This window comes from Bufo bufo, chromosome 6, assembly GCF_905171765.1.
Source record: "Bufo bufo chromosome 6, aBufBuf1.1, whole genome shotgun sequence".
NCBI classification, from domain to species: domain Eukaryota; kingdom Metazoa; phylum Chordata; class Amphibia; order Anura; family Bufonidae; genus Bufo; species Bufo bufo.
The window spans coordinates 117,801,190-117,873,278 of NC_053394.1; the positions used below are offsets into that span (position 1 = coordinate 117,801,190).

The 72,089-nt window shown below is 46.8% G+C and overlaps 1 protein-coding gene across 1 annotated transcript; it reads left to right on the forward strand.

Annotated features, from left to right (window-relative positions):
* The first annotated feature begins 29,475 nt into the window (after positions 1-29,475).
* Positions 29,476-39,903, forward strand: LOC121004643 (androgen-induced gene 1 protein-like). The gene is made up of 6 exons (XM_040436889.1): positions 29,476-29,770; positions 34,714-34,854; positions 35,031-35,132; positions 37,319-37,434; positions 38,071-38,222; positions 39,656-39,903. Exons 1-6 carry the CDS (start codon positions 29,621-29,623, stop codon positions 39,700-39,702), a joined length of 708 nt encoding a protein of 235 aa, XP_040292823.1. The 5' UTR covers positions 29,476-29,620; the 3' UTR covers positions 39,703-39,903.
* The last annotated feature ends 32,186 nt before the right edge of the window (positions 39,904-72,089 follow it).

The window sequence follows — 72,089 nt, forward strand, 5'->3', positions numbered from 1 at the left end:
CAAAGAGGCTGTGGGCGTGGTACTGACATCCACGGCTGCTCAAAAAATATTCAACTGCCTTGATTCCAAGGGTATGAGGAATGTTGGAGTAGAGGGCCTCCACATCGATACTAGCCAATAGGCTTGCATTCTCAACGTGAATACCCTCCAATTGTTTGAGCAGATGTGTGGTGTCCCGAGTGTACGAGGGTAGTGCAGTAACCAATGGGGCCAGGACGCGCTCCACATAAATCCCCACATTTTGGGATAGGTTACCTACCCCTGATACAATGGGACGCCCCTTCAAGGGACGTGTCCCCTTGTGTAGCTTGGGCAAACAGTAGAACGTCGCCAAACGGGGATGGGTCGGCAGCATAAATTTATACTCGTCGTCAGAAATGATTGACACGGTCTTAGCTTCGTCTAAGATGATTTTAAGCTGTGACCTGAATTGGTTCAGCGGGTTCGATGATAGAACCTCGTATGTGGATGAATCCCTCAGCAAGGCCTCGCATATGTCAGTATATTGGCCATGGTCCATGATCACGGTATTGCCCCCCTTATCAGAGGGCTTGATCACTATGGAGTGATCAGTCTCCAAACTAGATATAGCGCTGGCATGAACCTGGTCAATATTGGAGAGATGTGAGGGACGTGGGTTCTCAATCTCTTGCGAGACCGTGCTGAAGAAGACATCCACACACGATAACTCGCCCAAATTAGGGGGCATTTTATTACTTTTCAACTTAAGATTGGTAAATGGTCCCTGACCTTCTTGTTTGTCGAGTTCTCCATCTAGTCCGTACAGGAGTCGGACATCTGCTAGGATGTCCAAAGGTATGCCTAACTCGCGGCACTGTTTTTTCTCCTGTAGTTTGTACAGGAAGCCGAGTTTGTGAATAAAGAGAAACAGTTGCATAACCTCCTTGAAAAATATCAATACCACCTTAAGGAGCGCAAACATCGGCAGTTTGTGAGGGATCTGGCTGATTTCAAAGACAATAAAGTCTATTCTTCTATCACTAACAGGAGGGACATTACGGGAGCCCAAACTGACCAGTCATCAACCGAGACCGACTGCTCTGATTCCGACAGTACGTCTAAGGGCTCTAGACAGTCATCTCGGGGAGGCAACCGCCGCGGGTGACAAAGAGGGGGCTCACGAGGGCGGGGTCAATACCAAGGTACTCCCAATCCTCGTTTTTTAGGGGGGACGGGCCAATACCAGGGTCCACCCAACCCTCAGCAGACTTATCCATTGCGGAACCGTATGCAGCCACCTCCAAACCCTTAGGCCCTCAAGTAGTCAACCTCTCATCCCGCGTTCTCAGTTCCACCGAGATAGAGGTCCTTCAACTAGGTCTTTCCTTTGTCCCTACCCCTTCCTTTAATCATTTTGATACCTATAAGGACTTAAACCTATTTGTCAGAAAGCTCCGCTGGCATAAGTTCTACAAACTACAGGAGAAAAAACAGTGCCGCGAGTTAGTCATACCTTTGGACATCCTAGCAGATGTCCGACTCCTGTACGGACTAGACGGAGAACTCGACAAACAAGAAGGTCAGGGACCATTTACCAATCTTAAGTTGAAAAGTAATAAAATGCCCCCTAATTTGGGCGAGTTATCGTGTGTGGATGTCTTCTTCAGCACGGTCTCGCAAGAGATTGAGAACCCACGTCCCTCACATCTCTCCAATATTGACCAGGTTCATGCCAGCGCTATATCTAGTTTGGAGACTGGTCACTCCATAGTGATCAAGCCCTCTGATAAGGGGGGCAATACCGTGATCATGGACCATGGCCAATATACTGACATGTGCGAGGCCTTGCTGAGGGATTCATCCACATACGAGGTTCTATCATCGAACCCGCTGAACCAATTCAGGTCACAGCTTAAAATCATCTTAGACGAAGCTAAGACCGTGTCAATCATTTCTGACGACGAGTATAAATTTATGCTGCCGACCCATCCCCGTTTGGCGACGTTCTACTGTTTGCCCAAGCTACACAAGGGGACACGTCCCTTGAAGGGGCGTCCCATTGTATCAGGGGTAGGTAACCTATCCCAAAATGTGGGGATTTATGTGGAGCGCGTCCTGGCCCCATTGGTTACTGCACTACCCTCGTACACTCAGGACACCACACATCTGCTCAAACAATTGGAGGGTATTCACGTCGAGAATGCGAGCCTATTGGCTAGTATCGATGTGGAGGCCCTCTACTCCAACATTCCTCATACCCTTGGAATCAAGGCAGTTGAATATTTTTTGAGCAGCCGTGGATGTCAGTACCACGCCCACAGCCTCTTTGTCCTCTCCCTCTTGGAATTTACCTTGACCACCAACGTCTTTTCCTTTAATGGGAGACTCTACCACCAGCTCAGGGGCACTGCGGTGGGGAGTTCCTGTGCCCCGTCGTATGCTAACCTGTTCCTGGGCTGGTGGGAGGAGACCCTGGTCTTCAGAGAGGAACGCTCCACCCTCATGGACCAAGTTGGCATGTGGGCGCGGTACATCGATGACATCTTCATCATATGGAGCGGGAACGAATCCTCGTTCCGCTCGCTGGTGGGGATGTTCAACGACAACCAGAATGGCATGCATTTCACCTGTGAGGTTGGGGGCAGGAGGTTACCTTTCCTCGATGTCCTCATCTCCCAAACATCAACTGGCGAATTAGAGACGTCGATTTACCGAACCGAAAACCGACGTCTACCAATACCCTGCTTAGGTGGGAGAGCAGCCATCCTCTGCCACTTAGGCGGGGTATTCCCAAAGGACAATATCTCAGGCTAAAGAGAAATTGTTCAACAAAACGGGAATTCATCAGACAAGCAACTGATCTACGCACTAGGTTCCGCCAGCGCGGCTATCCCGACAGGGTTTTGAGGAGGGCGTTTGAATTTGCTCTGCATTCAGACAGAACATCTCTCCTCATCCCCAAACCATGCACGGTGCCACCTGCAAGCATCATCCGCCCCATCATGACCTTTGACAGGGATGCGGGTGACATTAGACACATCCTCCAGAAGAATTGGGGCATCCTCCAACTAGACCCAGATTTGAGAGAAGTGGTGGGGGACTACCCACACGTCACTTATCGTCGAGGACGCAGCCTCCGTGACACGCTGGTGTCTAGCGAATTCACGCCCCCTATTCTGTCAGGCTCAACATGGCTCAGATCTGACGTGAAGGGATGCTACAGGTGCAGTGGCTGCATTGCCTGTCCCTATTTAAAACCTGGGAAAATTTTCAGCAGTGCGGTCCGCGTCTCCCTGGAACGCACGCTCACTTCCCTGCGTTCCACCGGACATGTGACTTCTTTTTACCTGAGTCACATGACCGGAAGTGGGGCATTACAGGGCAACTGGCGCGATTTCCTGCACCTTCAAAAGACGCTGACAGGTGAGCACACTCTGCTGACAGCCCCCCCTTGGATGTTGACTATCCTGTGGTCATTTTCTGTCCTTTATAGATGTCACCCACTGGTGCACCTATATTCTAAACAGGAGGATTTTGTTGCGGTCACTTTGTGTGTCTATGTCTGACTGACTACACACCTTTGTCCTATTTTTGACATTTACTGACCCTGACATCCCCTCCTCTACCATCTCCCTTTGGTTATACAAGCTCCATCCATAGCCTTGTTATTTCCATTTCTCCCCTGATGATTTTCTTTCACGAATTGAAACGTGACACGTAGGGAGCACCCTCGTAGAGTTTATTAGGGATTCCGCCCTTACAGGGTCAGGCATCCGGACGGGGACGCTCCTTGCGGGGCAAGTTCCTCGTGTAGATAGGTAGGGCGTACTAGCCCCTGCCCCTTACTAGGGCTGTCTAGGGTTAACCCACCCCGTCACCCAACAATGCAAAGGGGCACACACGCCTGGTACCTTCCAGTATGGCGATCCACCATCACAGGTCCGTCTCTATCCTCAACAACCTCTGAGAGAACCCCTGGTCTACATCTACACCTGGGTGAGAACGTTCTTGTTTATATTATACCATCTTTCCCATACTGTTTGTGTATGTTCAGTCTTTGCCCTTAGGGCTGTTTTTATGTTGTTTGTTACAGAGGCTCATCCTCTAGTGTCCACTTATTTTAGTATTACCTACATTAAATGTTAAGTTTTACCCCTCTGTCCCCCAGGGGATCATTACATTTGCTTTATCCAACTTACTTACCCCACTTCAAAAACGTTCCGCACCAACTTCCTCCCCCTATTAGATGATCTACAGACAGATATTAAAGGCATGAAATTCTGCTTAATTTCTTGGTTTAGCAGAGTGGCGGCATATCAAATGCTACTCCTGCCCAAGATTCTTTACCTCTTTAAAACGCTCCCCATTCGAATCCCAGATTCCTTTTTCGGGAAAGCTAAGAAACAAATTATGAACTTCATTTGGAACTCCAGACATCCTAGAATAGCATACTCAATACTAACGATGCATAAAAACAAGGGAGCACTAGGAATTCCAAATCTGAGACACTACTACACAGCATGTGCGGTATGCCAGACCTAACAGGGGAATTGCACGTGAGGTCACGGTGTGAGCAATAGGTGGGCCAAGGTAAATACAGTTCTGGTTACTCGCGGTTACGTCGTCCCTGGGCAGGCTCGCATAAGTGAAGAGAACGGCACAAGAATTCTCTGGGGCACACTCTGGTGTAAGGGACACAGGCCAGATGGTGGTTTGAGGTACCCTTGATGGTCTTTATTAATGTGCCTATGGCAAGGTCCCTTGTAGTCGTGAAGCCAGTACCTTTTGTATGGAGGTACAACCATTCACTGTAGTGTTATTTGAAGAACTTCAAACTGAGACAAGAAGGATGAAATCCAGGGTGGAACTTTACTGAAGATAAATCCTGCTAACAGTACATCCAAACAATAACAGTCTCTTGGTATAGAGGTAGCAATGCTACAGGTCCAGTGCTGACAGGTGTAGTGTCTCTCTAGCTATTAAATGATATAAGTTTGTAGCCTTACTGGTAATGGACTTCTAGGCTGGTCCTGGTTATCCCAGTGCAGGTTAGTGAAGATGCCGGAGGCTGGTGAATCCTTCACTTTTGAATCCAAAGATCCTAAGGCACTTGTAGAGATGGCCGTAACCCTTTGGGGGTCTCCTTCTTTAGTATTTTCTAAGTTAATATACTGCTGAGTATGTGGCCCACTTCAGCTCTGGGCTGAAGACTGGCTGAGAGCTCAAGACTGCAGACTGGACTCAACTGGTCTCTACTAGAGACTGACACACCTAGACTGCACACTCTGCTAGACTGAACACACCTAGACTAGGCCTGAGCTGGACTATATATATATATATAGATGGTTTGCGGGGTGACGGGATGACGTAGGACGTAGTACGTCACTCTCTCCCCTCCTCCCGTGGCTCGGCTATCCTGCTCCTCGTAGCGTCTCTGCTGCCTCTCCTGTTCCCCTCGGGTCTGTTGACTTCTGCCACGGTCTTGGTCCCCGATACCTCTGTGCCTGCCTGACTCTGTCCTCGTTGCCTGCATCTGCCTGCCTCTGTCTGCTTCCGCCCTCTCGGCTGGCGGTGTCCGGCGGTGGCGTGGTCAGCTGACTGGGTTGGGGGGCTTCTGTTGTGGCCGTGGTCCTCGGTCCCTTTGTGCCTGCCCTCCAGCCTTTCCTGGTCCCCTCATGCCCGCCGATGCCTGCCGGTTTCCAGGAACGGTACTCCTTTCTCTTTGGACGTCTTCTGAAGAGCCTTGTGTGCCCTGGGTGTTTTGCGGTGTCCATCAGAACCTGGTCGGCTCCTCCCTCTGGTGGTCTCCTCCAGCTATTCTACTGCACTTCCAGCTTCTCTGCAGCGTCTCTGCGTGTGTACCCCTGTGTGTCCTCCAGATGGGCCCTTCTAGAGGCTGAAAAGCGAAGACTGGTGAGACTGTTCCTTTATTGTCCTCCTTTTTTCTCGTTCACCTACTGACTAACCAACTAAATTAACCAAACTAATTAAAGGACTTTAAAGTATATGTAGAGAGAGGATGGGGAAAAAAGAAGAAAAGGAAATAAAGGAGTCCTCCTATTGACTAAACTAACCAAATTAATTAAAGGACTTTAAAATATACGTGGAGAAAGGAGAGAAATAAGGAAGAAAAAAAAAAGAGGAAAAAAAAATAGAGAAAAAGGGAAGGAGTGGAAGGTAAAAGAAAAGGGAGAGGAAAAGGAAGAAAAAAAAAAAGGGAGAGAAGAAAGAGAGAAAGGGAAAAAAGAGAAGGAAAGGAAAGAGAAAAAAAAAAAGGAAAGAAAGAAAGAAAGAAAGAAAGAAGAAGAAAAAGGGAAAGCGGAATGGCTCCTAAAGCTAGTAGGCGCTCTGCACACCTCTCTGGCCAGAAACCGGCCATTAAATCCTTTGAAGGAACAAGAATAGACCAATTTTTGAGGTCCCCAAGGGTTAATACAAGAGGCGGGCAAAAGGACACTAGTTCTAAAAGAACTGATAATTTTGAGGCGATGGAAGCAGAACCACAAAAAGTCTCTGGGTATCCCCAAGGGAAAGATGGAATAGAGGGAGAAGATATGTCTAACACCAACTCTTCCCCGCTAAAAGAAATATTACTTGCAGTAAAACAGAATGGGGATTTAATAAAAGTCATCACAACCCAGCTTGGGTTAATTCAAGCCGATGTGGGATTGATTAGGGACGATTTGTCCAAAATCCGAGATAGAGTTAACAATGTGGAGACCTCTATGGCTACTATACAGAATGAATCTAAAAAAATAAATACTGAGATGTCCACCTTGAAGACAGAGCTTAATTCTCTTAGAAAGGTGGTGGATCTGGAAGATAGATCACGAAGATATAATGTGAGAATTCTGGGGATCCCAGAGGGCGCGGAAGATAAGAACCCTACCCAATTTATACAGACGATGATCTTTGAAAATTTTGGGAGGGAGCACTTTTCCCCTTTGTTTTTGGTAGAAAGAGCCCATCGGGTCCCAGGTGGCAAATCAATCCCTGGGAGACAACCACGGACACTCCTCGTTAAGATGCTAGTTTCAAGGGACAGAGATACGGTATTAAGAAGGGCGGGGGAATGCTCCCCCGTTTTATATGATGGGAACAGATTGGCCTTTTTCCCTGATTTTTCAAAAGATATTCAAGAAAAGAGACGCTCATTTATGACTGTTAAAAAGAGGTTAAGAGAAATGGATATTAGATATTCACTTGTTTTCCCAGCAAAACTCCGGATTATTTTTAAGGATACAACTTTTTTTTGATAATCCAGATAAAGCCGCGGATTGGCTTGAACGAAATAACATGTGACTTAATTTTTTAAGGGCTTGGTGGGAATAACAATTGGCAGATGGTGTTTTATACTTTTCCCTTTCTTTGTTTAACTAGCGGGGAGGTGCCGAGCAGGGGGGAGTGTGGGAGGGATGGTCATAGGTGAGAGATCTGCTGCAATATGTGGTGGATTACTTGTATGGGGGGGGGGTTAGGATTGGGCTGGGATGCGTCCTCCCTTTTTTTAAAATATATATAACTGTCTTCCATAATGTCAATCAGAATTCTTACCTGGAATGTGCGGGTTCTGGGGGACAGAAGAAAGAGACAAGCGGTTTTTGATCTGATGAGGATACACCTCCCAGCAATTGTATGTTTGCTAGAAACACACCTTACCGGGGAGACCTCCACGATGGTCACCAGGGGATGGGCTACGCACACGTACCACTCTACCTTCTCTAGTTATTCTAGGGGAGTGACTGTTTTCATACATAGAACGATTGATTTCATGTGCGAGGCATCCTCTGTTGACCAGCAAGGGAGATTTGTCTTCCTATATTGCAGGTTGGCGGGGAAGATATGTATTCTAGCCTTTGTCTATATCCCACCTCCATTCTCTTTCTCAGTCCTCTACTCTCTGTTAACATTTATGGATAAATGGCCAGAATGTCCAACACTGATTATTGGAGATTTCAACTGTGTTATTAACCCTGTGCTGGATAGGGTCTCTACGGGTGTCAAGGGAGACACTCCTGTTCAGGGGTCCCCCTTGGCACGCTTTTGCTCTGGCGCCGGGTTTGAGGAAGTTTGGGGGCGTTTGGGTCATGGGAAAAGGGTTTCTTCATGTATCAGTAAATCAGGTAGATCTATGTCCAGAATAGACCTTGCCCTGATGAATAGAAAATATGTGAGATATGTAAAACGAATGAAGTATGAGACAAGGTCATTCTCGGACCATCTACCCCTATCCCTTGAACTTTGTCTGACCCACGATAAATATATAGAGAGGCCCCCATTCAGATTAAACCCCTATTGGTTATCAGTAATAAAGAGCCATTAAACAATACAAAAGGAAATTAACCGATTTTGGGATACTAATTATGGCTCAACAAAAACCCAGGTGGTATGGGATACCTTTAAGGCCTATATGAGGGGAATAATGGTCAGCAACATTGCAAACCTGAGAAAGGAGTATGGGAAAAAGGAGAAAAATTTAGAAGAACTAGCGTCCTCAGCTACACAATCCTTTTATATAAATAAGACAGAGGAAAATAGGGAAACTATGCAGAAGACTACACAGGCATACTCCAACTTCTTGTTGGAGAAGGCCCAACAGAGTCTATTCTTTAAAGGCCAAAAATATTTTACAGAGTCGGGGCGACCTGGGAAACTTCTATCTAGAGTGATTTCGAGCCAGGAATCCAAAAAATATATAGATAATATCCGATTGGCTAATGGTAGGATGATTAGTGGACAAAATTCTATAGAGAAAGCTTTTTTGGACTACTTTTCAGATCTTTATAAAGCTAATTGTAAGATTACGGATGAAATGATGGATTCCTACCTCAATGGTATTGTTTTTCCAACTATTACCTTGGCTCAAAAAAAGCACTTGAGGTGGACTTCTCCATTCAGGAACTTGAAGGGGCAATTAAATCATGCTCGGGCAATTCCACCCCCGGTTCAGACGGACTCCCATATGAATTTTATAGTAAATATAAGGAGATTATTCTCCCTAGATTGTTGGGGGTCTTTGCTGAATCGGTGGAGGATGGGAATCTGCCGGATTCAATGATGGAAGCCGTAATAACATTAATTCCAAAAAAAGGCAAGGACCCCACAGACTTGGAATCTTATAGACCGATTTCATTGCTAAATGCAGATGTAAAGCTCCTGGCAAGAATCTTGGCCACAAGGCTCTCCAGGGTCATTCCCTCCATTGTCCATCCGGACCAGAATGGCTTCATCCAAAATAAGGGCACTCATTACAATCTTCATCGGCTTTTTACCAATATACAGGCCCCTGGGGGAACCCACCGCTCTATCCTGTCACTGGATGCCGCTAAGGCCTTTGACAGGGTGGAGTGGCGATTCCTGTGGAGGGTTCTGGCCAGGATGGGCTATAGGGAGAAATTTATAAATATCCTTAAACTACTGTATAGATCCCCTACGGCAAAGTTGAGTCTCAATGGGAACTTGACTACTAGCTTTGATCTAAATAGCGGAACTTGGCAGGGCTGTCCACTATCCCCATTGTTATTTGACATTTACATTGAGCCCTTAGCTTTGGCCATTAGGCAGGACAATCAAATTAAAGGATTTGGAACATTGGGAGTGGAAGATCGTATTTTCCTATATGCGGACGATGTCCTCTTTTTTATAGATCATACGGAAATAACTCTCCCAAGAATTATCCGCTCCCCCACAACCTTGTGGACCGCTCTCAGCCAGCGGCGGTGCTCCTACACCCATGCGGTGGTACTTCTCGGTGGGGGCTCCATCGGGTTAGGCATGTGGAGATCTTCAATCTCACGTCTGGCTCGTCCAAACATGAGCATATGTGGAGAGTATCCGGTGGTACTGTGCACTCTGTTATTATAGGCCCACATGAACTCAGGTAGGTATGCGGGCCACTGGGCTTTTTGACAGTCTTCCAGAGTCCGCAGCATCTGAAGCAAGGTGCGATTGAAGCGTTCGCATGCCCCGTTTCCTTGTGGATGATATGGAGTGGTTCGGGAGCGTTCAATCCCATACAGTTGGTACAGTTCATTCATTAGAGTACCCTGAAAGCATGCTCCCTGGTCCGAATGTATCCTCCGTGGACACCCGAACACCTGTATAAAGTGTTTACAGACAGCTTAGGCGGCCGACTCTGCGGTTTGTTCTCTTGAGGGCACAGCCACCGCATACTTGGTAAAGTGATCTGTCATAACTAGACAGTACGAGTGCCCCGAGGTAGAATATCCGATCTGTACATAATCGATCATCAGAAGTTCTAGGGGCGCTGAGGTGCTGATGGTCTGCACAGGAGCCCGCTGTTCAGTACTCTTACTCAACCCACAGGATCGACACTTAAGACATGCCGCGGCCACCATGTCGGCCAGATCTGGACAGTATACCAGCCGTTGGAGCCACTTGAACGTTTCGTCGCTCCCAAAATGAGCTCCCTTTTCATGAGCTTCCCTGGCGGCCTCCGGTCCCAACGACATGGGAAGGACAATCTGTTGCCGGTACTGCAGCTCTGACTGTAAGTATATGATCCGGCACAGGAGGCCCTGGGTAATTGTCAGCTTGTCCCACTGCCTTAACAACTTCTGACCCTCTGGGGTCAGGAGGGCTCGTTCTTCTGGCCGAGGCCAGATCTTGCTCCGAACCCATTATTTCACTTTCCACAAATCCCGGCAGCTATCCTGGACTCTCTCCCAATCAGTCAACGTTTTCCCCAGCACCAGCGTCATTCCAGACGCCACCCCACTTGAATGTGCCACTTCCGGAAACAGAGGAAGGCGACCAAGATCAGGAGTTTCAGTATCCTCTAACTCCTCATCGGCTCTCTGAGTCGACTGTCCTACTGGAACTCAAGAGCAACCGTGCGGCCTTGCTTGATGATGAGGCCTTCTGTCCACACACTGAACTGGTCTTCCTGGGACAACCTCTCTTTCAAAAGAGCTGGATTCAGTAAGGGTATAACAGTTACTCTCCTTCTTTTGAGTGTCCATTAACTGCCAGCCATCTGCAAGCCAGGATGGAATCGGATTCAGTCCCTCACAGCACAATCCTTCCACCATGTCAGATCACCACTTCCTGCTGTGTCTGGCACACACAGCATGAGTCATCAGCATGAGTCATCATCTGTTTTGCATATTCAAATCCCAGAGTGTGCTGGCTGTAGCTGCAAAACAGTGGCCTCTAGTGCCCGGAATGCCAAATGACAGTTTCAGTACAAACATTATGCAGAAATAGCTGTTTCACAATCTCACACTCACAGCTGGCTTCAGGTAAGCTTGCAAAAACTGCTGTCCCGCTGAAGGCTCCCTTGTTGCTGGACTGTAGGCTAAAGATCCATTGTGGGTCAGCGTCTGCGATATCCTCCGCTTCCTGCTGCCATTCTGAAGCTGCGCTCCTGCCACTCACCACCGCTGCTTGTCGCCGCTGCCCCCTCTCAGCTGGTTGCCGGTGACGACTCCTTCTGGAGCTCGCCGATGACGCCGCCTCTTCATCCAGACTTTCCCTGACTCGGGCCCTCCTTCTGCCACCCTCTGTGGGCGGCGTGTAAGCGCGCCTTGCCCTATGTGCTCTTTTGCTGGGCAGCGCTTACAACTCCGCCCTCCTCAGCGTTCATTCTCCAGCGCCGCTTCCTGTCCTTCCGCCGCTCCTCTTCCTCCGCTGCCGCTGTAGAAGCTTCAGGCTGGGCGAGGCATCGCCGCAGCCACTCATCTCCTCCCGCCGACTCCGCTCTCAGGATCAGTTGGCGCGGCATCTCTTCCATCTTCAGCGCTGGTCCCGGTCTTCTTCAAACTGCAGTATATAATGGCCATGTCCTCTCTTTTAAACCCACAGGTTTCGCGCCGCAGAAGGCTTCCACCAATCAGCTGAAGATCATCTTCCTGCTGCTGGACATCTGGACCAATGGACAGCTGACCCAAGAGAACTTGTCACTGGGCAGAAACAGAAACTGGACCAGCTGTAACCAGATTTTTACTCCAGGTAAGCCCTGTAGCAAATAACAAAGAAAAAACAGGGGGGGACGACACACCACATACTACAACACAGACCAAAACAATAAAACCACCAAAAAACCAAAGTGACCGTGTCACCATGCGTTCCCCAAGCTAAACGCTCTGGGTGGCCCATTCCATTCCAGTTCACATTTCCATGTGTTTGGAAAATTTATTTGTCTGTGCTTCATCCACCAAGATGAAAGTTGTAGTTCCTTTCACCTCATCCTCCTGTTATGATGTCACATAACAGCCTGGACATGCTGGGAGTTGTAGTTCTATGTTTTGGGGGTCATAGTTTGATCTGTGTGAGTACAGTGATACAATTTATCTCCCCTATATCTGTACCTAGGAAAGCCGGGTGATTTCCAGTATAGCTACAATCGCTCCTATTTTCAGCTACAATTTTATCTGACCTGCCAATGGGACCCCAACAATGAGTGAAGGGGCCCCCAACACTCTATCCATAATCTCATGTGATCCTACCACCCTGTTCTGTGGCAGTGCTGAGATTTTTTAAAGGCCTCATGTACACGACCGCTGGATGTCTTACAGTCCACAAATTGCGGATCTGTAAAACACAGATAACGGCCATGTGTGTTCCGCATTTTGCGGAATGGAAGGGCCGGCCCCTTATAGAACAGTCCTATTCTTGTCTGTAATGCGGACAATAGTAGGACATGTTTTATTTTTTTGCGGCATCACCATACAGACTATGGATACGGAATGCACACAGACTTATTTCCGCTTTTTTGCGGCCCCATTGAAGTGAATGAATAGTCCACCAGAGCATTTAGCTTGGGGGACTCATGGGGGCACAGGCACCTTGTATATAAATATATATATGTATGTAGTGTTTGTCTTCCCCCCACCCCCCTTTTTCCCGCTCTCTTTACTTTTCAGAATTACCTGAAATTACGGCTGAAGTGTGAGGTAACCGGTTGGTTCTAGTTTTTGTGTCAATCCTGGGCTCTGGAGAGCCAAATCTGCTGGGGGGGAAATCCAGCCCTGGAATTTGTTGACATGTTTGTGGCAGGAAGCTTGTCCCCTTTATATTGCAGGTTCTTCAGGGAGCATCGTTGGACCTGCACCATGGACGTCCTGCTGCACCAGCTGATTGAGAAGGCAGAGGCGGCTGGCGGAGAAGACTGGCTGCAGCGGTGCCTGGACCAGCCGCTGCCATATGAGAAGGAGCCAGCAGCGCGCCGGATGTGCGCAATGAAGAGTCAGCTGCCTGTCAGTGTAGGGAGGAGGAGCTGGCTGCGCTCCCCTGCAAAAGAGCTAGGAGCGCTTATACTTCTCCTCCTGAGGCGGGGCACCGGCGGAACGGAGCGGGCAGAAGTAGGAGCGAGGCGGCGCTATCTGCTATAAGAAGACACCGGAGCAGGTCCTCCAGGAGCAGCGAGGCGGTGGTACTGAACGGCCGGCCAGCGCTGGTCTCTCCAGGGAGCAACACCGATGTGTCCAAGAGGAAGAGGGCAGCCAGAATTCCAGCATAGGAACGCAAGCAGAAGAGTTAATGGGGCAGCCTGTTGAAAGGTTCCCACATTCTGTGGTTGAGCCATCTCCGGGCCCCCATAGAAGAGCTATGCCGACAACATCCTCTGCCTCTGGGTCAGTGCAGGAGGGAACTGTGGATGATGAGAACCTTCATGTGTCATCTTTGAGTCGGTGTTACTGTCCGGTTTGGTTAAAGGGAACCTGTTATGTGGATATTTGATTATAATCTAAATAATTATATACAATCATTAACTACTAAAAAGTGCCTTAGATGTATTCACTTACTAGTGAGACAGATGGTTACCTCATAATATACACACAAAGATGCCGCATGCTAATGAGCTGATTTGAGTCCAGCGTGATGTCATTGAGTCCAGCGTTTATTTAATTAACAGCTATAGCCACTCCCCTGCCCACCTGCTGCTGATTCATATGGAAAATAACTGTCAATCAGCAGCAGGTAGGCGGGGAGAGTCAGGAGCTCATGAATATTCAGGACTCAACATTATGAGCTGGAGCTTTTCAATACAAGATGTTGGCAGATTGACTGAGTCAATTAAAGAAAGTGACAAAGTGACCCAGCATTTTGCTAAGAGAATCAGTCACTTATTTATGTTGTCCTTAGTTAGGACACCATAAAACTGGTGACAGGTTCCTTTTAAGCTGCTGGCTGATGTGGCCAGCAGGCGAGTGGTTCATCCAGCTTCTGATGTTTGGATCCCTAATGGGAATAATTTTAATGTTAATAGTGCAGCGGTGGAGAAAACTGTGCCTGTATTGGAAAAAGGTATTGGTGTAAATAAGATCTGTGTTAAGGAGGCGATGGTATGTGAAATATCGCGTCTTGGTTTCCATTTAAGCAATATGTGGGGATTCGCTCTGATAGGCAGGTTAGCGGACGCAGTATAGAGGCAACAACAAAGTCTTTGAATTAAACAGTTCAGTGTTTATTCACACATTAAGTAATTGACAAAACAAAAAGTCAGTTTCAAGGAAAACAGTCACTTTGTGATTCTGGTGTTCGTTCACACCATACAGCAAAGAAGAAATCCTTGGATAAAGCAGAATCCACCTGCTTTCACACCAACAAGGTAGCAGGCCTTTACCCAGGCCCAAACTACCAGGTCCCAACACAGAGACTGACAGAGCTCCACTGTCAGAGAGGAGTAATCCACACCACCTGACAGTGCTGCCTGTGTTTTATAGCCCAAAACCAAGACCCGGCCTGGAACGTGGGGAGTAGGGCTGAAACAATTACTCGATTAAATCGAGTAATTCAACACAAAAAAATCCTCGATGCAAATTTTTTGCATCGAGGATTGTGTCATGTGCGCTTGGAATACTCACCTTTCCAGCAGAGGGCCTCCAGACACTTCACAGCACGTCCATGGTCCCGCGCTGCTCTGACCTCTTGACGTACGCACGCCGTGACCTGACGCACTGTGTGAAATCAGGCGCAGAGCAGCGCGGAACGATGGAGTGTCCGCAGCGCCCCTGCTGGAAAGGTAAGTTAGTGAAACCGAGTGGGTGGGGGCGCGACTAAGGCCGGGCGCCTGGAGTGCACAGTGTCATAGTAACCAATGACACTGTGCAATCCGGGTGTCAGGAGGAGCATGGCAGCAGAGCTGATGGCACAATGGGGGGAGAGCTGATGGCACAATGGGGGGAGAGCTGATGGCACAATGGGGGGAGAGCTTATGGCACAATGGGGGAGTAAAGCTGATGGCACAATGGGGGGAGAGCTGATGGCACAATGGGGGAGAGCTGGTGGCACAATGGGGGAGAGCTGATGGCACAATGGGGGAGTAAAGCTGATGGCACAATGGGGGGAGAGCTGATGGCACAATGGGGGGAGAGCTGATGGCACAATGGGGGGAGAGCTGATGGCACAATGGGGGAGAGCTGATGGCACAATGGGGGAGTAAAAGTGATGGCACAAGGGAGGAGTAAAACTGATGGCACAAGGGGGACAGATGATGGCACAATGGGGGGAGAGCTGATCGCACAAGGGGGGAGAGCTGATGGCACAAGGGGGTTAATGATGATAGCACAAGGGGTGAGAGCTGATGGCACAAGGGGGAGAGCTGATGACACAAGGGGGGAGAGATGATGGCACAAGGGGGAGAGATGATGGCACAAGGGGGAGAGATGATGGCACTAGGGTGGGGGAGTGGAGCTGATAGCACTGGGGTGAAGGAGAGCTGATGGCACTGGGATGAAGGAGAGCTGATGGCACTGGGGTGAAGGAGAGCTGATGGCACTGGGGTGAGGGAGAGCTGATGGCACTGGGGTGGGGACAGCTAAAGGCACTGGGTGGGGAGAGCTGATGACACTTGGTGGGAGAGAGCTGATGGCACTGGGGGAACAGACCTGATGGCACTGGGGGAACGGACCTGATGGCACTGGGGGATAGTGGAGCTGATGACACTGGGGGGAACAGAGCTGATGGCACTGGGGGGAACTGATGCACTTGAGCTGATCGCACAGTGGGGAACGAAGGGTGTTGGGGACTAATGGCAGGGGGTCTGATGAGTTTTTATAAAGGAAAACAGTCTATTAATTATTTTTTTCTTATTAGATTACTCGATTAATCGTAAAAAATAATCGATAAAATACTTGATTACTAAAATAATCGTTTACTGCAGCCCTAGTGGGGAGTAGTCACCCACCCAGCACTTTGACTACTCCCAGTAAGAGCCGTCCCGAATCAGCTATTACAGCCATACTAAACAGCAATGTGTCAAACAGCAACTGCCGCTAACACATGAAACCGGCTCTTACTTCACAGAGGCCAGGAACCTCGGTGACACATATATATCATCCACAATCATCCCTTGAACCCTCCTACATACCTCCCCCTTTTGTTCAACCCTAAGGGGGTGAACACATGTCAAACAGTGTACCCGGGAGAGGGCATCCACGTTTCCTTGCAACTAGTCTGCCCTGTGTTCCACCGAAAATTAAACATTTTGTAGGGAGAGAAACCATTGGGTGACTCGGGCATTTCTGTCCTTGGCCTGGCTCATCCATTTGAGAGAGGAGTGTGTACATGAGTTTGGGAATAGCATACGTATATCATCATTATATACAGTATATCCTGGCTGGGCCGGAAAAACTTACTAACAACGTATGTTATGCCCAAACTCATGTACACACTGCAAATGCTCCCCATTTTGCTCCCCAGCTTGTTTTTCTCTCAGGTGAGACAGATCTTCTCTAGCTTTTTATGAAAGGGGAAGAAACCCAGAATTGCATTGTCACGGTGAAGAGTGGGGGAAACCCCCCCACCGTACAATGTAAAGGGATAATGGTAGCAACTAGGCCAGGATGCCGGAATCAGAGAGCAGGTCACCTCCTATTGTGTCCCTAATCCTCTCACTAACTCCTAAACGTATGAGCGGACCCTGATGGTAGGACGGCTCATACCCTGGATACCTAATATCCTGAGTCGCCCTGGAAATCCCTCACTAAGGAACAGGGGAGAGACGACCTGTTCATCCACAACACGGAGGAACAGGAGTCTCTAAAGGCCTAGAAGCAGGGAAAGGGAGAGACCGTACACAGCAAGAGGATCGGCAGGTAAGAACAACATGACAAATCCCATACCTGCCGAAGCCTCCACAACTGGAACCCGTGCATCAGTACAGGAGCCCGAACACACAGCAGGTCGCAGTACAAACAACCCACACAGGAATCCAGCATACCAACTCTGCCAGAGCCCCCCATGCTCACACAATCATAGCAGCCCCAAGCAGCGCTGCATACAGGCTACGACATACAGGGCAAAAACTCACTGAAAAAAGTGGCCTAAATGGGTGAAAATGCTCCAAACCCAGACACTGTAGCGTGTCTATAACCGGGGGATCAATTCCTCCACATGCGGTCCGCAGACAACAGCAATCCCCAGCAAAAAATGCGTACAATGGAGGATGCCGGGGCGGACCGCATGCACCACAAGAACATCTTACACAAAATGATACATTGTGCAGATTAAAAAATATACATACACGATTCACTACAAAAAATGCTACGCAACTGGCAATACTAGCTGTCACGGCCTATGGTCGTGACTCTTTGTGTCGCATGCAGTTGTCAGCGGTCTGCTTGTTGTCTACCGCAGGTTAGGACAGTTTGTATGTTTGTCTCACGTGTGGTTGCCGCTGGCAACATAATTATGTTTGCCAGTGTAGCAGCCTGAGTTGGTTGCTAGGCGGCTCGCTGTCAAGGCATGCGGTTGCTTCTAGCAACATTTGTATGTATGTGTTCACTGTCTATGTTTGGTGAGCACGGGATTCATGTTATGTGTACATTTCCCCTTTAAGTGACACTTACCTTGTCTGGTGTTCGAAGGGTTAACTCCTTTCCTAGTTTGTGTGTGTGGGTGTGGCTACTTGGGCTTTTTAGCCTCTGCTGGATCCCTGTAGCTGAGAGGTACTCCAGCCATGCCTTATGCTGGAGTCATCCTCCTGGTCTTATACCATCTGTCCAGTGAGGGCCACCCTTGTGGTCATAAAACATGTATTGATGTTAAGCTTATGTTTGTGTGGTGTGTTACCTTTTTGCAGCTATGGATCTGGTTCCTGTGTGTTTAATGTTTGTGTGCTGTCTCCCTCTATGTTTGGTGTGGACATCAGCGTTTGAGCATGGGTTCCAGTCACTGTGTCTGTGGCAGGTAGGTGTGGAAGTTGTTTCACTCACCTGCCATATCCATATGTTATATGTTTCCCTTTCCTTGCAGCTTGGTCAGTTTAGACTCCTGTTCGTCCGTGTCTAAGAGGAACAGGTAGTCTTACCCTGCTCCTAGTCCAGGGATATCCTGAGGGCTAGTAGGGACCCGAGGTTCCTGAGTATGAGCCCTCCTACCATCTGGGTTGGCTCATACGGTTAGGAGTCAGGATCAGAGTTAGGGACGCTTTAGGAGGTGACCTGCTCCCTGATTCTGTTGTTCTGGCCTAGCAGCTTCCCTATTCATATAACATCGCACAGTTGAGAGTTTCCCCCACTCTCAGCCATGACACTAGCCAATTCCTCAGGCCGATGTTAAAAGCTGAGAACTTTGCAAATATCTTCCAGTCAGGAACATATCGGAGCCCCTCATGCACCACATCACGGTGTCTCAGCATGCACCTGGTAGCTTCTGTGTCACATGGTCTGTTGTGAGTGCGGCTCACAGCTTTATCCTACCTCACAGTGCATTGGTGATACCACTATGGAGGTGAGAGTCTGGCTGTGAGTTGGTTCAGACCCTGTTCACACACCATGGGCAGTTGAGTGGTAGGACCCCATGCGTGCTGAGATACCGTGACGTGGTGCATGAGGGGCTACGATATGTTCCTGACTGGAAGATATTGGCAAAGTTCTCAGCTTTTAACATCGGCCTGAGGAATTAGCTAGTATTGTCAGTTGCGTATCATTTTGGTGCATTTTTTGCAGTGAATTGTGAACATACAGGGCAAACGTCAAACATACATGTAGGGACAAACACCAACAACAGCCCAGACATGTAACAACCATGAAGACGTACAACACACCCTGAACAAAAACCCACACCTAACAAATAACAAGTGAGGTAGGGAATCAGGAGCAAACATAAGGAAAGACAATTTATGTCCAATAAGGTGGCCCTCAAGGACTGGGCAGAATCACCCAGGCAAGGAGCAGAGCTCCATCACCAAACAAGGCTGTAGAACAACTGCCCCAAGCCTGCAAGCCACAGGTATATAACAAGCTTGGGGCCACACCCCAGACACCCTAATCCCCACTAGCTAGAAGATTAACCCCTAGCACACCAAACAGCAGGGAGGCACACCTTAAAGGGGAATTGCATGTGCAAACCAAAAACTACACGTTGCCACCAGCAATGAGTCTGCATGGCAACCGCGTCATGGTCAAACAACATTCATACAAGGTCATGTCAAATTGGTATAGAACCCCCAAACTGCAACATATGAGAGGCATGCAAGCATCTAATAAATGGTGGAGGTGTGATAATGAAGTTGGTTCCTTGTCCCACATTTAAATAAAAACGGTGTAAAAAAAGCCATTTTTTGTCATCTTACGTCACAAAAAGTGTAATAGCAAGCGATCAAAAAATCATATGCACCACAAAATAGTGCCAATCAAACCGTCATCTCATCCCGCAAAAAATGAGACCCTACTTAAGATAATCGCCCAGACACTAAAACATTTTTTTGGTTTTAAAAATGAAGTCATTGTATAAAACTTACATAAATAAAAAAAAAGTATACATATTAGGTATCGCCGCGTCCGTGACAACCTGCTCTATAAAAATACCACATGATCTAACCTGTCAGATGAATGTTGTAAATAACAAAAAAAAAACAGGCCAAAAAAGCTATTTCTTGTTACCTTGCCACACTAAAAGTGTAATATAGAGCAACCGAAAATCATATGTACCCTAAACTAGTACCAACAAAACTGCCACCCTATCCCGTAGTTTCTAAAATGGGGTCACTTTTTTGGAGTTTCTACTCTAGGGGTGCATCAGGGGGGCTTCAAATGGGACATGGTGTCAAAAAAAAAAGTCCAGCAAAATCTGCCTTCCAAAAACGGTATGGCATTCCTTTCCTTCTGCGCCCTGCCGTGTGCCCGTACAGCAGTTTACGACCACATCTGGGGTGTTTCTGTAAACTACAGAATTAGGGCCATAAATAATGAGTTTTGTTTGGCTGTTAACCCTTGCTTTGTAACTGGAAAAAAATATTAAAATGGAAAATCTGCCAAAAAAGTGAAATTTTGAAATTGTATCTCTATTTTCCATTAAATCTTGTGCAACACCTAAAGGGTTAACAAAGTTTGTAAAATCAGTTTTGAATACCTTGAGGGGTGTAGTTTTTTAGATGGGGTCACTTTTATGGAGTTTCTACTCTAGGGGTGCATCAGGGGGGCTTCAAATGGGACATGGTGTAAAAAAAAAAAGTCCAGCAAAACCTGCCTTCCAAAAACCGTATGGCATTCCTTTCCTTCTGCGCCCTGCCGTGTGCCCGTACAGCAGTTTACGACCACATATGGGGTGTTTCTGTAAACTACAGGATTAGGGCCATAAATAATGAGTTTTGTTTGGCTGTTAACCCTTGCTTTGTAACTGGAAAAAAAATATTAAAATGGAAAATCTGCCAAAAAAGTGAAATTTTGAAATTGTATCTCTATTTTCCATTAAATCTTGTGCAACACCTAAAGGGTTAACAAAGTTTGCAAAATCAGTTTTGAATACCTTGAGGGGTGTAGTTTCTTAGATGGGGTCACTTTTATGGAGTTTCTACTCTAGGGGTGCATCAGGGGGGCTTCAAATGGGACATGGTGTCAAAAAAACAGTCCAGCAAAATCTGGCTTCCAAAAACCATACAGCGCACCTTTCACTCTACGCCCCGCTGTGTGGCCGTACAGTAGTTTACGGCCACATATGGGGTGTTTCTGTAAACGGCAGAGTCAGGGCAATAAAGTTACAGTCTTGTTTGGCTGTTAATCCTTGCTTTGTTAGTGGAAAAAATGGGTTAAAATGGAAAATTAGGCAAAAAAATGAAATTCTCAAATTTCATCCCCATTTGCCAATAACTCTTGTGCAACACCTAAAGGGTTAACAAAGTTTGTAAAATCAGTTTTGAATACCTTGAGGGGTGTAGTTTATAGAATGGGGTCATTTTTGGGCGGTTTCTATTATGTAAGCCTCGCAAAGTGACTTCAGATCTGTAGTGGTCGCTAAAAATTGGGTTTTTGTAAATTTCTGAAAAATTTCAAGATTTGCTTCTAAACTTCTAAGCCTTGTAACAGCCCCAAAAAGTAAAATATCATTCCCAAAATAATTCAAACATGAAGTAGACATATGGGGAATGTAAAGTCATCACAATTTTTGGGGGTATTACTATGTATTACAGAAGTAGAGAAACTGAAACTTTGAAATTTGCTAATTTTCCCAAATTTTTGGTAAATTAGGTATTTTTTTATGCAAAAAAAATTAATCTTTTTGACTTCATTTTACCAGTGTCATGGAGTACAATATGTGACGAAAAAACAATCTCAGAATGGCCTGGATAAGTCAAAGTGTTACTTAAAGTGACAATGGTCAGATTTGCAAAAAATGGCCAAGTCCTTAAGGTGAAATAGGGCTGAGTCCTTAAGGGGTTAAAGAAGAAGAGGAGCATATTTATTTATTGTGGAATTTATTTATATTTAATTATTTATTATGAAAATATTATTGTGGTGTCTAATTTATTTAAGGTAACACATAATAATGCATTGCGGCCATTTTTTTTTTATCCAATATAGGTTGTAGTGTCTTTATTTATTTTAGTATAAGTTTAAGAAGTTATGGAAAGGTGAAATGTGCCTCCATGGTTCGGCATACGGGGTGCAACAGAGAACAGAACAGACATGGGAAAAAAATAGGTTCATGTGCATGAGCCCAAAGGTGTATTCCGATTATCGTCCATCCACAGGATAGGGGATAACTATTAGAAATTAATGGAACAGCCACATGCATGCCCAACCGGCCACTCTGCTCATTTCAGGGGGCTGTAGGGGATACAGGGCCCAGGTAATTTTGAAGAGGAAGCAGCACTGACACAAAAGCCACCACCCCTTCAAGCAGCTGATCGGTGGGTGTGCCAGGAGTCGGACCCCCGCCCGTCTGATATTGATGACCTTTCCTAAAGATAGATCATCAATATTAAAGGGGCTGTCCAGGCTTTTACTATTAATGACCTATGCTCACAATATGTCATCAATATCAGATCGGTGCCGTCTCCTGTCTCTCTTCCTGTCCGCTGCTGCTGTCTTTGGCAAAGACCATAGACAGCAGTAACGGACAGGAAGAGAGAAGGGAGACGGCACGAGCGCACTGCATGTACCATCTCCTCATACAGCTGATCAGAGGGGGGGCTGGGTGTCGGACCCCCACCGATCTGATATTGATGATCTATCCTGAGGATAGGTCATCAATAGTAAAAACCTGGACAACCCCTTTAAACCACTGCACAATCCCTTTAAAAAACTACTGTAAAAAATATATATATATTTAATGTCGAAAAACTCAATATGATCAAACCATCATTGTTAAATAACACCCCATATTAGGCCACACCCCCAAAACCATATTCTAGTTGTAGGGTACTTTAACACTTGCAGCAGAGGATTCCGTCAGGCAGTTCCATCGCCAGAACTGCCTGCCGGATCCGTCAAAACATATGCAAACTGATGGCATTTGTCATACGGATCAGGATCCCGATCCGTATGACAAATGCATTGAAATTCCGGATCCGGCATTTATTTATTTCACATTTTTTGCGGTCTGAGCATGCGCAGACCACAATGCCGGATCCGTTTTGCCAGAACACTCAGGGCCAGATACGGCATTAATGCAGGTCAATGGGAAAAAAATGCCATTGCAGCAAATGTTCCGGAATTTTGGACGGAGATAAAACCGTAGCATGCTGCGGTATTATCTCTGTCCTGAAAAGTCAAAAAGACTGAACTGAAGACATCCTGAACGGATTGCTCTCCTTTCAGAATGCATGAGGATGAAACTGATCAGTTCTTTTCCGGTATTGAGCCCCTAGGACGGAACTCTATGCCGGAAAAGAATAACGCTAGTGTGAAAAACACATTAAAATCAATGGGTAGGTGTGCTGTCTGTGAAAGAAAATGTGAACGACGCCTAATGTACAGTAGAGACCAAAAGTTTGGACACACCTTCTCATTCAAAGAGTTTTCTTTATTTTCATGACTATGAAGGCATCAAAACTATGAATTAACACATGTGGAATTATATACATAACAAATAGGTGTGAAACAACTGAAAATATGTCATATTCTAGGTTCTTCAAAGTACCGTATTTTTCGCCCTATAAGACGCACCGGCCCATAAGACGCACCTAGGTTTTTGGGGAGGAAAATAAGAAAAGAAAATTTTTTAACCTAAAGGTGTGCTTTTGGTGGGTTTGGAACTAATGGTGGTCTGTGGATGACGGACACTGTTATGGGGGGATCTGTGGATGATGGACACTGTTATTGGGGGATCTGTGGATGACGGACACTGTTATGGGGGGATCTGTGGATGACGGACACTGTTATGGGGGGATCTGTGGATGACGGACACTGTTATGGGGGGGATCTGTGGATGACGGACACTTATGGGGGGATCTGTGGATGACGGACACTTATGGGGGGATCTGTGGATGACGGACACTTATGGGGGGGATCTGTGGATGACGGACACTTATGGGGGGATCTGTGGATGATGGACACTTATGGGGGGATCTGTGGATGACGGACTCTGTTACAGGGGGGGGATCTGTGGCTGGCACTGTTACAGGGGGGGATCTGTGGCTGGCACTGTTACAGGGGGGGGATCTGTGGATGGCACTGTTATATATACCCCCCACCCCATAACAGTGCCATCCACAGTGCCCCCCCAGCCCATAACAGTGCCATCCACAGACCGCCACCCCTTAACTGTGCCATCCACAGATTGTGTGCCCCCCCCCCGCCGCATACAAATATAAAATGTATTATTGAATTAAAAGTTATTAAACATGCCCCCCTCACTCCTAATAGCACCGTATATCCGAATTTCTTCTGTATAATGCCGGCAGGCGGGCCGGGCGGCCGGCGCGTCCCTCAGTGACGTCACTTGTCTGCGCCACCTGCTTCATTCATAAAGGAGGCGGCGCAGGCACGTGACATCAGGGAGTTACGCTGCCGCCCGCCCGTCCTGCCGGCATTAAACAGAAGAAATTCGCATATACGGTACTATTAGGAGTGAGGGGGGCATGTTTAATAACTTTTAATTCAATAATACATTTTATATTAGTATACCGGAGCGGTGGGGCGGGGCTATAGTACAGTGACCGCACCGCCCCACCGCTATTGCCGGCCCCCAGCTCCTCCTCCCAGTCCCTCCCCCGACCCCCGCTCCGTACATCGCATCAAGCGATGTAAAACTGCCAGCAATCGCCCCATAAGACGCAGGGGCATTTTCCTCCCATTTTTGGGGAGGAAAAAGTGCGTCTTATGGGGCGAAAAATACGGTAGCCACCTTTTGCTTTGATTACTGCTTTGCACATTCTTGGCATTCTCTTGATGAGCTTCAAAAGGTAGTCCCCTGAAATGGTCTTCCAACAGTCTTGAAGGAGTTCCCAGAGATACTTAGCACTTGTTGGCCCTTTTGCCTTTACTCTGCGGTCCAGCTCACCCCAAACCATCTAGATTGGGTTCAGGTCCGGTGACTGTGGAGGGCAGGTCATCTGGCGCAGCACCCCATCACTCTCCTTCATGGTCAAATAGCCCTTACTTTCAAAGTTTTCCCAATTTTTCGGCTGACTGACTGACCTTCATTTCTTAAAGTAATGATGGCCACTTGTTTTTCTTTACTTAGCTGCTTTTTTCTTGCCATAATACAAATTCTAACAGTCTATTCAGTAGGACTATCAGCTGTGTATCCACCTGACTTCTCATCAACGCCACTGATGGTCTCAACTCCATTTATAAGGCAAGAAATCCCACTTATTAAACCTGACAGGGCACACCTGTGAAGTGAAAACCATTTCAGGGGACTACCTCTTGAAGCTCATCAAGAGAATGCCAAGAGTGTGCAAAGCAGTAATCAAAGCAAAAGGTGGCTACTTTGAAGAACCTAGAATATGACATATTTTCAGTTGTTTCACACTTGTTTGTTATGTATATAATTCCACATGTGTTAATTCATAGTTTTGATGCCTTCAGTGTGAATCTACAATTTTCATAGTCATGAAAAAAAAGAAAACTCTTTGAATGAGGTGTGTCCAAACGTTTGGTCTGTACTGTATACTGTTCTCTGTTTAGTTTGGTGGCTACCATTACCCAGTGCAGACATACATATCCCCTCTGGTTACACATCTGAACATAGACTTACATGGCGGGGGGTATTGTTCTTACAATACCTGCCTCTACAACAAAGAATTTCGGTCTCCTCCAACATGGCCGCCACTCAGTGAATGTAGACGCGTGACTGAATATATTTTGGCCTCTAGCGCTTTCAATCTCTGCCATCAGGTGTGGACCTTGGTCCCCCATATAAGAACACTCTCGCCTATGTTCCTGTGTGATCGCCGTCAGTCCGGATTAGTTTCAGACTGAAGTGAGATAAGGAGACGACCTCGCTCCTTGAGATTCTCACCAAGATGGCGGCGCTGGGGCTCGTCCTTCATCTGGGGCTCCTGGCCTGGAATGTGTTCGCCATTTGTCAGAATGTGCTGGCATCCAGTTCCGATCCGTTCCTTGGACACAGTGGTTATGGAGGCAGGTGGAAGTTCCTGACCTTCCTGAACCAGGTGAGATAAGGACCTCCCTGTGAGTCCTGACATGACCCAGCAGCAGGAAGGAGTGAATGGAGCAGACTTGTGGAACTGCAGGTCTCAGCATGCCAGGGGGTTGCTTAAAGGGGTTGTCTACTATTGAGGTGGACAATGTGGTTGCAGTAGATTTTATTTTTTTCCCCTTGGTAATGCTCCTTTGGCTCCTGCTTCATGATGGTTGATCCACAGAGCTAACTCTAGCAGCTGTAATGTGCTTTGCTGTGGTCATAGACTCCTGGGGGCCCATAGTGCGGGTTTTATCATCTGGATTCACAAGGAATAGGTGAGCCAAAAGATAGTGTGCTGTATTACACAGGTGCCTCACTCCAGATGGTTCAGAGGAGGGCAACTAAAGTAATAACTGGAACGGGGGGGACTACAGTACCCAGAAAGATTATCAAAATTAGGGTTATTCACTTTAGAAAAAAAGATGACTAAGGCTAGATCTAATAACTCCCTGTGTGAGGGTGATCCTCGGTTCTGGACTTACAGGAGCGCACAGCATTGTACTGATTTATAATGCTGTGTGCCTCTGCTTGACCCCTACAGAATCATAGTGACCTAAAGCTGTCAGCATGGTCCTGTAGAAAGAGGGTCAAGCAGAGGCACACAGCATTAGAAATCAGTACAATGCTGTGCGCTCCTGTAAGTCCAGAACCGAGGATCACCCTCGTACATGGAGCGTGATTCCTGCGATGGACTCGATTGTGAGAGACAGCCCTAAAAGAGTTCAAGAGGTGCCTGGATGTATTTCTGGACTGTAATAATCCCCTGCATAACGGAAACGGGATGGATCCGTTTTTTGCAGCCCATAGACTTCTATTATAGCGGAATAAAGCAATCTCTAATAGTGATCTTCAATGCTGTGAGTTCTATCCCAGCCGCCGCTGTATTGTCCTTTACTCAAAGATAAGACTCGCGGTCAGGCAGGAACCGCAGCATCGTACAGAACTGTGATGCCGTTAGTTCCGCTCACATAAGCCATGGTCGGTCAGGGAATTGAGGTGGTCACACGGACCGCACTTGGCCTTGTGAATGCAGCCTAAGGGTGCGGCTACATGGCGACAGTGGTCACGCGAAAGCTGTCGGCGCCAGGATCACAGGGGCATCTTAGTGTAGTGGTGATCCCGTAATAACTATTGTGACCCCTTAATCACAAAACATCCAACACTGATGGATTTTTTTTAAATTGATTATTTTTTAATAATATCGGGTTGCAACAACTTGTGAGTCGCCCTGCGACCTCATTCTATTCCGGGCCGTGCTGCTACACAGCAATCTGTGGTTGTGGTGTGGGTGTCGAGGCCAAGATGGCAGTGCAGCCCCAGCCTGAGGGGTGTGGATGTACCTCTGGATAGAGCTGCATGCTCGGCTTCTTGTACTCCCCTAGACTTCAATGAAGAAGCCCACACAAGCACAGGAGTGGGTGCCAGAGGATGGATCCACTTCTACTGGACTATCCCTTTAAGGAATTTCTCTTTGGCTGTGTTTTATTGATCCCATATCTTTTTCAGCCTGGGTGACTAAGGTGCTGGAGGTGGCAGAGATTAGTTACAGAGGGGACTTTGCCTGCGGGTGAAGGTGACTTATCAGCATTTTATAGGGTCACTCTTATTAAGGTGGAGTAAAGATGGCCAGACACGATTATAGCAGCTCGGGCTGATATCAGTCTGAAGTGTATGGGGTGGAGGGAATGATCATGCCGTTGGATTACAACATGTCCCGCCCTTATGGGCTGTTGTCTGGTAGTCTTATGTTCTGAATCAAGAATCTCGGACATCCTTTTTAAGATGTTGTCCAGGATTAGAAAAACATGGCTATCTTCTTCCAAAAACGGCACAACCCCGGTCCACAGGTTGTCTAGTATTGCAGATCTGCTCCATTGGAGTCAACGGGGCAGGACTGCACACAACATTTGGAAGGGGAGAATGCAGCCATGTTTTTCTAATTCGGGACAACCTGATAAATGCCTTCTATCAGGTTACTGAGCCTCAGGTGGGGTCCAAGAGCCAAAACCTTCTCCTGTTGCATACATGAAAGGGCCACAGATCGCTCAGTAGATTCCTATACAGTCCTATTGGGAGCCACGTCAGCAAAACTTGTAGGTAAAGGAGTAATTTAATGTCTGGAGGGGTTATCTGGGCCCCCGGCCTCCTATTAGTGCCGTCTTGTGACATGCCTTGGTGGAGATGTTGTACCAGAAGGGCTTGAGGATCTATCACTGATGTCCAGGTCCTCTAGTGTAGACAAGCGGCGCGTCCATGGATGAGGAATTTCTACGTTGTGGTCGTTTTTGTTTTTTTTTCCCACTGTTTATTTCTCCTGTAACTGGGGCTGATATAGTAGCCCCAGTTACAGGAGAAATGCACCCCCCCAGAGAGGCTGTACAGCGCAATACTGCGCTGTACAGCCTCAGAGCAGGGCTGATCGAGGTCTGTGAAAGACCCCACAGCTCCTGGACTCACCCGGCGATTACATGACCGCTATGCGCTTCCTGATCTGTATACACAGCGCTCGGTGAGGGCTGTGTATACAGCGATCTAGAAGGCAGGGGCACCTGGGCACTGTCCCTGCCTTCTCTCAGGGTTGCCCTGCTGTCACTGACAGCGGGCAACCCGATCTGCAGCTGCATGATTAGCGTGCAGCTGACATCTCTGAATGGACGTTCAGCAACGTCCATTTAGAAATAGAGAACCACCTCCCGGACGTTTATAGTCAATGTGTGGACGGGAGGTGGTTAAAAAAAACTACTGTAAAAAAATAAAAAAAAATAAAAATTAATTTAAATGTCGAAAAACTCAATATGATCAAACCATCAGTGTTAAAGAACACCCCATATTAGGCCACACCCCCAAAACCACACTCCCGTTTTAGGGTAATGTCACACTTGCGGCAGAGGATTCCGTCAGGCAGTTCCATCGCCGGAACTGCCTGTCGGATCCGTCAAAACGTATGCAAACTGATGGCAAATGCATTGAAATTCCGGATCCGGCATTTATTTATTTCACATTTTTTGCGCATACCACAATGCCAGATCCGTTTTGCCAGAACACTCAGGGCCAGATCCGGCATTAATGCAGGTCAATGGGAAAAAATGCCGTTGCAGCAAGTGTTCCGGAATTTTGGACGGAGATAAAACCGCAGCATGATGCGGTATTATCTCCGTCCTGAAAAGTCAAAAAGACTGAACTGAAGACATCCTGAACGGATTGCTCTCCATTCAGAATGCATTAGGATAATACTGATCAGTTCTTTTCCGGTATTGAGCCCCTAGGACGGAAATCTATGCCGGAAACAACGCTAGTGTAAAAGTACCAACTCCCATGTAAACTTGGGCGGTATTTATTTATTTGCGGAATTTGGTGACCCCTGGTCAGTAGAAAACCACTAATGTGTGAAAAAAAAAAAAAACATCAAAATCAATGGGTAGGTGTGCTGTCTGTGAAGGAAAATGTGAACGACGCCTAATGTATACTGTTCTCTGTTTAGTTTGGTGGCTACCATTACCCAGTGCAGACATGCATATCCCCTCCGGTTACACATCTGTACATAGACTTACATGGCGGGGGGTATCGTTCTTACAATACCTGCCTCTACACAAAGAATTTCGGTCTCCTCCAACATGGCCGCCACTCAGTGAAGGTAGAGACGCGTGACAGAATATATTTTGGCCTCTAGCGCTTTCAATCTCTGCCGTCAGGTGTGGACCTTGGTCCCCCATATAAGAACACTCTCGCCTATGTTCCTGTGTGATCGCCGTCAGTCCGGATCGGTTTCAAACGGAAGTGAGATAAGGAGACGACCTCGCTCCTTGAGATTCTCACCAAGATGGCGGCGCTGGGGCTCGTCCTTCATCTGGGGCTCCTGGCCTGGAATGTGTTCGCCATTTGTCAGAATTTGCTGGTGTCCAGTTCCGATCCGTTCCTTGGACACAATAGTTATGGAGGCAGGTGGAAGTTCCTGACCTTCCTGAACCAGGTGAGATAAGGACCTCCCTGTGAGTCCTGACATGACCCAGCAGCAGGAAGGAATGAATGGAGCAGACTTGTGGAACTGCAGGTCTCAGCATGCCAGGGGGTTGCTTAAAGGGGTTGTCTACTATTGAGGTGGACAATGTGGTTGCAGTAGATTTTAGGGAATGCTCCTTTGGCTCGGGCTTCATGATGGTTGATCCACAGAGCTACCTCTAGCAGCTGTAATGTGCTTTGCTGTGGCCATAGACTCCTGGGGGCCCATAGTGTGGCTTTTATCATCTGGATTCACAAGGAATAGGTGAGCAAAAAGATAGTGTGCTGTATTACACAGGTGCCTCACTCCAGAGGGTCCAGAGGAGGGCAACTAAAGTAATAACTGGAACGGGGGGGGGGATGGACTACAGTACCCAGAAAGATTATCAAAATTAGGGTTATTCACTTTAGAAAAAAAGATGACTAAGGGCTCTTTCACATTTGCGTTCTTTTCTTCCGGCATAGAGTTCCGTCGTCGGGGCTCTATGCTGGAAGAATCCTGATCAGGATTATCCCAATGCATTCTGAATAGAGAGAAATCCGTTCAGGATGCCTTCAGTTCCGGAACACTTGCCGCAAGGCCGGATCCGGAATTAATGCCCATTGGAAGGCATTGATTCGGATCCGGCCGTAAGCTAACCGTTGTTTCGGCGCATTGCCGGAGCCGACATTTAGCTTTTTCTGAATGGTTACCATGGCTGCCAGGACGCTAAAGTCCTGTTTGCCATGGTAAAGTGTAGTGGGGAGCGGGGGAGCAGTATACTTACCGTCCGTGCGGCTCCCGGGGCGCTCCAGAGTGACGTCAGGCTGCCCCACTCTCATGGATGACGTGTCGCATGAATCACGGCATCCATGCGCATGGGGCGCTCTGACGTCATTCTGGAGCGCCCCGGGAGCCGCAAGTATTCCGCTCCCCGCTCCTACTATGGCAACCAGGACTTTAATAGCGTCCTGGCTGCCATAGTAACACTGAACGCATTTGGAAGACGGTTCTGTCTTCAAATGCTTTCAGTACACTTGCGTTTTTCCGGATCCGGAGTGTAATTCCCGGCAAGTGGAGTACACGCCGGATCCGGACAACGCAAGTGTGAAAGAGCCCTAAGGCTAGATCTAATAACTCCCTGTGTGAGGGTGATCCTCGGTCTGGACTTACAGGAGCGCACAGCATTGTACTGATTTATAATGCTGTGTGCCTCTGCTTGACCCTCTTTCTACAGGACCATGCTGACAGCTTTAGGTCACTATGATTTTGTAGAGGTCAAGCAGAGGCACACAGCATTAGAAATCAGTACAATGCTGTGCGCTCCTGTAAGTCCAGAACCGAGGATCACCCTCGTACATGGAGCGTGATTCCTGTGATGGACTCGCTTGTGAGAGACAGCCCTAAAAGAGTTCAAGAGGTGCCTGGATGTATTTCTGGACTGTAATAATCCCCTGCATAACGGAAACGGGATGGATCCGTTTTTTGCAGCCCATAGACTTCTATTATAGCGGAATAAAGCAATCTCTAATAGTGATCTTCAATGCTGTGAGTAGGGATCGACCGATTATCGGTTTGGCCGATATTATCGGCCGATATTGAGGATTTTGAACGTTATCGGTATCGGCATCTATTTTGCCGATATACCGATAACGTAATGGGAACACAGAACGCGCTGCTCTCAGCGCTCTCTGTGTTCCCTCCGCAGCACAGGGAAGAAGGAAGCAGTGTCTCCTCCCCCTGTGCTGCTGCCGCCAATGACAGAAGAGAAGACGAGGGGAGGGGCTGTGGCCGCTGCGCCACCAATGAAGATAAGCCTTTCATTCATTCATATACAGGAGGCGGGAGCTGCAGAATCACATAGCCGGCTCCCGGCCTCTATGAGCGATAGCTGCGATCCGCGGTAGTTAACTCCTCAGGTGCCGCGGATCGCAGCTACCGCTCATAGAGGTCGGGAGCCGGCTATGTGATTCTGCAGCCAGCTCCCGCCTCCTGTATATGAATGATTGAGAGACTTATCTTCATTGGTGGCGCAGTGCGCCCCCCCCAAGCCCCCCAGTATTAATCATTGGTGGTGCAGTGCGCCCCCACCCCAATCCCGGCCAATAGTAAAAACATTGGTGGCGCAGTGCGCCCCCCCCCCACCCCACCCAGTATTACTCATTGGTGGCAGTGGCCACAGGATCCCCTCTCCCCTGCTCCTCCGATCGGAGCCCCAGCTGTGTAAGCCTGGGGCTCCGATCGGTTACCATGGCAGCCAGGACGCTATTGAAGCCCTGGCTGCCATGGTAAGCTCCATGCTGCTGTGGGCACAAAGCACAGAGCAGCAGGGACAGTGTGAGATCCTATTCACCCTGATAGATCTCTAGTACAAGGGTTCTAGTCCCTAAGGGGGCTAAAAGTTAGTAAAAAAAAAAAACACAAAAATATTAAGTATAAATGAAAAAGACTTATAAAAAAAAAAAATACACATTAACAATAAACATAAATTTTCAGCAGATTTGTGTAGGAATTTTTTTTTTTCTCAAAAATGAAAATTCCCAGAATATCGGTATAAATTATCGGCTATCGGCCTGAAAGTTCACAAATTATCGGTATCGGCCCTAAAAAAAATCAGTATCGGTCGATCCCTAGCTGTGAGTTCTATCCCAGCCGCCGCTGTATTGTCCTTTACTCAAAGATAAGACTCGCGGTCAGGCAGGAACCGCAGCATCGTACAGAACTGTGATGCCGTTAGTTCCGCTCACATAAGCCATGGTCGGTCAGGGAATTGAGGTGGTCACACGGACCGCACTTGGCCTTGTGAATGCAGCCTAAGGGTGCGGCTACATGGCGACAGTGGTCACGCGAAAGCTGTCGGCGCCAGGATCACAGGGGCATCTTAGTGTAGTGGTGATCCCGTAATAACTATTGTGACCCCTTAATCACAAAACATCCAACACTGATGGATTTTTTTTAAATTTATTATTTTTTAATAATATCGGGTTGCAACAACTTGTGAGTCGCCCTGCGACCTCATTCTATTCCGGGCCGTGCTGCTACACAGCAATCTGTGGTTGTGGTGTGGGTGTCGAGGCCAAGATGGCAGTGCAGCCCCAGCCTGAGGGGTGTGGATGTACCTCTGGATAGAGCTGCATGCTCGGCTTCTTGTACTCCTCTAGACTTCAATGAAGAAGCCCACACAAGCACAGGAGTGGGTGCCAGAGGATGGATCCACTTCTACTGGACTATCCCTTTAAGGAATTTCTCTTTGGCTGTGTTTTATTGATCCCATATCTTTTTCAGCCTGGGTGACTAAGGTGCTGGAGGTGGCAGAGATTAGTTACAGAGGGGACTTTGCCTGCGGGCGAAGGTGACTTATCAGCATTTTATAGGGTCACGCTTATTAAGGTGGAGTAAAGATGGCCAGACACGATTATAGCAGCTCGGGCTGATATCAGTCTAAAGTGTATGGGGTGGAGGGAATGATCATGCCGTTGGATTACAACATGTCCCGCCCTTATGGGCTGTTGTCTGGTAGTCTTATGTTCTGAATCAAGAATCTCGGACATCCTTTTTAAGATGTTGTCCAGGATTAGAAAAACATGGCTATCTTCTTCCAAAAACGGCACAACCCCGGTCCACAGGTTGTCTAGTATTGCAGATCTGCTCCATTGGAGTCAACGGGGCAGGACTGCACACAACATTTGGAAGGGGAGAATGCAGCCATGTTTTTCTAATTCGGGACAACCTGATAAATGCCTTCTATCAGGTTACTGAGCCTCAGGTGGGGTCCAAGAGCCAAAACCTTCTCCTGTTGCATACATGAAAGGGCCACAGATCGCTCAGTAGATTCCTATACAGTCCTATTGGCAGCCACGTCAGCAAAACTTGTAGGTAAAGGAGTAATTTAATGTCTGGAGGGGTTATCTGGGCCCACGGCCTCCTATTAGTGCCGTCTTGTGACATGCCTTGGTGGAGATGTTGTACCAGAAGGGCTTGAGGATCTATCACTGATGTCCAGGTCCTCTAGTGTAGACAAGCGGCGCGTCCATGGATGAGGAATTTCTACGTTGTGGTCTTGCAGGTATCGGTTAGCTGGCATCCAAGCAACCACCCCTCTTTGATCCCCTAAAATCTGCACTGGGGAAGCAGATCGAAGGCTCAAATATATTGTAAAGTACTGAAGAACCCCTTTAAATGCAGATTCCTCCTTCAGACCTGGTTCCTTGCTTGCCGGTGGAAGAAGATATCTGACGCTGTCCATGTGACTGACAGATGTGTGGTGGAGTATCACCTCGAAGGCATGCGGATAGATGAGCCCCCCTCCCCTTTAATCAAAGGTCCTGTAGAGCCATCCATCCATATTATTTACTGTCGGAGTGCCTGCCTCCATCGCTCCGGATCTCCTCTTGTCATGCAGCACTCATGCTGTTCATGCCTGTGTCTAATATATTGGTGCCGAGCGGGGCGCTGACTTGTCCAAAGCTGATGATTTGTAACAATGGGAGAATTTATGGAATGTCTGCATAGCGGGGCAGTTAGGTAAGCCCTGAGCTGGAGGTTAGATAACTCTCTCTGCTTGTGTAACAGTGTAGAAGTGGAAAGGATGGATGTAGTCACCAGGAGACCCACCAACCTGTCCCTTAAAACCTAGAAACGCCAAAAGGGCTCCTCTCACCAGTTATCTTTGTGAGGGAATATGTAGACGCCTTAACATTAAAGGGATTGTCCATAACGGTGATCTAATCTTGGAGGTCCATCGCTCATCCACATTTTGAAGAGGACATGTCCAGTATCACAGTTGGGGGTCTGGATTTTGCATTTTAAACTCCCCAAAATGACCAAGGGTCCTAGATGTAGCCCAGATGAATTGGCATTACTATAACTTGTATTTTTTATTTTTTCCTTTCATTCTCCACTTTAATCCAATATCTATACCTGTGTCTCCGAAGGTTATTCAGACCGCATTCTTCGGTGTCTGCCTCCTGTGCGATCTTCTCCAGATTTGCCTTTCTAATAGGAACCGGTTCTGCTCCGTTCTGACGCGGCTGAAGGACGGCGTCTTTGCTGCACTGGCATTCCCGATTGGCGCGGTAAGTTTGGCAGGTCATCCACATTCTTTCACTTCTATGAAATTTGGCCAAAAAGTGTAATTTTCCCGGTAGAACCTGCTTGATTTTCATAGATCTTATTGACCTGTGTGTTCAGTTGGTCGGTGACTTTTTTTTTTTTTTTTTTATTCAGTGTTTTTTGTTTTTTTCTCTTTCAGTTTGTCTTTACATCCTTCTGGGGTATTTACGCCTACGATAGGGAGCTGGTGTACCCGAAAGAAATGGACAAAGTCTTTGCACAATGGCTTAACCATGCCATGGTAAGACTATCTGATAACCCCTCAATATATTGGAATACATATTTGTAGAGCCACTGTACTATACAAACATAATATCCTGCCCGGTATTCATTCTGAAGATGACAGCGTCCTCCAGTAGTGAATCCGAAAGTGTAATATTGATGACCTGTTCTCAGGATAGGTATCTGAACGGGGGGAGGTGCAACTACCTAAAACCACCGATCAGCTATTTGAAGAAACTGCAGCCTCTTGCACACCACCGTATGCCCTCCAAGACATAGTCTGTGAGCGGGCTATATGTCCTGGAGCGGCAGTCATCGGGAGCACACAGCATCATAGATTACAATGATTCTGTGCAAGTCGGGCCACCGGCGGGGCTATTGCCATATGATTGTGGGACAATAGCCCCGCAGGCGTCCTGACGTCTGATTGTAATCTATAATGCTGTGTACTCCCGTGCGCACGATCACTGCCGCTCCGGGACATATGGACTGTATGTCTTTGGGGGGGGGGGGGGGTGCGCATACGGTCTGCTCCGTCCCTTTCAGGTGAGTGGGCCTGGGCTGCAATACCAAGCACAGCATGCTGTGAGGAGGCCGCATCAATCACTAGAGCAGGGATCAGCAACCTTTGGCACTTCAGCTGCTGTGAAACTACAACTCCCAGCATGCATGCTTACTCAGCTGTTCTTGTAACTCTCATAGAAGTGAGAGGAGGATTCTGGGAGTTGTAGTTTCAGAACAGCTGGCGTGCCAGAGGTAGCTGATCCCTGCTCTAGCCATTCTATGATATTTTAGTTTTACACTGAAAAGTCAGAACCGAGAAAATCATGAAATTTGCTTTTCAGAAGACGACGGAGCAGAGAGAACCAATTTGGACATTTCTGACTTTGGTATTTTTGCTTTAAAGGGGTTCTGCATCTTCGACACCCGGGACCCCCACCGATCAGCTGTTTGAGAAGGCATCGCCACGGCCTTCTTGTTTACCGCCGGCCCAGTGACGTCACGACTTGTATCAACTGGGCGGGGCTAAGCTCCATTCAAGGGAACGGAGCTTAGCCGCGCCCAGGCCAGTGATACTAGTCGTGACGTCACTGGGCCTGCGGTAAACCGTGAGAAGGCCGCGCCGCTGCCTTCTCAAACAGCTGATCGGCGGGGGTCCCGGGTGTCGGACCCCCGCCGATCAGATGCTGAGGATCTATCCAGAAGATAGATCATCAGTTTAAACAAAGTGTAGAACCCCTTTAACTCTTAAAGGGATAACCTTTTTCTATGACTATCCAATCATCCAGGTTACTTTATAATCTGACACCTATCTGATCCGATTGATTTCTAGATAGTTTTGTTGTATAACTGGTACAAGGAGAAAAAAACTCCTATCTCACAGGAAAATAGCCAGATTAGCAAATTCTGGACGATCTGATGATAATAAATGACCCATACTTGTAAAGGCAGAGAGCTTAGAGGAATTGTATCATTGGTTCTCTCTGCTCAGTCTCCTGGTCTTGTGAAATTCCACATTATATTGCAGTTCTGTGATAAATTATCCGTCACTTTACATTATTGGTACATTACCGGTATTTCTTTTCAAGCTCCTGATCTACCCCTCTGCCTCATGTATATGGCCTTATTTGGGCTCCTATAGAAGTGCATGGGGCATCTACTATACCTCATGAGCTCAACCAGACTGTGTATATGAAGATATAGCAGCAATACATCAAAGGGATGAGCGAATATTATATATATATATATATTATATATATATATTCTCTAGCACCTGCGGCAGCCTGGATGGCTGTATGGCCTCCATTTACTAACGCGTATATATTTGGCAGTATCTGCCCCCTCTTGGTGGCTTCTAAAGGTGGTCATAGCCATACACATGAGATAGCTTTGCTGAACATGCGACAGTTATCTCTCTTAATCCTCCCGAGCATGCATGTGGAGAGAAGGCAAAAGGATGGGGGCGTTGAAATCCAACAGGCCCAATCCTTATCTCCTTTAACGTCGGCTGTTGGCGAAGAATTGGGAGGACGCCATACACATTAAATGTTAGGCAGAAATCAGCGGGTTTGGAGAACCTAGATCTAATGTGTATGGCCATCGTATGTTCCCAGACGGCAGTGGAAGGAGATTGGTACTTCTCCCAAGTAATAATCGGATTGCTATAGACGCATGTAATCCTATGTCCTTCTTTGTTCTTTCCAGCACACACTTGTCTTTCCAGTTATGCTTATCGAGCTCTTTGCATGTCCACACCAATACCCGAGCAAGAAAAATGGCCTGGCTGTCATAGCGGTGTTTGGCATTTCGTATGTGTCATGGTAGGTACTTCTGTCCTGGCAATGAAATGACTTTGTGCAGGAATAGAAAACGGGGAGCGGTGCCGCCACTTTTTTACCATGGACACTGTCTAGTAACGCCGCATTCTAGTGACTAGAACTGAGCTGCAGTACCAGACATGGCCTGTAAAAAGAGTGGCACTGTTCCTGGGAGAAAAAATGTTTTGTTTTTTTTTTGCCTAAACCAGGACCTCCCCTTTTAATTATGTGATATAGTTTAAATAAGAGGTTCTAGCAGTTCTTATTTGCATTTCAGCTCAGAACCATTTCAATATAACTGCATGCTGGCAATGAATAGAAACCTTTTGGTCGACCCCTTGAGGCTAAAAATCAGCACTTACTGATTTGTTAGCCTAAAAATGATATCATTCCCAACCATTTTAGTGGGCTGTCAGGCTTATTTGGGGGGGGGGGGACACACGTATGTGTGTATAAACAACCAAATAAATGGGGTTCTATTCAGGTTAGATTAGCTTGTTTTTTTCGTTATGTTTGGAATGAATTGCCCATTTCTCACCTATATATTTTCTAAAAATCTGACCCAGATGATGGACTTGGTACAATGTGCTTTTGGCCTGCTCATACATGTAACGTGGTGATGTATTCTATCGTCCGCAGGGTGCACTGGGTGCATCATGCAGCGAACATCTGGGCCTATCCCATCCTGGCCAAGCTGGATGCAGTAGGAATGCTGGTGTTTTTTGGATCATCGTTCGTAATTGTATTCACTTTCTACCTCCTGGGAGAGGGGCTGACACGACTGCGCTGGGGTAAGTTTCATTCACAACTCATGTATTCACCATTCCTTGTGGTTACCATGGTAGATGCCCATCATTCATTGTACGCCAATGATCAAATATTGGAGGGCAATCTACAGGTAAACCTAGCCTCCTGCTACTCACAAGGGATTGTTAGATCATGTGCCCCCTCAGTGTACTGAATGAGGCTATGTGGGTGGTTGTAGTTCTTTTTCACAGGAGCCCTGAACTGTTACCTTTGCAGAACCAGAAATCAGCCACTTAAAGGGCATCTGTCATCCAAGCCCTATGAAATGCACCAAATAACAAGTCTGTGGGTGCAAATACGTAACTTGCCTTCATGAGCTCTAGACAGATTACCATGGTCGGGCACTCTCAACCAATTGGACACAGCGAGCATCTGACTTGTTACCATGGATCGGCCAGGCTTATAACATGCTATCAGTGGATCTGAGTGGCACTTGGTTGCAGATGAAATCGGACTACCTTTTTTTTTTTTTTTTTTTTTTTTTTTTTTTTTTTCTCAGTAAATTAGGATTAACCTTTTTATAGAGTTCTCCCTCAAGTTACAGTATTAATTGGTTCTGGGACAACTATTGTAAGAGGGAAGAAGGAAAAAATGTAGTTGAAAGAAAAATAAGCAGATAACTACTTCAGATTTATTCGCTAGCAGTGCTCCTAGAAAAGGCACCAATGCAGGATGGAGTTGGTTCATTAGCAAACTTTTATAGACTATCTAAAACTTTAAAGGGGTTCTCCGGACTACAGATATCATTTATCCCCGGGGAGGGGTTCGACTGGCTCACTGATCAGCTGTTTCTGGAGCTGACCTACTGAAGCTCAGCTCCTTTTTGACTTGGACAGCTGAGATGTAGTACCTCGGCATGGCCACTACACCGTATCTGTACAGTAGCCGAAACAGCTGATTGGTGAGGGTGCTGGATGTCGGACCCCCACTGATGTGATATTGATGACTTAGCCTGAGGATGCGACCTCAATATCTGTAGCCAGGAGAATGTTTGGTCTGTCATTGGCTTCAAATCGGCAAATGCATTTGTGTCATTCGCCTGAATGATTATCCACTTGTCTAAATCCACCAAAATAACATACCTAGGGGGGAATTGTCACAGACCAGTGTTTTTGTGATTTATCCCCTGTTCTGCCAGAGAGCGGGCCTAATCTATGGTGAGGCGCATCATCCAGCAGTCTGCACCTAATCTACTTTTGCTTCAGAAAACTGAAGATGAATGTGCCAGGCCCACTGGTCCCACCCTCGTCACGCCACCTTTTCACAAAGTGGCGGAAGAGGCGTAGACTTGTCTAGATTTACGCGCAATGGCTTTTAAATGGCTCCAAACGTGGGATTCGCAACTTTTTTTGGGCGTGGCAGGAATGATAAAGTTCCCCTAATCTTTACAGTCTATTTTTCCTGTCTTTTTCTCCAGGCTCTGAACGTCCTGATAGAAAGAAGAAGAAAAAGAAAAGCAACTAAAGTCAAGAATTCAGAACAAATGATTTATTTTAGCATTTTATTTTTTTTAAATTAACAAGAAGAATCCATCCTCCTCTTACTGGAGGAAGGTACAACTGCAACCCCACAACGTTGGTAAGGATACTTTCACACTAGAGTTATTGAAATCCGGTAAAGGGTCTCAATACCAGGAAAAAACCGCATCAGTTTTGTCCTAATGCAATCTGACGGTACGGTACTGCACTTGCCGGATCCGACATTCATTTCCATAGAGATGTATTCATGCCGGATCCGGTACAAAGTGTTCCGGAAACTGCTGGATCCGGTTTTTCCGGTCTGCGCATGCGCCGGGATTTTGATTTTTGAAAAAATTTAAATGCCGGATCCGTTATTCCGGATGAGACTGCTCCGGTATATCACCGGATCTGTCTCTGTTTTGTACACGGCCTGCCAGATTCTAATAACACTAGTGGGAAAGTACCCGAGTGCTGATTGCTTCAGGTCCCCATTCTGCGGTTCTAACCCAGCTGAACAGAGCTCTCTGGCTCCACCTAGTGGTCCTGTTCTACCTAATATCAAAGCTGGTATCCTTGAGAGCGCCAGGTCCCTGTACTGCAGCAAGGGTTTGAGGTAAATGTCAACCTGAACATATCTGCCCCTACCTGCCATCCATATTTAAATTGACAAAAATGCTGTGAAAACCGTAATATAATGTTGGCAATTTTTTTAATTTTTTTTTATCCAATCATGTTTACATACTGAGGACATGGCTTTACCCAGCAGGAATGTTGTTCAAGCTGGTCCTTGTTCCTGCCTTAATCTGTAGCTTTACAGCAGCCTATGCACTAATAATTCTGGGTAATGGCTGGCTGCATGGCTATGAGACTGAAGATTTAGCATTTCTTTTTTACTTTGTGTCAATGGGACTGTGGGCTGTACAGTGGGGTGTTTTGTTTTTTTTTTACTTTCTTTTAACGATCCTACTATGATCACCGTGTAGTTTTTCCATGCGGCGTGTTGTGCGTCTGTCACAATTGCACAGTGACTTGTGAAAGCAGCGTCCCCTAGAGCCATGGACAGGAAGAACCCAGGAAAACCCCTTGGACTAACTTTTACCAACCACTTGAAGTTTATTCAGCACCAGGCTTTGACCCTCCCTCTGGCGGGTGGTAAATGTAAATCCCAGCAGCCATGTAAAAGAGGATCTTACAGTATTCTGTTTCAGAAAATACTTGACAACTAACAATTAAGAAGCCTCCTTCCTTAGAACGTTGTGTTCCTCTGTTATTCCTCCCAGAAACCTAAGTATAAATTTGACAAATGGGCCTTACCTTTGCCCCAGGATTCCCTGCACAGTCTTAAGCCGTCCAATCAATGACCGTATCGGGACAGACAAGCAAATAGTGTCTAATTGACTGCTTGGTTCATTTCTGGGTGTAATAACAGAACGCCACAATGCAGATTTCTAAGAAAAGATGCAGAATAAGGAGATGCGATTTTTGAAAGCTTGCCTGTCATTCAAGAAAAACTGTAATGCTCCTTTGGGCAGCTTGTGCGTTTATTTCCTTCCCTCTTCTGGGAAGTAGATTGGTGTGAGGTAATAACTGCGCTCTGTGCAAACTGGAGATCTCCCTTCTGTTATTTTATTGAAGCCCTTATAGAGAAGCTGCAGCTGCATCCCCCCTCTTCCCTCCCTCTTTCATCTTGTATTCACTCTTTAACATTTTCTTGGATTTACATTGACTGTGGACATAGACCAAGAGATTGCTGGACTGTGCACTAATAGGATATATCAGAGTTTCATGTAATCACATGTACTACTGAATTATGGGGGTGGGGGGGGAATCACAGGTTCTCAAAAGTGGGAATTTACTAAAGGCAGCCGCACCTTCTCCACATCAGAACAGAGCTCTAGCCGTTTTCTCAGGTGCATCATGTGTTAGAAACTGTGATTAAAATGGCTTAAAGGTCAACATAAAGCACATGTCCATCTGCAAATACCTTTCATGTCAATGTACACCTAAAATGAATCCCATGAAGTGGAGACATCTCCATACCATGTGGTTCAGAGCCTGAGTTACAACCTGTATTCTAATCCAGAGCTGAATTCATTATTCTGCACGTGGCGGCACTGTACAGACATTCCATTACTTATCCTGCATTGATCCTGAGTTACAACCTGTGTTCCAGAGCTGCACTCCCTATTCTGCGGGCCTCAGACCTGAAATTCTCGAACCGTGTCTGCACAGAATGTGTTTGCATTCAGTGCACTGCAAACTAATCCGCCCAAGCTGTGATCTTATGCACTCAGAGCCATGTGTCATATCTGCTTTCCCGAATTAGTGTATAATCGCATACAAACCATGAAATTAGTTAAAATCGCATACGATGAAATCGCAAACATTAAAATCGCAAACACTCTATAATTAGCGCACAAGCGCCTAGCTTAATATAACACATGCCTACAAAACAGCAAATCGTGCATTAACCGGTACATATCCTATATTTAGAATATGAGCCGCTAATAAAATTCAGGCGGTAAACATTAGTAACTCGTATATAAATTCCACACATATGGAACTATAAATACAGATTACATACATATGTCAACAACAAGGAAACTACTACTCTGCATTAAAATGCCTAATACATCCACATTACCTTAAATCCTCTATTATCCCACCCTATTCCATTCAAAAAAGCGACTTCTGGACACTAGAAGTCTCCTGACTGATGGTTTCATTATCTTTTATTTTAACGCATGCTGACTGCCTTCATGTCCCATTCAATGTTGAGGCCGTTGGGTTGTAAAGTGTTAAGTTCATATATCCATATATAAGAGAGGATTTAAGGTAATGGGGATGTATTAGGCATTTTAGGGCAGAGTAGTAGTTTCCTTGTTGTTGACATATGCAACTATAAATACAGATTACATACATATGTGTATGGAATTTATATACGAGTTACTAATGTTTACCGCCTGAATTTTATTAGCGGCTCATATGCTAAATATAGGATATGTACCGGTTAATGCATGTTTTGCTGGCATGTGTTATAGTAAGCTAGGCGCTTGCGCGCTATTTATAGAGTTTGCGATTTTCATCGTATGCGACTTTAACTAATTTCATGGTTTGTATGCGATTATACACGAATTCGGGAAACCGGCTATGACACATGGCTCTGAGTGCCTAAGATCACAGCTTGGGCGGATTAGCTTGTAGCGCCCCAGACGAAGCGAAGGCGAAACCCGGGTCGGGCACATTTACACGCTGTACACAAGTCGTTGTTCTGGGAGTAGAATAAACCTTACTTTTTATTAAGAATCCGGGTATTGCACTAGGATTTGTTCCTCTTGAAGGAAAAAGCTTTTCTGGTCGGTATCGAGAGTTACACTGGGGCTGCAGCGGTGATGACGCGGAATCTCCATGAAATCTTCCTGTTAGTGAAACGCCTGCCTTCTGAAGCCTAGCGCGGACCCATATGTGTGTACTTTTGCGTTTTATTCGAGAAGGGACTCACTCCAACTTTTTGGGACTGCTGCTCAAATTGTTCCTGACATCACACAGAAACTACATTTGTGTCTTATTCAGTGCACTGCAATCTGAACTATTACAGTACACGGATGACCCTGCATTATAGGTGCTCTGAGGGGAAGTGTTCTACCAGTTTCAAGCAGTGGAATTGTGAATTCTGCTCTGGAGCACAATACAGGTTGTAAGTACAGTACATTACTTATGTGCTGATCGTGTTATTCAAAAGTGAGCATACACTTCTGATTGTGAGCAGACTACTGAATGCTGCTACCTCATTGGATGATTTCTGTTTACAGCACACGTTTATGGACGCCTGTATGTCATATAAAAGCATGAAGGAAGACACTAAATACTATCGAGCACAACACTGTTAATACTGCAGGATTATCATGATGGGGGGGATTGGTTTGGGTTATGTAGGCATCACATTATCACTGGATCATACTTGAGAATTGATATTGGGGTGGACAGGCTTTGCTGGTTAGACTGTTACCAAGTATTGTGGGTTGATCACTGGTACATTGAGGAAAGGAGTTTTTTTATTTTTTTATATTGATTGTTTCATTCAGCCTGTGGTATGTGAATAAAATCTTAATCTACTTGGTCTCATTATATTGTTACTTTGATATTTATTTTCTCTTGCATTACTTTGTCAGGCAGCTAACCTGATTCAGGCCTAAAGCTTCTATTACGCTGTCAGATAATCGTTCAGATCATTACTAACAGGCATTCGTATGAATGTGTGTTAGCCATGCTCTGGCATTGTAATCTTTCAGCAGGTTGAAAAATTATCGTTTGCTGGCGGCAGATCGTGCTGTGTAATCACTATCTGCTACCGGCAAACAGTATTGGGGTGAGCGATGGCATTGGCGATCGCTTCTCCCCATACTGAGGAGGAGATGGCTGCATGTAATAGCAGCGGTCTCCTCTACTAGTGAGCAGACTATTTGCTGGGAAGGAAACTTCCATAATGCTACTCTGGTGCGCAAGAATATAATTACTATAATACTACCCTTCCGGGTGGATTCGAGGTCTCGTAGGGACACGCAGCATGATAAAACAATGTCGTGCTATCTTAGCAGAGGTCAGAGCAGGAAATCTCGATACGTGTTTCTCGCATTGCACTTGCTTGTGTAACTAGCCTAATACTCCATATACAGGACTATAACTGCTAAACAGGGGCGGAACTACTGCTGTAGAAGGTGGTAGAGACTGATGTGGGGTCCAGGCCCCTTCCTTCCAGACTGTAGATTAGGTAGTAAGAGTGCTTTTGTTAATGGCTATTTACAGGCATTAGCAAAAGCTGAAGGACCTGTGATTTCACTATCATGTGATCAGTGTAGGAGGGGTGGAGCTCGGCAAATAGGTGGTGAAGGACCTGTGATGACATCATATGACATGAGGAGACCGAGCTTTGTTCTGGGTTTGATGTCCTTGTTTTTGGAGTTATGAAAATGGCCACCTTACTGCCAGTACACACACACACACACACAGTAAGGGCTCCTTCAGACGGCCGTATGTGATTTGCTGTCCAGCCCGTGTGCTTAAAAACTTCATAAATTGAATTCTGCTGTAAAAAAAAAAAAAAAAAAAAAACATTTCCCGAGCTCAGGTTTGGTTCCAAGGTACCACTTGGAACCGAACCGGAGTTCGGGATTTTTTTATTTATTTTATACAGTAGAAATCAATTTATGAAGTTAAGCGAAGTCTTGCGAGACTTTGTGAAGTAATAACGTCGGCTCATTGGAGCCAATACATTCTAATACTGTACGGAGTGCTCGCTCTTTACAGTATTGAAACAAAGTTTTATGCAAATCGTCTTCGGATGTTTCGCTCATCCCTAATAGCCATGCTAGATGTCCAGCCTTAGACATCTGTTTTGGGTGCTCATATGGAGCCATTTCCAATAGGTGGCGCTGGCAAGATGGTTCTCTTTCTTGGGAGAGACAGTACTTCTTTGTATATTTGTTTCCCATGGAGCATTGCCACTAAGTCTCCATATCATGGAGTACTTCCAGTAAGTCTTGATACAAGAGATTCAGCACCCTGCCTAAGCCACTTCCAAGGCATTGCACTGAGCCAGCCAGAATCCTACTCCATACCTATGAGGAGCAAGAACTCTGAAACAGCTGTCTAAGGTTGGATATCTGGCCTGGCAATATTCCCTTATCAAATCCCAAGGCTTGTTGGAAAATCTGATCTTGACTCCTAGGAAGCCACTTCCAATAGGTGACACTGGCGAGATAGTTCTCTTTCTTAGGAGATATCGCTTTGCTAATACTGTCTCCTAAGGACATGAATATAGCTACAATAAGGCCTCATGCACATGACCGTTGTTGTGTTCTGTTCCGTGAAATGGGGTTCTGTTATTCTGTGATCCGTTTTTGTTTCCGTGTGTCTTCCTTTATTTTTGGAGGATCAGCAGACCTGAAGGAAAGCAAAAAAAGTCTAAGTCAAGTTTGCCATGCAAATGATAAGAAAAAAACGGACGCGGACGACAATCTTGTGTGCCTCCGTGTTTTTTCACGGACCCATTGACTTGAATGGGTCCGTGAAAAAAATAGGACAGGTCATATTTTTTTGACGGACTGGAAACACAGATCACGGACGCGGATGACAAACGGTCACGGAAGCGGATGACAAATTAGCTGAGTTTTCAACGGACCCGTTGAAAGTCAATGGGTCTGCAGAAAATCACGGAAAACGGAACACAACAACGGTCGTGTGCATGAGGCCTAATACTGCCTTATATATAAAAGAATATCACTACTATAATACTGCCTTGTAAGAACATAAATATAATTACTATAATACTGCCTCCTACAGGTAGGTCCATATATACACTGCTCAAAAAAATAAAGGGAACACTTAAACAACACAATGTAACTCCAAGTCAATCACACTTCTGTGAAATCAAACTGTCCACTTAGGAAGCAACACTGAGTGACAATCAATTTCACATGCTGTTGTGCAAATGGGATAGACAACAGGTGGAAATTATAGGCAATTAGCAAGACACCCCCAATAAAGGAGTGGTTCTGCAGGTGGTGACCACAGACCACTTCTCAGTTCCTATGCTTCCTGGCTGATGTTTTGGTCACTTTTGAATGCTGGCGATGCTTTCATGCTAGTGGTAGCATGAGACGGAGTCTACAACCCACACAAGTGGCTCAGGTAGTGCAGCTTATCCAGGATGGCACATCAATGCGAGCTGTGGCAAGAAGGTTTGCTGTGTCTGTCAGCGTAGTGTCCAGAGCATGGAGGCGCTACCAGGAGACAGTCCAGTACATCAGGAGACGTGGAGGAGGCCGTAGGAGGGCAACAACCCAGCAGCAGGACCGCTACCTCCGCCTTTGTGCAAGGAGGAACAGGAGGAGCACTGCCAGAGCCCTGCAAAATGACCTCCAGCAGGCCACAAATGTGCATGTGTCTGCTCAAACGGTCAGAAACAGACTCCATGAGGGCGATATGAGGACCCGACGTCCACAGGTGGGGGTTGTGCTTACAGCCCAACACCGTGCAGGACGTTTGGCATTTGCCAGAGAACACCAAGATTGGCAAATTCGCCACTGGCGCCCTGTGCTCTTCACAGATGAAAGCAGGTTTACACTGAGCAGATGTGACAGAGTCTTGAGACGCCGTGGAGAACGTTCTGCTGCCTGCAACATCCTCCAGCATGACCGGTTTGGCATTGGGTCAGTAATGGTGTGGGGTGGCATTACTTTGGAGGGCCGCACAGCCCTCCATGTGCTCGCCAGAGGTAGCCTGACTGCCATTAGGTACCGAGATGAGATCCTCAGACCCCTTGTGAGACCATATGCTGGTGCGGTTGGCCCTGGGTTCCTCCTAATGCAAGACAATGCTAGACCTCATGTGGCTGGAGTGTGTCAGCAGTTCCTGCAAAACGAAGGCATTGATGCTATGGACTGGCCCGCCCGTTCCCCAGACCTGAATCCAATTGAGCACATCTGGGACATCATGTCTCGCTCTATCCACCAACGTCATGTTGCATCACAGACTGTCCAGGAGTTGGCAGATGCTTTAGTCAAGGTCTGGGAGGAGATCCGTCAGAAGACCGTCCGCCACCTCATCAGGAGCATGCACAGGCATTGTAGGGAGGTCATACAGGCACGTGGAGGCCACACACACTACTGAGCCTCATTTTGACTTGTTTTAAGGACATTACATCAAAGTTGGATCAGCCTGTAGTGTGTTTTTCCACTTTAATTTTGAGTGCGACTCCAAATCCAGACCTCCATGGGTTGAAAAATTTGATTTCCATTTTTAATTTTTGTGTGATTTTGTTGTCAGCACATTCAACTATGTAAAGAACAAAGTATTTCAGAAGAATATTTAATTAATTCAGATCTAGGATGTGTTATTTTTGTGTTCCCTTTATTTTTTTGAGCAATGTATTTGGAAAGAGACATTTTTCTAATTTTTGTTATGTGTATTACCACATTGGATTTTGATCAAAACAATTCAGATGCAGTGGTATTTCAGACTTTCAGCTTTAATTCAGTGGGTTGAACAAAATGATTGAATAAAAATGTGAGGGACTAAAGCATTTTTTAAACGTAATCCCTTCGTCAGGGGCTCAAAAGTACTTGGACAAATTAAATAGTTGTAAATAAAATGTTAATTTCTAAAACTTGGTTGAAAACCTTTTGTTGGCAATGACTGCCTGAAGTCTTGAACTCAAGGATATCACCAGACGCTGTGTTTCCTTCTTTTTAATGCTCTGCCAGGCCTTTACTGCAGCGGTTTTCAGTTGCTGTTTGTTTGTGGGCCTTTTTGTCTGAAGTGAAATGCTCTATTGGGTTTAGATCAGGTGACTCACTTGGCCATTCAAGAATATTCCACTTCTTTGCTTTAACCTGTTGGGGACACAGGGCGTACGCCCTGTGTATTTCTGATCACCAGCGGGCGGTGATCGGAACTGGGTGCCTGCTGAAATCAATCAGCAGGCACCCTCGGACAATTCCCACCCTCCCCCCCGTATTGGCGATCGCAGCAAACCGCAGGTCAATTCAGAACTGCGGTTTGCTGCGTTTCCGGGTTATTCGGGTCTCTGGTGACCCAATAACCTGGAATAGGATGGTGATTGGTGGTGTATTATCACACCACCGATCGCGATCCTGAGGTGATGGTGACATCACCTCTCAGGATCGCTTCCGATTGGCTGCAGGGCGGGCGGTTTAACTTACTGCAGCTCTGCCTCCTCCTCCTTTCTGTGTCCGGATCCAGGAGAGAGAGGAGCAGCGTCGTCCAGCTCTGGAGCCCAGTGAGCCCAGCACCCCCTCTGAGCCACCATAGTGCCATGTACTAAAAAGGTACATAGGGACAGGTTAGGGAGAGCTTAGATAGGTAGGGATAGTCCACAATTCACGGTAACGGCATCACCCCTGTCCCTGTGCGAAGTACCGCGGCAACGGTCCTCAAGCCCGATTGTATCGTCGACTACAATCGGTATATGGGAGGAGTTGATCTCTCTGATCAAGTCCTCAAGCCATATAACGCCATGCGCAAAACCTGGGCATGGTACAAAAAAGTTTTCTTGGTACAGGTTGCCTTGTACAACTCTTGTGCTGTCCCGGAGCGCTGGCAACACAGGGAAATTCCTCCAGCTCTATGAGGCAGTCCTCAAGGCCCTGATCTTTTTTGACCGAGAAAGAGCAGGCCGGAGTACCTCGGGAACTGGAGGTGCCCGGATCGTCCCTGACCAACACTTTCTAGGTGTGGTCCCCCCCATACTGGAAGGAAGGGACGGTCCAAAAAAAAAGTACGGAGTGTGTCACAGGAGGGGGATACGGAAGGACACCACCACTCAGTGTGACACGTGCCCCGATCATCCGAGTTTTGTTTGGCTGTTAACCCTTGCTTTGGATTAAAATGGAAAATTTGACACAAAAAAAATCGAAATTCAGAAATTTTAGCTTAATTTGCCATTAACTCTTGTGGAACACCTAAAGGGTTAACGACGTTTGTAAAATCAGTTTTGAATACCTTGAGGGGTGTAGTTTCTAGAATGGGGTCATTTTTGGGTGGTTTCTATTATGTAAGCCTCACAAAGTGACTTCAGACCTGAACTGGTCCTTAAAAAGTGGGTGAAAAATTTCAAGATTTACTTCTAAGCCTTGTAACATCCCCAAAAAATAAAATATCATTCCCAAAATGATCCAAACATGAAGTAAACATATGGGGAATGTAAAGTAATAGAAATTTTTGAGGTAATACTATGTATTATAGAAGTAGAGAAATTGAAACTTGGAAATTTGCAAATGTTTCCAAATTTTTTGTAAATTTGGTATTTTTTTATAAATAAAAATGTTTTGTTTTTTTACTCCATTTTACCAGTGTCATGAAGTACAATATGTGACGAAAAAACTATCTTAGAATGGCCTGGATAAGTAAAAGCGTTTTAAAGTTATTCACACAAAGTGACACTGGTCAGATTTGCAAAAAATGGCCTGGTCCTTAAGGTGAAATATGGCCGTGTCCTTAAGGGGTTAATAAACTCCTGGGTTGCTTTGGCTGTATTATGAAACGCCGACCAATCAGTTTGGCTGGATTTGAGCACACAATATGTCTCTGAAAACCCCAGAATTCATCCGGCTGCTTCTTGCCCAAGCCACCATACTGCCTCCGCCGTGTTTTACAGATGATGTGGTATGCTTTGGTTCATGAGCTGTACCATGGCTTCGCCATACTTTTTTCTTTCCATCATTCTGGTAGAGGTTGATCTTGTATATATGTCACTGAAGCTAATGTAGATACCCTTTAAAACGTCACTTTTAATAATTAATTTAAAACGTATACAAACAAAATATTAAAGGGATTCTGTCACCTCTTATAACCCAAATTCAGATTTTAAACCAGTCATGCTCCACAGCTTACCTTGAATCGGCTGTGCTGTTCTATATTGTAATCCGTTCAGTAGTTTTGCAGAAAAACGACTTTTATAATTATGGAAATTAACCCTGAAGGTGCCCAGAGGGGCGTTATGTTCCCCTTTGTGTGCCCAGTAACGCCCCTCTTACAGTGCCCAAAACGCCTTCCTCCAGAATCCCTAACCGCCCACAGCGTCTCATCCCTCTCCTCCCCCTCCCTGACGGCCGAGCGAAGTCTCGCGCAGATGCAGTACCCACTGAGGGCTGCGCCAGTGCGATTTGCTGGAGACTGAGGGCAGGAGCTTCATCGGCGTCACTGGGCATGCGCCGAGCCCAGTGACGTCCGATGCTCGCTCTTGATATCCTGCCTTGAATGTTGTCAGATATTTGAGTGCCCTCCAACCACTTTATCTATTTGAATATAGGAAGATGTGTCCTTGAGTATGTTGTTACACATCTCCTGATACTGTAGATGGCTCAGAATCACAAGATTACCTCCTTTATCTGACGGCTTGACAATGATGCTGTCATCTCGTTTTAGCATCATCATGGCCTAAATTTCGAATTTTGTGAGGTTGGATTCAAGTTTAGTATCGCTGTATTCAATTCTTTCGAATTCCCTGGTGACCATATTGAGAAATAAGTCAATAATATTGGTTTCTTGGGGGGGGGGGGGACTTTTTGTACTATTGGGTTTTAAATCAGTGAAGGAGCCTGCCCCCTTTCCCAGTTCTCCTTCACTTAACAGATCTACTAAGAGTCTGGCACCAGGTAAGGCTACTTTCACACTGGCGTTTTGGCTTTCCGTTTGTGAGATCTGTTCAGGGCTCTCACAAGCGGTCCAAAACGGATCCGTTTTTCCCTAATGCATTGAATAGAAAAAGATAGAAAAGGATCCGCTCAGAATGCATGTTTGCCTCCGTTCCGTCTCCATTCTGCTGTGAAGCGGACACTAAAACGCTGCTTGCAGAGTTTTGGTGTCCGTCTGACAAAACTGAGATAAACTGATTTTCTATGACACAATCTGGCACAATAGAAAACGTATCCGTCCTCCATTGACTTTCAGTGGTGTTCAAGATGGTTCCGTCTTGGCTATGTTAAAGAGAATACAAACGGATCCGTCTGTGCAGATCCAGGATGGATCCGCACCAAACGAGAGTGTGAAAGTAGCTTAAATCTTCTACTGGTATCCCCAACTCTAAGCTTTCTTTAAGATCATTGTTAACAAAGAATTTGTGCCATTTTAGTCTACGGCAAAACAAATGTAAGTCCCTAACCCAATGGAATGAGTTATATCTGGTAGTGGGGACAAACGAGGTACCTTTAGATAATACACTGACTTCATCACTGCTCAATCGTCTGTCTGTTAGGTTAATGATCTGACCATTGTCTATAGGAGTTTGTAGTGGATTTACTTCACTTGTGGGCGATCTCTGAGATGATAGGAGGTAGGTCTCTCTGACTCCAAAAAAAACCCCTCATGATCCAGATTGCTGATAGGATTGTGAGGAGTTCTGGTTTCTTACCAATTCTCTGTTTTGGGGATCCCATCTGTCTCTCGTACAGCCTCCTCGACCTCGCCTAGATTTATATTTGTTTATTGATATATGTTCAGTATCAGAAGTCTCGAGTTCTGAGGAGGATATCTCTATATATCTGTGAGAGGTTTTTATTCTTAGTGAGTTGTAGGTATGCCCTTTTTTTCCCTAAATTCCAGTAGATCCTTCCTAAATTGTTTGCGTTTGCGTTCTTTTAGAGACAACTTTTTCCACTGATGTCTGCAGACGCAATTCACGTTTGGGAAATTCTGGATCTGTTTTAAATTTTAAAGTAGTATCAATGAGCTCATTCAATGTATTAGATGTTTTCAGAAACGTCTGTCTCTTCTTAGTTAGGAGTAGTGTCATCAAGTTAATTGATCTCTCAGTTAACATCTGTTCCCACTTATCAATTATCTCAGGGGTTCGGGAGCCTGCTGCAGGAATCAGTGGAATTCTTAACCCTTTCGGTACAATTCTGGCTTTGATGTAATTCTCAAGTGACTGTACCTCCCACCAAGATTTAACATTATTCTTGTAACCAGTATATAAATCCTTGAATAGTGTTTTGAGGTTGTTGGTAGGTGACGTACCCTGGTCTAGGTCTTTATCTGAAAAAACCTGAGACGCTTCAATAAACCATTGATCAGTGTTAAGTCGTCCGATCAATCAGCTAGCCATCACTGAACTAGAAAATAATAAATAGGGTAAGTATAGAACATATTTCACTGAAGCTAATGCAGATACCCTTTAAAACGTCATTTTTAATAATTTATTTAAAACGTATACCCACAAACAAACAAACAAAATATTAATCAAAAAGATGCAGGGCTTAGGCACTGTAGGGATTTGCTCTGGTAGGCAGGGTAAGCGGACACAATACAGAGGCAAGACCACGGTTGAAAAAACAAAGGTCCAGTGTTTATTCACACAGAAAAGAAAAACAATGCTTTACAGGGTCCTGGTGTTAGTTCACACAGCAAGAGTTCCCAAAATAATATAAATCACCTGGCAGACCACAGCAGGCTTTAGGGCGCCTGACTCCCAGCAGGCGGCTCTCATTCAGCTCCCAAAAACACAGAGCTTCCACATCTCCACTCTCACTTGGAGGAACATGCCACTCCCAGCTGAGCTGCTGGCTGGGTTTTTAAACCCCAGCCCAAAACCTGGCCTGGACGTGGGGAACAGCCACCCACCCTGCTCTTTGGCTGCTCCCAATAAGAACCGGCCCAGATTGGCTTTACAGCCACACTAAGTAAAACCGTGTCAGCGAGCACTAGCTGCCGCTGACACACAAAACTACTGGTTCTTATCTCACCAAGACCAAGAACCTCGGTGACACGTACCTTCCATCAATGACGGACCCTTGTGCCTTCCTACATACCTGCCCCCTTTGTTTAACCCTGAGGGGGTGAACACACGCCAGACAGTGTACTCGGGACATGGCATCCGCGTTTCCCTGTGACCGGCCTGCCCTGTGTTCTACTGTGAACTTAAAGTTTTGCAGAGATAAGAACCACCTGGTGACCCGAGCATTCCTCTCTTTGGCCTGGCTCATCCACTTGAGAGGGGAGTGGTCGGTCACCAGACGGAACTTCCTCCCCAACAGATAATAGTGGAGAGACTCGAGTGCCCACTTGATGGCCAGGCACTCTCTCTCCACTATACTGTACCGGGTCTCCGCTGGAGTGAGCTTACGGCTGAGGAAGACAACAGGATGCTCCTCCCCGTTGACTTCCTGAGACAGTACCGCACCGAGGCCTACTTCGGAGGCATCAGTCTGTACCACAAATTCCCTCTTGAAGTCGGGCGTCACCAAAACCGGGGACCCACACAGGGCCGACTTCAAAGCAGAGAAAGCCTCTTCCGCCTTGTCATTCCAGCGGACTTAAGAGCCCTGTCAACGGAGCCGCTAAAGTGGCAAAATGGGGGACAAACCTCATGTAATAGCCCACCATTCCCAGGAATTACTTTAATTGTCTAGAGGTGGCAGGTCGGGGCCAATTCCGTATCGCCTCTATTTTGCTTACTTGGGGTTTGATGACTCCACGCCCAATGACATACCCAAGGTATTTAGTCTCCTCTAACCCTATCGCACATTTCTTTGGGTTAGCTTTTAGTCCTGCCTTTCAAAGGGAGTCCACTACGGCCTGTACTTTGGGCAGTTGACTTTCCCAGTCAGTACTGTGAATGATAATATCGTCCAGGTAAGCCGAGGCGTACCGCCGATGCGGACAAAGTACAATATCCATTAAACATTGGAAAGTGGCGGGGGCGCCATGCAGGCCAAAGGGTAACACCTTATATTGGTACAGCCCCTCTGGTGTAACAAAGGCAGTTTTCTCTTTGGCAGCCTTCGTCAAGGGTACCTGCCAGTACCCTTTGGTGAGGTCCAAAACAGAAAAATACCTGGCTTGGCCTAACCTCTCAATAAGTTCATCTACCCGAGGCATGGGATATGCATCAAACTTAGATATTTCGTTTAATTTCCGAAAATCGTTACAAAATAGCCTGCCGATTATAGATCCGACTCTGAGCTCGCTGAGCGGCCTCCATATGCTCCCTGACAAGAGGCAAAACGGTCTCTATCCGCTGTTGCATCTTGGTAACATATTCAAGGACGCTTTTATGCGGAGTGGGTTGTTGTTCCCATGCCTTTTTGGCTACGTCCAACAAACCACGAGGATGTCTGCCATATAGCAATTCGAAGGGCGAGAACTCAGTAGAGGCCTGGGGCACCTCTCGCACTGCAAACATGATATAGGGAAGAAGAAGGTCCCAATCCTTTCCATCTTTGGACACCACTCTTTTTAACATGGTTTTTAGAGTTTTGTTAAACCTTTCAACCAGTCCGTCCGTTTGTGGATGGTACACGGACGTCCGTAACTGTTTAATACACAGTAACTTACAGAGTTCTCTCATGACCTTGGTCAGTCAGGACCTCTTTAGGTAACCCCACTCGGGAGAACATTTCCATTAGCTCTTTAGCTATGTATGTCGCAGTGGCACTGCCTCCGGGTACCGGGTGGCGTAATCAAGGACAACCAAGATGTGTTGATGTCCCCTAGCGGACTTCGGTACTGGGCCTACTAGGTCCATAGCGATTCGCTCAAACGGTACATCGATGATCGGGAGAGGCACAAAGGGACTGCGAAAAAGGTGCTGGGGGCTAGTTGCCTGGCAGGTCGGGCAAGACTTACAGAACTCGTCGACCTCCTTAAACACACTGGGCCAGTAAAACCGTTGTAGTATCCGGTCCTGTGTTTTCTGCATTCCCAGATGACCCCCGAGAACATGCTAGTGGGCTAACTCTAACACGAGTTTGCGATAAGCCTGGGGCACCACCAACTGTTCAATGGATTCACCTCGCAGCTGATTTACCCGATACAACATATCCTGATGAACCACAAAACGGGGGAACACCGACTCTGCCCCTGGTTGTTGTGGTTCACCATCTAGTAACATAGTACATAAGGCCGAAAAAAGACATTTGTCCATCCAGTTCGGCCTGTCATCCTGCAAGTTGATCCAGAGGAAGGCAAAAAAAAAACCTGTGAGGTAGAAGCCAATTTTCCTCACCCTAGGGGAATAAAAAATTCCTTCCCGACTCCAATCAGGCAATCAGAATAACTCCCTGGATCAACGACCCCTCTCTAGTAGCTATAGCCTGTAATATTATTACACTCCAGAAATACATCCAGGCCCCTCTGGAATTCCTTTATTGTACTCACCATCACCACCTCCTCAGGCAGAGAGTTCCATAGTCTCACTGCTCTTACCGTAAAGAATCCTTTTCTATGTTTGTGTACAAACCTTCTTTCCTCCAGACGCAGAGGATGTCCCCTCGTCATAGTCACAGTCCTGGGGATAAATAGATGATGGGATAGATCTCTGTACTGACCCCTGATATATTTATACATAGTAATTAGATCTCCCCTCAGTCGTCTTTTTTCTAACGTGAATAACCCTAATTTTGATAATCTTTCAGGGTACTGTAGTTGCCCCATTCCAGTTATTACTTTAGTTGCCCTCCTCTGGACCCTCTCCAGCTCTGCTATGTCTGCCTTGTTCACTGATGCCCAGAACTGTACACAGTACTCCATGTGTGGTCTGACTAGCGATTTGTAAAGTGGTAGGACTATGGTATTATCACGGGCATCTATGCCCCTTCAGATGCAACCGATTATCTTATTAGCTTTGGCAGCAGCTGCCTGACACTGTTTTTTGCAGCTTAGTTTGCTGTTTATTAAAATTCCTAGATCCTTTTCCATGTCAGTGTTACCGAGTGTTTTACCATTTAGTATGTACGGGTGACTTGCATTATTCCTTCCCATGTGCATAACTTTACATTTGTCAGTGTTAAACCTCATCTGCCACTTATCTGCCCAAGCCTGCAATCTATCCAGATCCCTCTGTAGTAGTATACTGTCCTCTATAGTATATACACAGTATATTGTCCTCTTCAGTGTTAATTACTTTACACAGTTTAGTGTCATCTGCAAAAATTGATATTTTACTATGCAAGCCTTCTACGAGATCATTAATAAATATATTGAAGAGAATAGGGCCCAATACTGACCCCTGAGGTTCTCCACTAGTGACAGTGATCCAATCTGAGTGTGTACCGTTAATAACCACCCTCTGTTTTCTATCACTCAGCCAGTTACTTACCCACTTACAGACGTTTTCTCCCAGTCCGAGCATTCTCATTTTATATACTAACCTTTTATGTGGTACAGTGTCAAATGCTTTGGAGAAGTCCAGATACACGACATCCATTGATTCGCCGCTGTCAAGTCTAGAACTTACCTCCTCATAGAAACTGATTAAATTAGTTTAGCATGACCGATCCCTCACAAAGCCATGCTGATATGGCGTTATTTGCTTATTTCCGTTAAGATGCTCTAAGATAGCATCTCTCAGAAAACCTTCAAACAGTTTACCCACAACAGATGTTAAACTTACCGGCCTATAGTTTCCAGGCTCTGTTTTTGGACCCTTTTTGAATATTGGCACCACATTTTCCATGCGCCAATCCTGTGGGACATTCCCTGTCAGTATAGAGTCTGCAAATATCAGAAATAAGGGTCTGGCTATGACATTACTTAATTCCCTTAGGATACGGGGGTGTATGCCATCCGATCCTGGCGATTTGTCTATTTTAATCTTTTTAAGTCGCTGTTGTACTTCTTCCTGGGTCAGACAGGACACTTTTAATGGGGAATTTATTTTTACATTCAGCATTTCATCTGACAGTTTATTTTCCTCAGTGAATACATTGGAGAAAAAAATATTTAACAGCTTTGCTTTCTCCTCGTCACTCTCTGCGACTCCCCCCTCATTACTCTTTAAAGGGCCGACACCATCAGATTTATACTTTTTAACATTTATATAATTGAAGACTACTATTAATCTACTATTAATACATTTTCCCAGGCTCGGGATAGGGTTGGGTCTGGGTGCTGGGCGGTACTAAAATTATCCCCAGAGACATTGAGGTCTGCCAGCTCAGGACCCGGTGGCAAGTCCACTATGTCTCCCACCATCACACTTAGCGGGGTTGTCTCCCCCTATTCCACCAAAGTGGCGGTCACCCCTACCGCTGGCCCTTCGGACTTAGGTTCCCAGGGTTCTGGTCTCCCCCCTGAGCCGGTCCATTCTGCTAGGGTTACCCCTGTCTCATGGGTATCAGTCACTCTCGTAACCGGCCACAGTGCCGGGAAGTCTCTCCCTATTATAAGTTCATAGTTTAGGTTGGTTGCGACAGCCACCTCGTGGGTCCACCTGCCGGAAACCGTGGACAGAGACACCATAGCAGTAGGGTAGTCTTTTAAGTCCCCATGTATACACATGACTCCAACCTTACGGCTGGTGTACTCAGTGGAGCGTACCAGGGAAGCCCTTACCAGGGTCACCAGACTCCCTGAGTCCAACAGAGCCCCCGCTGGAGTGTCTCCCACCTCCACCTGGCACAGGTGGTTCAGAGACCCTGGAGCACCCACGGCACACAGTTTCCTGGCATATAATGATTGACGGAAGCCATAGTTCGTGTCCATGGGTTCCCCCTGCTGTGGACAGTCTGCTCGAACATGGCCAGGCTCCCGACACCGCCAGCAGACCATTGGAGCGGGGTCCACAGGGGCCACATCCCGGGCAGGTTTGGTGGGCACCAGTCGCCGGGTCCGGGGCAGAGGGACACGGGATTTGAGTGCCCCCCTGCCAAAAGAACCCCCCTGTAAGTTTGGAGTAGCCTCATAGCGCTCCACCAGGTCGACCATCTCCAGCGCATTACCTGGAGAGACCTGGCCAATCCATTGCTGGAGAGGCGGTGGCAGAGCCCTTTAGAACCTGTCTGCTAGCAACCGGTCCAGCATAGCAGTGGGGCTCAGCACGTCAGGTTGTAGCCACCTTTGCAACAGGTTGAGCAGGTTATAATACTGGGGTCTCACAGGCTCAGCCAGGTTGAACTCCCACTGATGCACCCGCTGGGCCCGGACCAGCACATTCACCCCCAGTCTTGCCAAAATCTCCCCCTTTACCTTTGGGTAGTCGGCCGCTTGATCGTCCGGCAAATCGAAATACACGCGCTGAGACTCTGATGCCAGGAAAAGAGCAACGACCTCACTGGTCCGGGGGCAGCCTTTCCCTGGTGGTCACTTTCTTATACATCACCAGGTATGTTTTGATGTCATCTGTGGGTGTCATCTTAGGCATCGCTGCACGGACTGCTTTCCGGGCATCGTGGATGCTTGGGGTTGCTCCTGCTGTTTGCAAAGCCATCACGTGTTGTAGCAGCAACTGGTTGGTCTCTTGCTGCTGCTTATTAGCCTTGCATTGCTGCAGGTTGGTCTCTCGCTGCTGCAGATTAGCCTCCATGAGAGCCTTCATAACAGCCTCCATTTTGTCACGTGACACAGATTTAAATCTAGCAGGTTTGATAAACGACATACACCCGTGTGCAAACCAAAAATATTTCGGTGATCACGCCAGCCTCACTGCGCTTGCCTGCTCCAAGCCACCAATTGTAGGGATTTTCTCTGGTAGGCAGGGTAAGCGGATGCAATACGGAGGCAAGACCATGGTTGAAAAAACAAAAGTCCAGTGTTTATTCACACAGAAAAGGCAGAAAAGGAAAACAATGCTTTACAGGGTCCTGGTGTTAGTTCACACAGCAAGAGTTCCCAAAATAATATAAATCACCTGGCAGACCACAGCAGGCTTTAGGGCGCCTGACTCCCAGCAGGCGGCTCTCATGCAGCTCTCAGCCTTGCAGTATGGCGGATCTCCTCAGCTCCTGAAAACACAGCGCTTCCACATCTCCACTCTCACTTGGAGGAACATTCCTCCCCAGCTGAGCTGCTGGCTGAGTTTTTAAACCCCAGCCCAAAACCTGGCCTGGATGTGGGGAACAGCCACCCACCCTGCTCTTTGGCTGCTCCCAATAAGAACCGGCCCGGATCGGCTTTACAGCCACACTAAGTAAAACAGTGTCAGCGAGCACTAGCTGCCGCTAACACACAAAATTACCGGTTCTTATCTCACCGAGGCCAGGAACCTCGGTGACACATACCTTCCGTCAATGACGGACCCTTGCGCCTTCCTACAGCACATTAAGGAAAAGTTACTGCATCCGCGGTTACTCACAATACTGTAGGTAGGATACAGGTAGGGCTGAAAAATAACCACTGAGGACACTTCAGGTTCTCCACGCAAGTGGTGTCACTCCGAATGAATGCAAAAACTATCCAGGGTTGCAGGGTTGTAATCTACCAGTTCATCCCAGGAAGAAAGGTATAAGCTCTTCAAAATGCCGGACAATATTGGTGATAGACATCCGCTTATAGGCAAATGGGAGGCTATCCCTATCAGTCTACACTCTCCCAGCCTACAAGCGGAGTAATCGCCCCGAAAGGGCCGACGCCACTTCTCGGTGCTGTACCCTATTAAAGAATCCCTATCTAAAGGAGGTTTCCCAGTTGTTAGGTAGCCTATAGTCAAGAATAATTAGTCCTTAGGCCTCTTTAACACGAGCGTCCCGTATTTGCTCCGGATTCGTCGCGTGTGCACTGCGGGAAACCCGCGCGAGTGCGCACACAATTTCAGTCAGTTTTGACTGTGATTGCATTGCGTTGTTCAGTTTTTATCGGGCGGGTGCAATGCGTTTTGCACGCACGTAATAAAAACTGAATGTGGTACCCGAACCCGGACTTCTTCACTGAAGTTCGGGTTTGGGTTAGGTGTTCTGTAGATTTTATTACCAGTGAAAATCACAGCGCATCTGCACAGCTCCATTGAAGTGAATGGGCCCGGATTCAGTGCGGGTGCAATGCGTTCACCTCACGCATTGCACCCGTGCGGAAAACTCGCTTGTGTGAAAGGGGCCTTATAGTGTCCGGTCTCCACTATCATAAACTCCCGACGCGTTTCCCCAGCTCAGGTGCAGCGGTTTATCAGGGGAGGAAATCTTTAAAGCACAATGGCACTGGCATAATAATGGAAAATGTAATGGCCTGCGGCGCGCAAAAGTTGCCACGCAGGTTTAAATACGCAATCACCTAATTGGTCCGCATCCCCCTGGTTAGGCTGCGCATGCGCGTACAAAGCGCACATTCATGAGGTCATGGTGTGCACCTGGGAAGGCAAGCGTCGTAGATATGCCAAGGCCTGGGAAAGTCAATGGGGAAAAAAATGCAAGCACCACACCTCAAATCAACTCCAGGCCTTTTATGTGCTTAATTGAGAATGAAATAATGAAGGAATTGCCCACATCTGCCCATGAAACAGCCTTTGAGTCATTGGCATCGCTACAGGGGGGCAAGGGGGGGCAATTGCCAACCTTAGTTTATTCCTTGCCCCCCCCCCCTCCGTGTGGCCCGCCACTGATTCCCCTTTAAAACGCTGGCTGCCGCCACTAGTGGGCTGTCTTTAACACGGGGCAAAAGGTGCATCTGCCCCGGGCCCAAGGCAGCTGCCTCTTGAGCCCCGCTGGCCACTGGTGACGTGGGGGGCGGGGACAGGGCACAGGGAGCACAGGGAGATGAGCACTTCCATAGTCATCTGTATCACCGTCCTCAGGACAGCGATACAGATGAAAGTGCCGCGGCAGGGGAGGGAGAGGCGTCTCCCTTCGCCGTTCCTCTGATAGGATGCAGGCACTAGGCCAATGCAGGCGGCGCGATGACGTCATCGCGTCAACTAAGCCGTAAAGTGCGGGACACAGGCCAGAAGAGGCCTGCATCGCATCGCTGCCAGCCTGATTGAGGTAAATATAAGTGTTTATTTTTTTTTTATATGGTACTACTACTGGCACATGATTGGGGGGAATCTATGGGGGCACCTTTTACTGGCACATGATATGGGGGTACCTGTTACTGGCAGATGATTGGGGGCATCTATGGGGCATCTGTTACTGGCACATGATTGGGGGGCATCTATGGGGGAACTTGTTACTGGCACATGATTGGGGGGCATCTATGGGGGCACTTATTACTGGCACATGATTTGGGGGCATCTATGGGGGCACCTATTACGGGCACATGATTGGGGGGCATCTATGGGGGCACTTGTTACTGGCACATGATTGGTGGGCAACTATGGGGGTACCTGTAACTGGCACATGATTGGGGGCATCTATGGGGGTACCTGTTACTGGCACATGATTGGGGGGCATCTATGTGGGCACTTGTTACTGGCACATGATTGGGGGCATCTATGGGGACACTTGTTACTGGCACATAATTGGGGGCATCTATGGGGGCACTTGTTATTAGCACATGATTGGGGGGCATCTATGGGGGTACTTGTTACTGGCACATGATTGGGGGGCATCTATGGGGGCACTTGTTACTGGCACATAATTGTAGGGCATCTATGGGGGCACTTGTTACCTGCACATTATTGGGGGGCATCTATGGGGGCACATCTTACTGGCACATTATTGGGGGCACTGTGGGGGCATATATGGGGGCACTTCTTACTGGCAAATTATTGGTGGCACTTTTTACTGGCACATTATTGGGTGGCACTATGGGGGCATCTATGAGGAACTTCTTACTGGCACATTATTGGGGGCACTATGGGGGCATCTACTGAGGCCACAATAATGGGTATTTTATATGGGGGAAGGGGGGAGAGGAACACTATGGGGGCTTCTACTGAGGCCACAAAGAAGGAGTATTTTATATGGGGGCTCTGTATAGGGGTATTTTATACTGGGGCACATTATGGTGGGTACTATGGGGAAGGGGAGAGAGGAGTACTATGGGCTCATCTATGGGGGGCACTAACAAGGGGTATTATATACTTGCAAATTATATATTAGGGGCATTTTATACTGGTACATTATAGGGGGCACTAGGAAGAAGGGGGAGAGGAGCACTATGTGGCATTTACTGGGGGCACTATATAGGGGTATTTTATACTGGCACATTATGGGGGCACTATGGGGACATTAGCTCAACTGGGGGCATTAAAAGGGGGTATTTTTTGCACTGGCACATTATAAGGAGAATTGTTACTACTGGGGGGCATTATGATGGGCTTTATTACTACTGGGGGTCTATGGGGAACATAATTACTAGTATGGGCACTATGCAGGGCTCCAGATGGCGACCAAAACGGTCGCCAATGCGCCTTAAAATTTGCAGATGGCGACAAGACTTTTAAGTCTTGTCGCCATTTGCGACTGTACCGCCGCGATCCTGCGCAGCCTAAGTTCAGTAGCACACTGCACAGTGGAGAAGGAAGGAGTCCCTCCCTCTCCACTGTGACGCTGCCGCCACTACCACCAATGGGGAGATAGCAGGGAGGAGGAGGGGAGGAGCTGTCGCCACTGCGCCGCCAATGAAATGAATGTAAAACATAAGTGTCTGCGACTCTGCAGCGGTATCACAGACCCGGCACCCGGCCTCAATAACAGGGCATGCGATCCGCGGCCATTAACCCCTCAGGTGCCCCAGATCGCATGCCCTGTTATTGAGGCCGGGTGCCCGGTCTGCGATACCGCTGCAGACAATTGTATGGAGTCAAAGAGGACCTTTCGTGGGTCCAAAGAATCTGAACTTATCAGCAGGCTGCATAGAGCGGCGCCCAGGGATCTAAGTGCACTTACTATTATTCCTGGGCGCCGCTCCGTTCGTCCGCTGTGGCCCCCGGTCTTTTCAGCATTCAGAGGAAGGAGGAGGAGACGCCAGTGTCTGTCCTTCTCCCTGACAGCAGCGCTGTCCAATCACAGCGCAGAACTCAGAGCCAGGGAGGTTTTTTCTCCCTGGCTTTGAGCTCTGCGCTGTGATTGGACAGCGCTGCTGTCATGGAGACGGAGACACACTGGCGTCTCCTCCTCCTTCCTCTGAATGCTGAAAATACCGGGGGCCACAGCGGACGAACGGAGCGGCGCCCAGGAATAATAGTAAGTGCACTTAGATCCCTGGGCGCCGCTCTATGCAGCCTGCTGATAAGTTCAGATTCTTTGGACCCATGAAAGGTCCTCTAGTGCGCTCTCCCAAAGCCTCTCCCCCCCCCCCCCCCATTATCACTGGCCACAAGTCGTCCCCGTCTCCCTCCCATTGTTATATGGTGGCCACAGTGTCCCCATCCCCTTCATTGGTGGCAGTGGCAGATTACACTGCTGGGGCTCAGATAGTTACCATGGCAGCCAGGAAGCTACTGAAGCCCTGGCTGCCATGTTCAGCTCCCTGCTGCTGTGTGTACTATGCACAGGGCAGCAGGGAGAGTGTGAGGTCCTATTCACCCTGATAGAGATCTATCAGGGTGAATAGGACAAGGGATGAAAAGATCCAGGTTCTAGTCCCTAATGGGAGAAATGGTTGTCAAATAAAAAGTAAAAAAAAAACTAAAAAAATACTAAAAGTTTAAATGGCCCCCTTCCCAGTTTTACATATAAAATTTACAAACAAAGAACATATTACATATCGCCACGTCCCAAAAAGTGTGAGCTATTAAAATATTAAAAAATATTCCCGCTCGGTGAAGGCCGTAACAGAAAAAAAAAAACTCTAAACCACGCAATTCGCCATTTTTAGTCACCTTGTTCCCCAGAAAATGTCCCTGGATGTGAGAGGTATGTGGTGCTGTTTTCTCCTATATGTAGTGCACCTGCGTCTCATCTTCTCAAAGTCCTTTTTTTTTAAATGATATGCATTTTAAATTTGGCGACTAAAAAATGTAATTTGGCTCCTAAATTTTTTAGTTTAGGAGCCAATGGCTCCTGGTCATTTTTTTTGGTCTGGAGCACTGCTATGGTAGCATTATTACTTCTGGGGCACAGTGGGGACATGTTGGGGGCACTGTAGGAGCACTATTACTACCATGTGTGCTCTAGCAGAGAATTATTCCTATTGGTGGGACTTTTGGGAGCACTATTACTGTGGGGGCACCTTGACACATTATCAGCTCTCCACAATTATTTTTGGGGGACGTTATGTTTACACTATTAGTATCAGGGGCACTATTCGCTGGGCACAGGTATTTTAGGGCACTGTGTGCCAATAATTATGGAAGGGCACTATCTGCATGGTACTACTATTATCAGGGGGTTTATCTGTTTCTGCAGTATAGTATTGGGGAGCACAGCGGCACAGTATTGGGGGTGGTAGGATGATTTGTCCAGAAGATGAGAGGATGATGAAAAAGTAGTAAACTAAGATTTTGTTTGTCAAACTGCAGAGACGAGAAATGGCTGAAAATTGGTGGTTTGGTCTGAAGGGAGAAGATGAGGAAAGAGAACATCTACATCAAAGAGACGTCACTGGATGTAAGAGGTATGTGGCGCTGTATTACCCTGTATGTAGGGGTGGATGGAGGGGTTAGTAGTACAGTACTATCTGCACATTGTAAAAAAAAAAAGAAAGTAATTTGCAAAATACTATATATTTGTGTCCGAAGTTGGCCTTTTTTAATTTTTAGAATAATGATACAGCCATTTTATTTGAAAATTTTGTGCTGATTCTTTTTTTTCTCTCTATATTAAGGGACACTATAGTCACCAGAACCACAACAGCTAAACGTAGTAGTTCTGGTGTCTATAGCATGTCTCTGCAAGCTTTTTAATGTAAACACTTCCTTTTCAGAAAAAAAGGCAGTATTTATATTACTGCCAAGGAACACCTCTAGCGGCCACTCATCATTATTAAAGTTTACTACTCTACGAGGTGTGTGGATTTATTTTTTTGTGTGTCTGTTTGTGGTGGAGGGCATGACTGCATGCTAGAGTGTCGGAAGGCGGGATCCAGGGGGCCCAAGTAAATATTAAAGACGGCCCTGTGTACAGCAGCGATCTGTCAGTTTTGCCAAACTAAAAGTACTGCTTATGCTGCTCACCTGCTTCACTACGGGCTCCTCGGCAGTCGGCAGCTAAGTGAATCTTCCCCCGCCCACCTCAGCTGCTATTGGCTGGGAGTGAGAGGGCAGCACTGCCATTGGCTGCCTGTGTATTTCAGCCTAGCAGGGCCTGCAGAGGCAGAAAAGAATGAGGCTTGGGGATTTAACATCAGGAAACATTGTTGCGCGCCCCTCCCCCTGCCACCACGCCTAGAGGAAGAAGGCACGAGAACAGAGCACATCAGAACTGTAAGTACCTTTTCTATCTGCGATGCACCCCTGACAGGGCCCCCTGCGTTATATGCACCCCTGACTAGCGCACCCTGAGTTACACGCACCCCTGACCACTGCAGTCTACATTACACGCACCCCTGACTGCCGCATTCTGCGTTACAAGCAGAATAAGTAGTATTAGTTGCACACATCAACAACACCCACAGGGTTATTTCACAAAAGGGTGAAGAGTTTGGAGAAGTCAGGAGAAGTGAACAATATAGAACAACATAGCTGATTTGAAAAAAATTCTCCAATTCAGTAATGTTGAGGGCGAATATTCGAAAACCAAATTTTTATCGTGAATTCGCAAATATTTTGAATATAGTGCTATATATTCGTAATGACGAATATTCGGGTTTTTCTGTGTGTTTTTTTTAACACAGTACACATCAGGTGATCATCCCTCCCTTCTTCTAGCTTGTTGGCCAATGAGAAGGCTTTGTCATAGCTTAGCAACATCCCTAGCAACCAATAGAAAGGTTGCCTACCCCTTAGTATATAAGAACCTCCCCAGCAGCTATTTTCTAAAGTCTATTGCAGTTATGAAAGAGACAGCAGTGCCATTGCTGTGCTCTGTGCTTTGTGTTATTACATTAGACATTTAACTTATATATATAATTCAGATAGTTAGGGGGAGATAGCAGTGTAGGTTAGATTGATCTATAGTATAGCTGATAGGTTCCAGTGCAGGGTGTTAGGCAGTGTAATAGGTTCTGCTGTCCATACATACATGCTACAGACATAGTGCTCTGATGTCACAAGTTGCACGTATTGCGAAAAAATATGCGCATCATTAATTGCAGAACATTCGCAAGCGCAAATATATTGGAGCACTCTATCTGCATATAAAGCTATTCTAATGTTCTGCCGTGCCAACCATTTTCTCCAGTTTCAGGAAACGTATACCAGCTTGAAAAATTTTGCATAAGTGACCCACGCCGGTATTTCACACGCATTACGCGAATAATACATTGACGATTTTCGCAATCAAGAATATAATCTCAAACTCGCAAATATATGACAAATATTCTACAAAATATTCGCGAAATATCGCAAATTCAAATATTGCCCCTGCCGCTCATGACTACAATTCAGCTCACTTTCCTATTCAGTTATGTTGTCCTAGATTGTTCCCTTCTCCAAACTCTTCACCCTCTTGTGAATAAGCCTGTGAGTGTCTGTTCATTGGTCTTCTTTAGTGACATGTTTAACATATGGGATTATTCACACAGCCCTGGGGTTTGCTGAAACTGCTTGAAACTCTAAAAGTTTTGAGTGTTTCTCTCTCTCAGGTCTGAAGCAAGGAAGAGGAAGAAAATAAAACTCTTGAAAGCTTGTCTTTTACGTATTAGGTTAGTACAATAAAAAGGTATCCCTGCATACCGCAATACTCTCGTATTTTGTAATCTTATTTATATATACTGATTTAGTTTTTTTCAGTAGTATGATTAAGTGGTGAAAATTATTAGTGCCCCCCATTTTTGACGGTGGTATCTTATGTGCCCCCCCCCCCTATATATTGTTCCTAGAGTCGCCACTGCTTTGAGTCAATTGCCCAATTACTTTTGGTCCCTTTAAAAACTCCTAAACCCTTCATCCAATTTTAATGTGGATGCCCTCAAATGAAAGCTAAAAGTCTGGACATTATGATCATGCCCATTATATAACTATAACTGGAATATGTTTTAGTAAACAGGTAAAAAAATATAAAAAATTGTGTCAGTGTCCAAAAATATATGGACCTAACTGTATATACAAAAATATAGATACTCTTAAAAATATGAAGTGCAAGAGGTGAGGACTTGCTCTCAACATAGTGCATTCACAGACAGTTGTCCTGGAACATATGGTTATAATATCTGCATAACTACGACGCTTGGGGTAGGCTGCTCAAGTAGGATTCAGCCAGAGGTTAAGGGGTTAAGAATAAATTTGTAACCATAGAATTAAGTACATCTGTGGTGGGTTAGATGGCTTCCTGCGATATTAGGACGTCTCTACCCTGTGGATTTGGCAGAGGGTTGCTCTGTCTCTCCATTCGAAGTCTGTTATGAAAGAGTCCAAGGAAATTAAACTGCAGAAAGGAAGATTATGTTAGATCAGAACTAAGGCACCTTCATGTTTCCTAGCTCGAGGTCAGCGCTGCTCCCTCCACCCCAAGTTCCTTTTATGGCACTTTTTTCTGTCTGCAAATATTAAGCTGCAAAGTAGGAATCTTAATAATGATGGGAGCAGTTACAAAATACAGTATAAAACCTCTGCACTAGTGTTGGACGAGCATCACGATGCCGAACACCGCTTGTGCTCGAGCGCGATGCTCAAGTCTCCTCCCCACACGTTTGTTGGCTGCTACGCAGCCAATAAACGTGCGGGTACATACTGACCCTCACTGTAATGCTGTAGCCATGTTGGTTACTGGCATTACAGTGATTGGCTGGCCGGAACATGTCATCGGGTGCTATATGGTCTTAGTCAGGGAGAGCTGCAGCAGAAGGAACAGATAGTGTAGGGACAGGAATTGTTTAGTGTTGAAAGGTGTTAGAGACCAGTGATGGCCAGTTCGCATTGTTCGCCCGGGAACACATGCGGGCTGCCATCTTTTATCACAAGTCCGGCGATGCACAGGTAAGCCCTTACCTGTGCCTGTGCGCGAGCCGGTCTGAAATCAAATGCGGTCAGCGGGAGCAGGCAGTTCCGAGAACAGCCGCCGGGGGCCTTCATCGGGCTGTTCTCGGAACTGCCTGCTCCGGGTGACTGCATTTGATTTCAGACCGGCTAGCGCACAGGCACAGGTAAGGACTTACCTGTGCATCGCTGGACTTGTGAAAAAAGATGGCAGCCCGCATGTGTTCGCGGGCGAACAATGCGAACTGGCCATCACTGTTAGAGACCCAAAAGTCCTTTTAAGGACTATTGTGTTATCTGGCTGAAATATATATTATTAGCGCAACCTGCGCTAAAGTGCGTGCAATTGTTTAGCCGCTGCTGACAGTGACACAACCTATGCTACATCTGTTGTGTTACATTAGCGCATCCTAAATATCTGTGATATTCAGCGCAATTGTTTGGCTGCTCGTGACAGCGACATTACCTGCGCTACATCTCCTGTATAACGTTTGCGCATCCTAAATATCTGTGACACTCAGTGTAATTTATTTGCGCATACACTTACAAAACCTGCGCTACTGTACGTGTCACATACTTGCAACCATATATGCCATTTAATATGCTCAAGGCGAGCAGTAAGGGACGGGGAAGTGGCCGTGCTGCTGATGGTGCACGCAAAGGCCGTGGCCCTGGGCGCGGTGAAACTGTGCCTGCTGCCAGAGCACAAGAAACACACTCATCCACGATACCTAGCTTTATGTCTCAGTTTGCAGGGCGGCGCAGGACACCACTCTCGAAGTCACACCAGTGCGACCAGGTGGTTGGATGGATTGCAGCAGATAATGCTTCCAGTTGGTTAAGCACCACCCTGTCTACCACAAAGCCCAATCTCAGTAGCCAAGAGTCAGGTCAACAGAATCCCACCCTGATCCTCCTTCCTCCCACCATGGAGAGTCTTGGCAAACAAGTGATCCCACACTCGGATATTCCGAGGAGCTCTTTTCAACGCCATATCTTGATTTGGGCCTCTCACCAAGCCCACTTGAAGAGGGACATGAGGAGATCTTGTGCACTGATTCCCAAACTCTTGAGCATCCACAGTCAGAAGAAGATGACGGTGGGGAACGGCAATTAGTGTTTCAAGAGGTGGATGATGATGATGAGACACAGTTGCCAATAAGTCAACGGCAATTAGTGTCTCAAGAGGTTGATGATGAGGTTGAGACATAGTTGTCAATAAGTGAGGTTCTTGTTATATCAACAAGTCAGGAGGATGACCAGAGTGAGGTAGTGGAAGTGGAGGTGATGGACGATGAAATCACTGACCGAACCTGGAAAGGTGGCAAGCCGAGCGAGGACAGCAGTACAGAGGTGGAGGGATCCGCAGCGCCGCAACAGGCTGGAAGAGGCAGTGGGGTGGCAAAAGGGAGAAGGCGGGCCACATCAAACAGGCCCGCAACTGTTCCCCGGAGCACTCCCTTGCGGCAATCTCCCTTGCCAAGGGGTAGGGGTTCCGCAGTCTGGCGCTTTTTTGAGGAAAGTGCGGAAGATAAAAGAATTGTCATTTGCAACCTGTGCCGTACCAAAATGAGCAGGGACGTGAACACTAGCAACCTCACCACCACCAGCATGATCCGCTACATGGCATCAAAGCACCCTAATAGGTGGGCCGAACGCCTGGGTCCACAATCAGTGTCTGCGGGTCACACCACTGCCTCCTCTTTCCCCTGTGTTACATGCTGGCCAATCCCCTGTCCAAAACGCAGGCCCGGATGCCTTCCGCTCTGCACCTGGACCTTCGCAAGCACCATCAGCTAGCGCATACACTTCTGTGTCCCAGTGCAGCGTACAGGAGGAGCAGGAGACGGTTGCCTCCGCTACAGAGGGTAGTACCCATAGCAGGTTTATTCCATCTGTTCAGCGTGGATGGGCCGAAGAGGAGGAAGAGGATCAGGAGATTCAGAGTCATCCACCTGATGAGGACAGCGAAGTCTTGTCTGTTGGGACTCTGGCACACATGGCTGACTTTATGTTATGCTGCCTTTCCCGTGACCCTCGCGTTATACGCATTTTGGCAAACCCCAATTACTGGTTGTTCACCCTTCTCAACCCCTACTACAAAGAGAACTTCTCATCTCTGATTCCTGTGGTGGAGAGGACTAGCAAAATGGTGCAATACCAGAAGGTCCTTGTGGAAAAATTGCTCCAAAAATTTCCAGCTGACAACGCTGGCAGCAGAGTACGTAGTTCCTTGGGCAACCAGGAGGGGAGACGAGGGGAACACACAGCAGTTCCAACAGAGGCAGGGCAACACTCTCCAAGGCCTGGGACAGTTTCATCACACCCCACCCTGATGCGCAGCGTAGTGTCACAAGGAGGGAAAAGTTTTGGAAGATGGTGAAGGAGTATGTAGCAGACCGTGTCAGCGTCCTCAGTGATCCCTCTGTGCCTTACAACTATTGGGTGTCCAAGCTGGACACGTGGCACGAACTAGCGTTCTATGCCTTGAAGGTGCTGGCCTGCCCTGCCGCAAGCGTTTTGTCAGAGCGGGTATTTAGTGCTGCTGGGGGCATAATAACTGATAAGCGCATCCGACTGTCAACTGAAAATGCTGACAGGTTGACTCTTATCAAAATGAACAAGGCCTGGATTGCCCCTGAGTTCTCTACTCCACCAGAGGAAAGTGGCTGAACATAAAGGCACTTTAAATGTGGCTTTTATGGTGTATTGAATACACTGTATTCCCATGCACCCCTTCCACCACAAAAAAGGGTATATGGTTTAATTTTTCCTTTCCTCGTCCTCCTCCTCCATCATATCAACATGCTTATTAGGCTCCCCTCGCTCGTAATGTTTTAGAGGGTCAACTCAGCAGCAGACCCTCACCCCTAATGTTTTAGAGGGTCACCAGCAGGCCCTCGCCCATAATGTTTTAGATGGTCAGATCAGCAGCAGTCACTCGCCTCTAATGTTTTAGGGGGTCAGCTCAGCAGCAGACCCTCACCCCGCCCTAATGTTTTAGATGGTCAGATCAGCAGCAGGCTCTTGCCCCTAATGTTTTAGAGGGTCACCAGCAGGCCCTTGCTCATAATGTTTTAGATGGTCAGATCAGCAGCAGGCCCTCGCTCCTAATGTTTTAGAGGGTCAGCTCAGCAGCAGACCCTCATCCTTAATGTTTTAGAGGGTCAGATCAGCAGCAGGCCCTCGCCCCTAATGTTTTAGAGGGTCACCAGCAGGCCCTCGCTCATAATGTTTTAGACGGTCAGATCAGCAGCAGGTCCTCGCCCCTAATGTTTTAGAGGGTAAGCTCAGCAGCAGACCCTCACCCCTAATGTTTTAGAGGGTCACCAGCAGGCCATCGCCCATAATGTTTTATATGGTCAGCTCAGCAGCAGACCCTCACCCCTAATGTTTTAGATGGTCAGATCAACAGCAGGCCCTCGCCCCTAATGTTTTAGAGGGTCACCAGCAGGCCCTTGCTCCTAATGTTTTTGAGGGTCACCAGCAGGCCATCAATCATAATTTTTCAAGAGCTTGTATGATGCCCTCCTTTATGTGTAATAAAAGGTGTATTGGAGTGCCGGTTCCTTGTAATTTGTGACAGCCCTTTCACTTAGTGCATAGGCTTTATGAGTGTAGGAGTCCCACTACCTGAACAATTGTACCACAATGTGAATGAGGCCCTCCTTTATGTGATATACAGGTTGTATCGGAGTGCCTCTTCCTTGCAATTTTTGACAGCACTTGCACTTTATATACAAGTAAATATACAGGAAATAATGTTTCCTAACATTTTTTCCTCTAAAATCGATTTTATCTTCGGTTTTGTGCATATTATTGTCAGTCTGTAATAGTGGCGTACTACTCGGATAACATAGTTTCCAGCAGTGAGCTGGGAGTCCAAGATGCATCCAGACATCCTCCCCATGCCGTTCCCGAACCATTTCAGTGGTGTTTCCATCAATTTCTGACCTTTTCCTGTGAACCGGACACCCTCCCCTCTTCAGAGCAGGGGGCGCCTGGTTTAATGCTCGGGTTCTCCCATTGACTTCCATTGTGCTCGGGTGCTCTACAGAGCACACGAGCATCCCAAAGTGTTCTAATCGAGCACCCGAGCACTTTGGTCAACACTACTCTGCACTCATGAGGTCCGACTGGCCAGTATATTACATAAAAGCTCATTTTCTATAGATGTCTATCTGCACCTGTTAGTTACTCACCCCTGG

What these genes read in the sequence shown, in the direction of transcription:
- LOC121004643 (XM_040436889.1), top strand. Translation starts at nt 29,621, where the DNA reads ATGGCGGCGCTGGGGCTCGTCCTTCATCTGGGGCTCCTGGCCTGGAAT. An exon ending in TCCTGACCTTCCTGAACCAG is followed by an intron (nt 29,771 to 34,713) that starts GTGAGATAAGGA and finishes GTGTCTCCGAAG; the next exon opens with GTTATTCAGACCGCATTCTT. An exon ending in AATGGCTTAACCATGCCATG is followed by an intron (nt 35,133 to 37,318) that starts GTAAGACTATCT and finishes TGTTCTTTCCAG; the next exon opens with CACACACTTGTCTTTCCAGT.